General features: G+C 38.3%; 6 protein-coding genes across 9 annotated transcripts; 3 read left to right on the top strand and 3 right to left on the bottom strand.

Annotated features, from left to right (window-relative positions):
• Positions 1 to 11601: 11601 nt before the first annotated feature.
• Positions 11602 to 24784, bottom strand: lix1 (limb and CNS expressed 1). Its single transcript, XM_053610724.1, has 6 exons — positions 22341 to 24784; positions 20100 to 20263; positions 16756 to 16896; positions 15425 to 15520; positions 14721 to 14798; positions 11602 to 12004 (listed from the first exon to the last, which is right to left on the bottom strand). Exons 1-6 carry the CDS (start codon positions 22384 to 22386, stop codon positions 11606 to 11608), a joined length of 924 nt encoding a protein of 307 aa, XP_053466699.1. The 5' UTR covers positions 22387 to 24784; the 3' UTR covers positions 11602 to 11605.
• Positions 24785 to 25992: 1208 nt separating this feature from the next.
• lrrc8ab (leucine rich repeat containing 8 VRAC subunit Ab) lies at positions 25993 to 36212 on the top strand. Its single transcript, XM_053654219.1, has 4 exons — positions 25993 to 26437; positions 27513 to 27817; positions 27925 to 30028; positions 35535 to 36212. The coding sequence occupies exons 3-4, from the start codon at positions 27932 to 27934 to the stop codon at positions 35808 to 35810; spliced, it is 2373 nt and encodes a 790-aa protein (XP_053510194.1). The 5' UTR covers positions 25993 to 26437; positions 27513 to 27817; positions 27925 to 27931; the 3' UTR covers positions 35811 to 36212.
• Positions 36213 to 40651: 4439 nt separating this feature from the next.
• Positions 40652 to 44044, top strand: ppil3 (peptidylprolyl isomerase (cyclophilin)-like 3). Its single transcript, XM_053654225.1, has 6 exons — positions 40652 to 41088; positions 41347 to 41421; positions 42340 to 42433; positions 43338 to 43405; positions 43485 to 43603; positions 43681 to 44044. Exons 1-6 carry the CDS (start codon positions 41086 to 41088, stop codon positions 43805 to 43807), a joined length of 486 nt encoding a protein of 161 aa, XP_053510200.1. The 5' UTR covers positions 40652 to 41085; the 3' UTR covers positions 43808 to 44044.
• Positions 44045 to 44606: 562 nt separating this feature from the next.
• Positions 44607 to 50762, top strand: zgc:101858 (uncharacterized protein LOC449555 homolog). 2 transcript variants are annotated; one of them, XM_053654223.1, is made up of 8 exons: positions 44607 to 44905; positions 45049 to 45219; positions 47714 to 47892; positions 48007 to 48100; positions 48233 to 48302; positions 48402 to 48438; positions 48531 to 48594; positions 50292 to 50762. In XM_053654223.1, the coding sequence occupies exons 1-8, from the start codon at positions 44882 to 44884 to the stop codon at positions 50448 to 50450; spliced, it is 798 nt and encodes a 265-aa protein (XP_053510198.1). In that variant the 5' UTR covers positions 44607 to 44881; the 3' UTR covers positions 50451 to 50762. The 2 variants fall into 2 exon arrangements, with proteins under 2 accessions (XP_053510198.1, XP_053510199.1); XM_053654224.1 differs by having other exon boundaries at positions 45003 to 45219.
• A 430-nt stretch (positions 50763 to 51192) lies between these two features.
• On the bottom strand, positions 51193 to 57263 carry zbtb26 (zinc finger and BTB domain containing 26). 2 transcript variants are annotated; one of them, XM_053654222.1, is made up of 2 exons: positions 55429 to 57263; positions 51193 to 53518 (listed from the first exon to the last, which is right to left on the bottom strand). In XM_053654222.1, the coding sequence occupies exon 2, from the start codon at positions 53501 to 53503 to the stop codon at positions 52274 to 52276; it is 1230 nt and encodes a 409-aa protein (XP_053510197.1). In that variant the 5' UTR covers positions 53504 to 53518; positions 55429 to 57263; the 3' UTR covers positions 51193 to 52273. The 2 variants fall into 2 exon arrangements, with proteins under 2 accessions (XP_053510197.1, XP_053510196.1); XM_053654221.1 differs by having other exon boundaries at positions 55449 to 57262.
• Positions 57264 to 66103: 8840 nt separating this feature from the next.
• krt1-c5 (keratin, type 1, gene c5) lies at positions 66104 to 71020 on the bottom strand. Of its 2 annotated transcripts, none has more exons than XM_053610722.1 (9): positions 70967 to 71020; positions 70270 to 70701; positions 70054 to 70136; positions 69793 to 69949; positions 67954 to 68118; positions 67720 to 67845; positions 67019 to 67236; positions 66897 to 66922; positions 66104 to 66777 (listed from the first exon to the last, which is right to left on the bottom strand). In XM_053610722.1, the coding sequence occupies exons 2-9, from the start codon at positions 70648 to 70650 to the stop codon at positions 66662 to 66664; spliced, it is 1272 nt and encodes a 423-aa protein (XP_053466697.1). In that variant the 5' UTR covers positions 70651 to 70701; positions 70967 to 71020; the 3' UTR covers positions 66104 to 66661. The 2 variants fall into 2 exon arrangements, with proteins under 2 accessions (XP_053466697.1, XP_053466698.1); XM_053610723.1 differs by having other exon boundaries at positions 66104 to 66774.
• Between the last annotated feature and the right edge of the window lie 219 nt (positions 71021 to 71239).

Raw genomic sequence — 71239 nt, 5'->3', positions numbered from 1 at the left:
AAATTATATAGGTTTCGTTATACAGAACATTATTGACTGGATGTCCAGTAAATCTTATTTTATATTTTACATATTTTCCAAAATAAATTTTCATTTGTAGCTAATACACAAAGGATGAAACTACATTAATGTGTGGAACAATAATTGGGCTTGGTTCAGTATCTATATGTAGATGCTGATTGTTAGATGTGATATCCCACTTATCTGTTTGTCCTACATTCCCCACACTTGGAAAAGTAATTTGGTAATGAAATCTCATGCCACTGAAGCATCCTTTCACTTATCACCAGCTTGTGCCCTAACTCTGACAGGAAGAAAAGACAGAGCAGCAACAGATGCAGCTTCCAGAGAAGTAATTCCTCTTTTATCCTTTGGCATTAGTGTCAAGCTCCCACTGAGAATACAGTGATGTCTCATAGTGTGGCTCTGTGGCACAGCAAGGCTGTGTATGACAGACTGAGCTATCAGTCTCAGAGTCCCAATAGACCCAACCAATCAATTGGCTATTTTAGGAAGAGAAGATTTTGACAGCAAACTTGAGCTGGGGTTGAGCACATTGAAGCAAAACTAGCGCAACTGATAGTGTTGTAAGACAGTGTTTACATTACATTTACATTACATTTCCAATGTACTTTCAAGGATTAACAGAAAGATATGTTACACATAATATAAATATAAAAATTATGAATTTTGGACCAAAAATGTTCTCAAAATAAAATGTCCCTTAATAATAGCTTTAAACAGATACTTGCAATCTGAAATTTTAGCTTCAATAAACTAAGCAATACATAGATTTTTTTTTATTTAAAATAAAAGACATTAATTAGTTTAATTCTCTTATGACTGTCTATTTATATCCAAGAAATGAGAAGTAATTATAGACAACTTCATTGGCAGAGGTTGCAATGGAAGCAGTGCCTATCTTAGGAATAGAGCCTTGATGGGATACCAGTCACAGTAAGCCACACTAAGCTATCATTTACATTACATTTACATTTAAGGCATTTGCGATTTACAGAAGTGCCTTGAATTCTCTATCAATAATTACATCCCTAAGAATACCATCAGCCTAAAAAGTCTGTTGGGAGGTAATATAGTAACAAAAACATGCAGACAACACAACTCTTTTTTTTAATGAAAAGTGCTTTAGGAAGAGCTAGTCTTTAAACATAGTTTGAAGACTGTCAGTGAATCAGCTGTTTGGGCAACTAGGGGAAGTTCATTCCACCACCTAGGTACCAGAACAGAGAAGAGTCTTGATGCATGCTTTCCTTGTACCCTGAGCGATGGTGACACCAGTCTAGCGATGCTAGAGGATAGGAGGGAGCATGGTGCAGTGCAGGGTGTCATAAGTGATTTGAGGTAAGTGGGTGCTGGTCCATTTTTGGCCTGTATGGATAGAAATGGACAAATTCTTCTGATGTTGTAAAGGAGAAATCGACATGATCATGTCAGATTAGCAATGTGAGAGGAAAAGGACATTTGATTGCTACCCCAAGGTTGCATCCAGTAATTGAAGGTGGGATCAGAGAGTTGTCCAGGGAGATCACAAGCCCCTGACATGGTGATGAATCACCTGGGATGAACAGCAGTTCAGTTTTGCTGGGATTAATTTCAGCTGATGAGCTGCCATACATGATGAGATGTCTGCCAGACATGCTGAGATCTGACCAGAATCAAGAGGATCTGAGGGAGGGAAGGGGAGGATGAGTTTAGTGTCATCCACATAGCAGTGGTATCAGAACCCATGTGAGGATATGACCTCACCAATAGATCATGTATAAAGGGAGAACAGAAAAGGACCAAGTACTGAGCCTTGTGGGATACCAGTGGAGAGTTTGTGGGGAGCAGATGTGGATCCTCTCCACGCCACCTGGTATGAGCATTCTTCCAGGTAGGAAACAAACCATTGCCATGCTGCACCACAAATTCCAAGACTCCTGAGGGTGGACAAGAGAGGCTTGTACACCTTCATCCACCCTCATGAGTCTCAGAATTTGTGGTGCAGCATGGCAGTGGTTTACTTCCTACCTGAAGCAACAACCTTGTGTGTGGTTGACTGTATCAAACACTGCTGAAAGGTCAAGGAGGATGAGGACTTATGACAGTTTGGCTGATCTAGCAGCATTTAGCTTCTCAGTGACAGCCAAAAGGGCAGTCCCTGTGGAATGTGCTGCTTTGAAGCTGGACTGGTTAGGATCTTGAAGGTTGTTCTGTGTATACAGTGCGTCCAAGGATTTTAAGAAAAGACCTAAGTGATACTGGTCGGTAGTTGCTGATGACAGAGGGATCCAGAATGGGTTTCTTCAGGATGGGAATAACCCTTGCTCTATTGAATGCAGTTGGTACATGACCAAATGATATGGAGTCATTAATGATAGTCGTGATGAAGGAGAGGAGGTCTTGTGAGATGGTTTGGAGCATTGTGGAAGGGATTGGATCCCAATGGGCAGGTGGTAGGATTGCAGGACAAGATGACCTGCAGGATCTCTTCTGTTGCTACATTAGAATAATGTGCCAGTGAAGGAGAAGGGGAATCCTCAGTGGGTAGTGTAGGAGTTGTGGTAGAAGTGATGGTCTGGCAGATTTTTTCAATCTTCCCATCATAAAAGGTGGCAAAGCCTTCAACAGTCAGGAAGGATGGAACAGGAGGAGCCAGCTGGTGGGTTGAGTAGTGAAGAAAAGATCTTTTGGAGCTTGCAATGGTCTTGTGCAGCAGTTTCCAGTTTTTCCTTGTAGAAGACAGCCCTATGTGCCCATCAAAGGTTTGCCTCACACCTCCAGGATTGAGGGTTCGATTCCTGCCTTAACCCTGTGTGTGCGGATTTTGCATTGCTTCGGGGGGTTTCCTCCAGGTACACCAGTTTCTTCCCCAAGTCCAAAGACATGCATTGTAGGCTGATTGGCATGTCCAAAAGTGTCTGTAGTGTATGAATGGGTGTGTGAATGTGTGTGTGTGCCCTGCAATGGATTGGAACCTCATCCACGGTGTCCTCCACCTTGTGCCCCATGCTCCCTGGGATTTAGATTTAGCAATCTAAATTTGTTAGACAACTTACTGGTGCCTGCCTAGGCAATGGAATGTGGGGCAGTGGTAGCACAGTGCTTAAGATATTGAACTATTGATTAGAAGATTGTGAGTTCAAATCCCAGCACTGCCATGCTGCCACTGCTGGGCCCTTGAGCAAGGTGCTTAACCCTCAAATGGTCATTGTCTAAATGAGATTAATGTAAGTCACTCTGGATAAGGATGTCCATTTATAGATAGTGATGTGCACAACTCTTCTCTAAGTTCTCAGAATTAAGACCAAATGATAACAATGAATATTTTTTCTTATGTCAAGTTGCCCTTTGCACATAGGCCACAGTTCAGCAGTTCACCCGACTTACATAAAGATCAATATTATAAAATGGATTATATGCAATATAAAATAGGTGATATGAAATATACAGTGTATTGTCTAATTATTTTCCACAACTAACACCAAACAATTGCTAAAGTTGACTAGCAAGGAAAAGTTATCCCCTTTATAGCAGTGGCAACTCATACACAACCTTTAAATGCTGCAGAATCATAAATTTAATCTATATTTAAGTTCTGTAATAGTTTACAATAAAGAACTGCAAAACATATTTACAGTAAAGTACTGTAATCACTGAGCTGAAGGATAAGAGTCTTCCTCAAGGATCCAACCACAGCAGTTTGGCAGTGCTGGGATTTGAACCCACAATCTCCTGATTGGAAAGTTAAAGTCTTGACAACTAAGCCACCTCAAGTTAGGGCTTTGAGTTACAATCTCAAAGATTGTTGGTTCAAATCCCAGGACCACAAACCTGCAGTGGTTGGGTCGTTCAGTAAAACCTTTAACCTTCAGCTCAGTTGTATCCTGTATGTCTCTGTTTTTCAAAATCATCAGCCAAATGAGCAAGTGTACTGAATTATGTGTTATTTTATACTGTGTAAGATATTGCTATATTTTACTGTAAATATGTTTTACAGTTGTTTACTGTACGATTTTACAGAACATTACTGGCAACTCTGATGACAACAAATTACTGTACAATTTACAGCCATTGGTTTATTTATTTACAGCTCATCAGAGTTATTATACAGTGAGGGAAAAAAGTATTTGATCCCCTGCTGATTTTGTATGTTTACCCACTGACAAAGAAATGATCAGTCTATAACTTTAATGGTAGATTTATTTGAACAGTGAGAGACAGAATAACAACAAAAAAATCCAGAAAAACGCACATCAAAAATGTTATAAATTGATTTGCATTTTAATGAGGGAAATAAGTATTTGACCCCTCTGCAAAACATGACTTAGTACTTGGTTTAAAAACCCTTGTTGGCAATCACAGAGGTCAGACGTTTCTTGTAGTTGGCCACCAGGTTTGCACACATCTCAGGAGGGATTTTGTCCCACTCCTCTTTGCAGATCTTCTCCAAATCATTAAGGTTTCGAGGCTGACGTTTGGCAACTCGAACCTTCAGCTCTCTCCACAGATTTTCTATGGGATTAAGGTCTGGAGACTGCCTAGGTCACTCCAGGACCTTAATGTGCTTCTTCTTGAGCCACTCCTTTGTTGCCTTGGCCATGTGTTTTGGGTCATTGTCATGCTGGAATATCCATCCACGACCCATTTTCAATGCCCTGTCTGAGGGAAGGAGGTTTTCACCCAAGATTTGACGGTACATGGCCCCGTCCATCGTCCCTTTGATGCGGTGAAGTTGTCCTGTCCCCTTAGCAGAAAAAAAACCCCAAAGCATAATGTTTCCACCTCCATGTTTGACGGTGGGGATGGTGTTCCAGGGGTCATAGGCAGCATTCCTCCTCCTCCAAACACGGCGAGTTGAGTTGATGCCAAAGAGCTCCATTTTGGTCTCATCTGACCTCAACGCTTTCACCCAGTTGTCCTCAGAATCATTCAGATGTTCATTGGCAAACTTCAGACGGGCATGTATATGTGTTTTCTTGAGCAGCGGACCTTGCGCGCGCTGCAGGATTTCAGTCCTTCACGGCGTAGTGTGTTACCAATTGTTTTCTTGGTGACTATGGTCCCAGCTGCCTTGAGATCATTGACAAGATCGTCCCGTGTAGTTCTGGGCTGATTCCTCACTGTTCTCATGATCAATGCAACTCCACGAGGTGAGATCTTGCATGGAACCCCAGGCCGAGGGAGATTGACAGTTCTTTTGTGCTTCTTCCATTTGCGAATAATCGCACCAACTGTTGTCCCCTTCTCACCAAGCTGCTTTGCAATGGTCTTGTAGCCCATTCCAGACTTGTGTAGGTCTACAGTCTTGTCCCTGACATCCTTGGAGAGCTCTTTGGTCTTGGCCATGGTGGAGAGTTTGGAATCTGATTGATTGATTGCTTCTGTGGACAGGTGTCTTTTATACAGGTAACAAACTGATATTAGGAGCACTCCCTTTAAGAGTGTGCTCCTAATCTCAGCTCGTTACCTGTATAAAAGACACCTGGGAGCCAGAAATCTTTCTGATTGAGAGGGGGTCAAATACTTTTTTCCCTCATTAAAATGCAAATTAATTTATAAAATTTTTGACATGCGTTTTTCTGGATTTTTTTGTTGTTATTCTGTCTCTCACTGTTCAAATACAACTACCATTAAAATTATAGACTGATCATTTCTTTGTCAGTGGGCAAACGTACAAAATCAGCAGGGGATCAAATACTTTTTTCCCTCACTGTACCTAATGCTCTAAAATGGGAACTACAACAAGCAGTAATGGAGATCTATTGGGGCAGGAAACCCACTGCCACTTACTTGTTCTATGAACATTCTAAGAAAAGGAGGAGCATTTGACAGGACAGTTAATGGGGTTGCGATGCTGGGTTAGTTAAAATACTCAGTGGTTGCCAAGATCTTGTTTTTTAGAATCAAATCTAATAAAAAATAAATCCACAAAAAAAGGTAAGTGCTGTCTAAATTTTCTAAATGCCTACTTTTTTTTGCTAGATTCATGTCTTTTGTGGGATTTTTGAGATTGGGCAGGAAATTTTGCTGAAACCTGAAAACAATGTTTAACGTTATTCTGTGAGTAACTTGTTAGCAATGGGAAGTGCTTCAACAACGGTTGAACAAAGGAACATTTAGAAAGGTATGCTGAAAATGACCTGCTAGACTGTATGATGGCTATATGTTGCAGACTTTCAATGGCCTATCATGGGCCTATTCACTAGATAGTAACCTATAGCTTAAGTCAAGTGTGGTACTCTATAGACTTAATTTTGTTTAAGGCTCTGTCATTATTAATGTTGTCCTGCCACACCAAAATCTATGGTCACAACCTATTGCTGGTTTATAGACCTGGTTACCTGGCTGTGGTGAGTAGGCCTAGCTATTTAGATCTAAGAAGACTAGTAACTGATATTTGAGTGACATTAATATTTTTCATTCATTAATGTTCATGAACTGATTTATCCTGGTAAATCTGGAACCTGGAACACTGGGCACAAGGTGGGAATACACCATGCAGGGTACCATGCACATACACATGCACACCTAGGTGGAATTTAGAGTTACCAAACCACCTACTGACATGTTTTTGGTGGAAAACTGGAGAACCCTGAGGAAAACTGGGGAGAACATGTGAAGATCCACATAGACATTTGTCCAAGTTCAGGATTGAACCTGAAATTATTTAGCAATCATAAACACAATATTTGTTCTTACTTGAAAAGAGACAATGGCCTTCATTTTAAATATCAAACTTAAGCAGCTTTTTTTTTAGTTATATTTTTATATATATTAAATCTTGCATGCTTACACCATTATACCAGACTTCCAAAGTCTTTCACATGAAAGTTTGAACTCTGCTCATCAAACATGCAAATGTCATTGAAGTTGTGCTCAGCAAGATGCAGTCATTTGTAATTACTTACTAAATACTACTCAGACCACTGAACTGAGACCTCTGAACGAATGTTTCTCAGGCCACTGAACTCAGGATGCTGAACTATTTTTTCTCAGGCCACTGAACCCATAGGCATGCAAGCACAAGTTTAATTCACTGGAAACAGAAGAGGAGAGAACACACCATAGCAGGGTGGAAGCTTGCCAATTTATTCCTGCTGAAACACAATGGCCACTGGGAATAGAGCATGGCATTTGTGATAAGCCAAGTGGGAAATCAAGGGAGCTGTTCTGCTAAAAAAAACCTGATTAAAGACCTCATTTGTGCAGTTCACCCTATTATGAAAGCACATCTTTAGCCAAAAATTTTAATTTAATCTCTATCTGTGGTGTTTCTTTGAGGCACTTTTCTTTGCATGGCTGACAGTCAGGAGCAGTAAATAACAGTGTGACTGAGGCTCATGCTGGGTTTCTATTTCAGCGCTGTTCTTCTGTTAGTTATGTGGAATTGATGGCACCATGTCAGTGAAGACGAAGTGTTTATGTTGAGCAAGGCTTCAGCAATAAAGTGGGTGAGGATTCAGAAGCTCAGCTATGCAGAGAGGACAATCTGACAGTTCCATCTGCCTCAGATTTTTCTGAAAAAAAAAAGAACAACCCTCACGCACATTTTTCCACTGCATTGTTTCACTTGTCAGACATCATTTATAAGAAATTGGTCTCTTAGTGTTGTGTCACTCTTCTATCTTCTAGAAATGACTATATATATATATATATATATATATATATATATATAGAGAGAGAGAGAGAGAGAGAGAGAGAGAGAGAGAGAGAGAGAGAGAGAAATAGATATCTATCTATCAAGATGAGCAGTTTAGTTTCAGATAAGGTCTGCCTCATAATACAAAATGAATTACAAAATGAAGTCCACCACATCCAAGGCAGCACATGGGCTAGTCATGCTGTTGGCTTAATCAGAAAACAGTGTGAATAAAAAGAAAGGAGGAGGAGAAGAGAGGAGTGAGATGTTCTTCATGTGTGAGAACGAGTATTCAGAGGTGGGAGAGAGTGTTGGAGGAAGTGTAGCCACATGGCCCTAAATCTGGGCCCAGCATACACCGCCACAAAGATGCCTTGACAGGAGGGCTTATACAAGGTTAACAAGATGCAAAATGCGGTGGACGCTGAGCTCTCTCTCTCTCTTTTAATAGAGCAGATAAAAACACTGCCTTTTTACTCCAAAAAACAACCCAGAATTTGCTGTATCAATTGAGTTATTTTTTTATTTGTTTGTTTGTTTATTTTATTTTTTATTTTTTTTATTAATAACCATTTCATTCTGTTAAGGGTTACAGAGAATCTGGAGTCTATCCCAGGAATATCTATCCAGAATGTCTATCTCTCTGTGGCAGAGGCGGGAATACGACCTGGATGATATCCATCGCATTGGAACATACACACATACATTTGTACCTAGGGGCAATTTCAAGTAGTCAATCCAACTGCCAGCATGTTTTTGAGAGGTGGGAGGAACCCAGAGAAAACCCAGACAGACATGAGAACATGCACAAAACCTCAGCACAGACAGAAGCCTGAGCTCTGGATCAAACTGGTATATATTATACTGGTTATATTATTTCTAATATAGCAAGATCTATATCTTTCTCTGCCAATCACAGCTAAGAGAGCTCAGCATGACAGTTTGAGAGTGATGGCTAATAAAATGGGATTGTGATTAAGAATATAAAGGATGTCCTAGGCTCACTTATTTCCGATGGGAACTACAGTGATTTTATTTGATGACCTTTGCCCTTATCATTCAATCAACCTATGGTGGATACATGGGAAGAATAAAACAGCAGCAAGAAAGTCATGTTATGAAACTAACAAGAGAGATTATTCATATTTGTCAACATGGGTTAGATGCCTACGGGACATAATGTATTTATTATCACTGAGATTTTCTGCTGTACTCCCTAAAATTAAATTTTTCTGCCCATTCATTTAGTATCTGTAATGGAAATATTTCACTCCCATTTCATCAGCTGCTAACTCATTCTGAAATTCGTAATCTCTTCTGCCTCACAATCAGTATTAGAACAGGACTTTGCAATTTACATTTCATTGCCCTGAGCTGAACACCAGAAAGAATGGAATGTCATGCTATTTGATTTCAAATGGGCTTTAACCCAGTAAATTGGAGAAAGCCAGTCACGTCACAAAGTCTGGTCCATCAGGCCTGTGACAAGCATTAGCTGTAGAAAATTACTCTCCCTCCCTGGAGAGGGGAAGACATGTTTCATTGAAAATAGAGCTAAATATGCTATTATCTAGCCATTTTTTCCTGTATATACCTCTATAACTATTCAATTTGTCACAGCATTTCTCAGAGAAAATAACAAAATAAGTACCAATTTGGCACCAACTGGATCTCAACTGGCTGTTTCTGAGGAGCAAATTGACCAAAACTGAAGCCGGCTTGTAGTATAACTTGATTAATTTATGCAAAAACCATGTGTTATGCACAAATGATTCACTGGTAAAGAATACTGAGCCTGTTATAGACCGTGAGTGTTGGAAGTAAACAGATATGAGGGATATTTAACGAGGTGGTAAGCAGATAGAGTGTGGAGGTCCTACCAAGAACTACCAAGTTCTATCAAGAACTAAATGTTTAAAGTTAAAGCAGAAACGAGGTAGAAAAGGGTTAATTAGCATCTTATATAAGAATATCAGTTCCCACCTAGAGCACAGCAGAGGACACATGCCCATCGTGGCTGTAGCTCGTGATTTCTTGCCGTAGGTTCAACAGTCTCCTAGCAACCACTGCAAGAAAAAAAAGTTGAGGAAAAAAAAAAACAAGCTCTCATATGGCCTACTTTTTTTTTTTTGCAATTGCTCAAGGAATGAATGAACTGGAGAATCTTATACTAATGACTTCCTGTGTTTTTTTTTTTCTGAACTATGGCTATTGCACTGCCTAAATGGAAATAATGAGCAAATTATGCATGGATGTAATTTGTATCTAGATAATTAGGAAGAAATAAGTTGGCCTATAGTTGTCTTAAGGTCCAGTGATGAATTTTCACTGTGAATAGTGAACTAAACTGATTTTATATAATGACTATAATGTCTCTTGTCATTCCATCAACCTAGAGTGGATACACAGGAAAAGTGAAACAGCAACAAAACTGTAATGTGTATACAGTAATAATGTGTAATGTGTAATGTGTAATAAGAGAGATTGTTAATATTTGTTGTCATCTACTGTAGCATATTTTTTCATCTGGACCATCAAGAGTTAGATGCCCGAGAGACATAATGTATTTATCAGCACTGAGATTTTACATTGTACTACCTAAAAAAAACAAGATGTCATATGACCATTTTTTTTCTTGTTTTTTTTTTGTTTTTTTTTCCCCAATAGTTAAACTGACATCCTTGAACTGGAGAATCTTATACTAATGACTCCCTGTGGTTATGTTTTGTTTTTTTCTGAACTAGGGCTATTGCACTCAATAAAAAAATAATTAGCATAAATGTGTGGATGTAATTTGTATCTATAATATTAGGAAGAAATGAGTTGGTCTATAATTGTCTTAAAGTCCTGTGATGAAATTTCTGTTTGTAAACGTTGGATTACTATTTAAAAAGAATGTATACACTGAAGATAGTGAAGGTGAATCTATTATGTGTACCCTCCTGCTAAACAACTTTGAATATTTAAGATTGTACTTATGAAATCATTTAGTACCAAAGAAATCTTGTTAATGAAGTACACCAGGTGTCTCGTGTGTTACAGGAAATTAGAAACTGCTAGAAACTAAGCATCCGTGATACTCTACGTGAATAAATCCAATATGCAGACTGGTCAATTATAGGCTAGTTAGCTGTATTTTCTTGTTAGTTAAAATAGGTCAAATATAAATTTTAAATATGTAAATTAGATTGAGGCCTAAATCAGACATAAAACTCTTTTGGCTATAAAATGGTATCTTAAATTTCACTATTAGAAAATGTTCACTATTGAATGTATAATGATTTGTCCCTCTGGGGGAACCCGTAAAAGTTCTATGAAGAACCATAAAAATGACCTATTTAAGTTTACCTATTTAAAAATGGTTCAAGTAGAACCTCTTTAGGAATCTAATAAATCTTAACTATCAAAAGATTTAAGAGTGTTCACAATGACAAAATACATATAAAATACTATTAAAGAGAGGCATTCAGACACAAAACATTCACGGTTTTTTAAAACTGCTTTTCATTCAGTTTATTAGGAAAACGACCTGTACATATCTGGGGAAGAAATATCTTATACCATAGTTGTGGGCAACAGCCATTCACTGGATATGGCGGCACCCTGTGGCCGAAGCAAAAAGTATCAGTGTTTACTTACATTCCCTTCCACATCCCAAGGCAATACAAAATGGTTTTTGCGCAACAAAAACCAAGTTATAAAATTCTCAGTCCAAACAATAAGAGAGCTGGCGCTGCTCTCCAGAAGTTCGAACCCTAAATGTACTACTAACACATTTATTACTAAATAAATCTGATTTACACAGCAGCTCATTTGGCTGTAAACATATTACAGTACACTGAAAAAGAACTCTACAGAGGAGTAGAAAATATACAACATAGAGGCTCTTTTCCTGAATGTGAGTCCTTGCCTTCACCCAAACCCCACCACACACACACACGCACGCAAACACGCCCGAACACTTCAGCCCAGTGACTCTTTGTCACTCCCACTCTGCAGGTAATAAAACTGGCAATGTTCTAATGGATCCACCATGCTACCCTCCAGACAGTGGCCCCCATGCGCAAGATACTCCAATGCAGCTTCTCCTTTCCTCCAGCACTTTTCGTCTTCCTCCCCACAGTAGGCCTGCAGTTCCTCAGTGGAGGCCTGACTGAGCGCCAGGCTGAGGATCTCCTTCTTTTCCTTGTAGAAGCGGAGCTCTCGGCCGGCCTGCCGACCCTGGGCCAACTCCCTAAGGGCCAGCTGCAACTCACGTGAGAGCAGCCCTGGTCTCTTCCTCTCCCTTTGCAGCCAGTCCAGAGCCATGTAACTACGCATACACTCATCCAGCCGTTTCTCAGAGTAGTAGCTGATCACCTCCTGTTCAGCACACACACACACACACACATACACACACACACAGGCTCAGACACAGATCAGAAATCATGTTACCACCTTGAAATGGATTATTTTCCTATAACAGGACATCCTGAATAACTTTATTCCTCTTATGCCACAACAATTTGGTAAAACTAAAAATTTTTTAATTTATCTGAGAACATGTCATACATTTTATCATTTTATAGTTACAGTGGTGTGAAAAAGTATTTGCCTGATTTCTTCTGTTTTTGTGTATATCTCATACTGAATAGTTTTAGATCTTCAAATGAAATACAACATTAAACAAGGCAATCTGAGTAAACACTAGAGTTGGAGTACTCAAATCCAATTATGAACGAACTTTTCACGAACTTGGGTAAATTTGTACTCAAACTTGACACGGACTCAGACATTTTGGACTCTGAATTTTTTCCGGTAGAGAGCAGAATATTTCCCTCAATTATTGCAAGTTGCCCAGGCCCTGAAGCAGCAAAGCATTCCCACACTTCACACTTCCACCACCATGCTTGACCTTAGGTATGATGTTCTTTTTGTGGAATTCTGTGTTTGGTTTACGTCAGATATAACGGGACTCCTGTCTTCCAAACAGTTCCACTTTTGACTCATTAATCCACAGAACATTCTCCCAAAATGTTTGAGGATCATCAAGGTGTGTTTTTTCAAAATTCAGATGAGCCTTAATGTTGTTCTGGGTTAGCAGTGGTTTTCACCTCACCACTCTTCCATGGTTGCCATTTTTGCCCAGTATCTTTCTGATAGTGGAGTCATGAACAGTGAAATTTATTGACGCAAGAGAGGCCTGTAGTTCCTTGGATGCTGTCCTTGGCTCTTTTGTGACTTCCGGGTGAGTAGTTACTGTGCTCTTGGAGGAATTGTGGAAGGTCGGCCACTTCAGGGAAGGTTCACTACTGTGCTGAGTTTTTTTCCATTTGGAGATAATGGCTCTCACTTTGGTTCTTTGGAGTCTCAGAGCCTTTGAAATAGCTTTGTAACCCTTCCCAGACTGAGGTATTTCACCTTCTTCCTCATCATTTCTGGAATTTCTTTCAAGTGTGTAATTGAGCAAGACCTTTCAACCAACTTCATGCTGTTGAAAAAGTGTTTATTTATGTCTATTTAAGTGTTGATTTCATTGAACAGGGTTTGCAGTAATCAGGCCTGGTTATGTCTAGTCTAGCTGCACCCCATTATGAATGCAGTTGCATAGATTTTGGGAATTAGTAACTTTTTTTTACTTCAATAAATAACATTATCAATTAAAAATTGTATTTTGTGTTTACTCAGGTTGCCTTTGTTTTATCTTAGATTTTGTTTTAATTTCTGAAACAATTCAGTATGAGATATATACAAAAACAGAAGGAATACTTTTTCACAACACTGTACATTTAATGTTGTGGAACATCCACAAGGCAAGTTAGTTTCTATTATCCATTGTCACAGGTTTCAGTATTTTCCCTCCTCCCAAAATTCAAGTGATTCAATTAATCATCTAATTTACAGCCTGGTATGAGTTGCAGTTGGTGTGTTAGAGCAGGGAAAACACTAAAATTTACAGGACAGGAAGGACTGCAGGGTTGGGAACATGCGACTTTCATTATAAACAGCTATAAACAGTTGTTTTGTCACTTGAATATAATAAGAAAAAAAATGCTGCTTGTTACTATGAAACTGCAAAATGCAACATCTTTCATCCTGAAGACTTTCCTGTGTCACAAAACTTAAAGTTACAGCTTTACCTCTGACATAAATCTTACATAAATGTCTCCTTATAGAAAAATTCACCATATCAGTGATTATACATTTTTTGTTAAATCAAATATATATATATATATATATATATATATATATATATATATATATATATATATATATATATATATATATATATATTTACATATTTAATTCTTTTATATAAGTTATATATTTTTATATATTTTATTATTTGGCTTAGATTATTATATGGCACGTCCACCATACAAGTTATTACTACAGAAACAATAACGGAACAGAAGAAGTGGCTTAATATAAATATGTGATTTTCCTTGCAGCCAGGATAACACCTTCTGACTAATCAGTTTCAAGAATTTAACAGTGTAGTGGTACTACAATACTAAAAGTGATTTTAACTTTTATTTGTGCTTAAAATGCTTTAAAAGTTGTACTTATCACAGTTTATCTACTGAACATTAAAAAAAATAACCAAATGACATGTAACATTACACAGATCAGGTTCAGATCAGGTAATGATGTTAAATGAAAGTGTTCAAACATTATGTCTGCAAATGAAGCAAAATCTAAACTTCATAATTGATCTACTTTCATGAAGCATGGGAGAAGTGTCTATTTGTGTGTATATTTCCATACATATTGTTTTTTAAATTGTATTTATATATACAATTATTTATACAATTTATACAATTATTTATATATATATATATATATATATATATATATATATATATATATATATATATATATATTGGATATATTGGATATATTAGATATTTTAAAATGCAGTACATTTGAATTGATATAAATTCAGTTGTGGTGATGGTGAGACATATCTTTAACAGAACATCCGGCTTCTACAACCTTTACTACTCTCACCACAATAAAAAAAAAACAAACAAACAAACAAAAAAAAACAAAAAAAAAAAGATCTCCCATTTTCAGAAAGTTGTAGAGTTAGACATACCTGACGACTACATCGCCTCTCCCTAAAAGCCTTCAGTGTCCCATTCCAGTGTAACAGCTGAAACACTGTCATTAATTCCTTAAAAAAGAGAATTTTTTTGTAACTTTTCATTACTATTCACTATTTTCACATCTTGCTCATGACTAGTCATAACACTAATGACTCTAATTCAACACAGATGTGCAAGCTTGGTAACTTGCCTCTAGAGCTTAGCACATTGTAACATCAACATTTAAAGTTACATTGATCTAGCATTGTTTTTTCATAACTAAGACTAATGCGGACACCATAAGTATTTCAAAATACAGTACGTGAGTTATTTTTCAACAAGTTAACTATGCATGCAACATGTCTAGGGTCATGACATGCGTCATTTGGGGTAGGAAATTGAATGTATTTTTTGGATAGAATCCATGCATTGCACTTGAAGTTGAGAAGATTCTGTCCTCCAAACCTCTGATTAGCTTAAGGTAAAAATTTTTAAGAAAGATTTACGCTACTGAGCGGAGGGGCTACTATCGTTGCATATCAGCCTCAGCTTCTCTCGTATTGTAGGTCTAAGTTCATTACAAGCAATTAGAAACATCACAGGCCATCTAACTGCATTAGAATCACTACAAAGTATTATCTCATTTGACTATAGTAAAGATATTTTTTTCAAAATAATATCTTTTTAAGATAATGAGATTTTTTTTTCTTCACACCTGAAATTCCAGCATGGTTTTTCCTGTGTTGGATTTCAGCATGAGATAATAAGCTCCTAAACTGGTGCTCGGGTCTGACACATCCGCCATGTTACCCTGAAAACAGTGAATCACAGTGACTTCTTGGCCAATAATCACTCATCCTGAAGGAGACACAAATGCAGTGGGAGGGCTGGATCCCGCTACTTGTCTTTTGCTTTGTCATCAAAGCAAGTTGTAATCGTTGCTGGGGAATAAAAGGCTCAGACAGAACATGAGAAATGGCAGGAGAGTGAGGAGGGAACACACACACACACACACACACACACACACACACGCACACGCATGCACACAGATTGTAAAGCTTGGCAAGTTTTGGGGGAAGCTAGGAAGTCCATTGGGAGTGTAAGGGACAGAACTTTTTGTGTTGGATTTTTGTAGGTTTTGGAATCAATCGGATTCCTCCTTGCTAATTTGGACTATGTAAACACCCTCCTTAAGCATAGACAGTGTGTGAATGCTCATTCAATGTGGTGATTGAGTATACGTCTTCTTCAAGAAGTGTATAGGCCCTACAAACTCAATTCTATGGCAATGCCACTATCTCAATCTGTATCTGTTTAGTGCTCCAAATATTTCTGTATTTGTATCCAGATTTAAAACCAAAGATGGTGTGGTCTAAACCAGAAGTGTTTTTGGAATTAAAAATGCATCCTGAAACACTGGAAAACACTGGAAAAACTCAGCAGTAGAAATGCCAGCACTGTCAGCATGCTGTTTGAATTCTGGCTGTGACATTTCCTCAACCTCTCATAACTGGTCTTAACTAGAGATATAAGCAGGACTGTGCAAAATTAATACATTTCTTTGTAATTTTCTAACAAATTTAGCTAGGTCTATTTTCCAAAATATAAACCAACTTGTAGACTAATCTAAACCAACTAAACCCTGATAAGGCAGCTGCTAAGGGGGAAACTTGTAAATGCATACTGCACTGACTCATGTTCATGTTAATGAATGTGATTTTTGTTCCCTAAGCTTCATATCTGCTTGATTGCCTGCATGAAATTTGATTGCTGCATGATTTTTTTTTTTTTTTTTTGCTGTGTTCCCACCACAGGAGCCTTCAAAAAAAAAAAAAAAAAAAAAAAGATAACAAAAAAAATTGGGTGCCTCCTACAGTGTATCTCTATTTGTATCTGTTTAGGACACATTAATTGTTCAATTCAAATAATATATTCTTTTTTTTTGGTTACATAAATAAAAATCTATTTTATTTTCCATTAAATAACTAAAATATCCTTTACATAATTAAAACCATGCAGTGGACATAAAGAGTTGGGTTTTCTTACGCTGGTGGTGGCGACAGCCTCCTCTATGCTGCGGGCGATGAATTCTGGAGTGATACGACGACAGGGCAAATCATTGAATGTTGAGTTCATCAGAGCAATACGAGCTGCATCACGCCTGGCTTCTGCCTTTGTGTAGCAATACTAATAAGAACAGATGTACAGGAAAGAGGGAGTGAAATATTCAAATTGAAATCATCACATTTTGAAATACAATCATAGATAGATAGATAGATCACTTTATTCACCCCAGAGGGAAATTCACCTATTACAGCAGCACAGATGCCATATTTTATATATATATATATATATATATATATATATATATATATATATATATATATATATATATATATATATGATAGATAGATATACTTACACCAATCATCCAGTTCAAACGTTTACACCCCCCTGGCTCTTAATGTATCATGTTGCCTTTTTTAAAAACCAGTGAATGTTTACACCTTTTGTAATAGTTGTGTATGAATCCCTCAACTGTCATCAGTGTGAAAAGATGGATCTCAAAATTATATAACCACCATTGGAAAGGGGTCAAATATGCAGAAGATGCTGGAAAAGCAAAGAATGTGCAGGACCTGTAGGATTTTTCTGAAGAACAGTGGACAGTTTAACTGCTCAGGACAAACAAGGGACTCATGAACAACTATCACAAAACATAAAAACAGTCACTGATCATCCAGGTAACAACACAGTATTAAGAATCAATCATATGTAAACTTTTGAACTGGTTCATTTGTGTAAATTAATTTAGTATTGTGTTTTGTGGACTATATGTAAATATTTGTTATGTGAAATAGCTTATTCTGGGCAGGACTAAATAAAAAAACCAAAATGCAATTTTAACGATCCCTCTTTTTTAAAAAATGATTCATATTTAGCAGATTCTGGTGGGTGTAAATATTGTCGATAAAAGCAGCAGACTTGAGTGGAATTAATTAATGCAAATTATATAAAAAATTCATAATTAGAATACTGGTCTCCATCATATAAGGTTTTCCTAAGCTGATTTCATTTCCTAATGCCCATTTTATTTTAAGAAGCTTGTCTCAAGCATAGGAACATACCCACAATCATAGAAATGTGAATTGGTTTGGAATTCTGGAGTGATCAGAGTGAGTTTGGAGGTAGCCTGAGCTGAGATCACTCACTAGCAATCCCAAAAACACAATCTGTGAGCCACACCATCCCTATTCATAATGATGAATGAAGACTATGTACAAAGAGACAGAAAAAATGAGACAACCAACTCATGTGAAAGGAGTAAGCATGAGGAATTATCAAGGCTAGCTATAGTATGATTTCTTTGATCTGAAGGGAAAGGCTAAAGAAAGCCTCTCCATGGCGTTAGTCTGTTGCGTTCCGGACGTGAAACGAGGCCATTGAAAGGAAACGCTCGCAGGGCAGGCGGTGTGGAAGCCTCCGTTGCCCACAGGCTGATCAAAGGAGCCGAAAGCTATTCAAACAGGCAGCTCAGCACATTGGCTTTAACTCCCTGGTGTTTCTCAGTTCCTCTAAAGGGCAGCAGCTGGCCCTCAGTGTTCCTCAAATAGCAGAAGTCTCAAGCTGGAGCTATGGTTACTGAACATCATGGCAAGGGTTTCTGGATTAGCTGACAGCACTCGACTATGCAATCTGTGTCACACTTCAGACTAAGTGATTGTTCTCAAAGACTTAAAGTGTTTACCATGACATTTAAATGTTCATTTTTTATATACCTATGTTCCTAGTGATGAATGTACAAAAAATCCAATAATCCTCTTTTTTATTCAGGTAATCCTAGGGCTGGGTGATAAAACGGTATCGGTTTTTATCGACGGTACAACTTTATTGGTAACGATAGACAAAAAAAATGTTTAGTATAACGCTCGATAAAATGTAAACAGACATGAAGTTTGGTTGCATGAACAACCCTCAAGCGTGCACCATCCCTGGATCATAAACAGCCTATCATATGCCTTGATAAAGGAGTGTGCTACGAGTGACCAGCAAACAGCCAATAACAAGGTGCGTATCTGTGGTGTTCGGTTGCGCCATCACCACGTGACATCAGAACACATGTTCAGAACCTGCCGAGGAGATTGTGGGAAAAGGACGTGTCGGCTCACCAGTGTGGCAGTTTTTTGTTTGTTTTTTTTGGATTCTTTTCATCTGACAAACATCATAACACCGTTGTGTATAAGCTTTGCCAAAAAAAAAAAAACACGTCCTGGCCAAGTACAGAGAAACAAGCTGCGAGAGACTTGTAGTGCGCATGCGCAGTGCTCCGCACATGTACAGTACGTGTGACTCTGAACAGCAGGCAAGAAAGAAAAGTGACATTTTGCTGCTTTTTGTGTTTTCTGTTTAAAATGTCAGCTCTGTGGAGGACAGTGAGTGTCCTCAGAGCAGGAGCTTGACTCGTCAGACACAGACCTCAGCGCGGTGTTATCCAGAAGTAAGTGTTAAAGAGGAAGTTTTATATGAGGCTAGGCTAATTATGCTAACAGGTTTAGCACAAACCAGAGCACCAGAGCACCATGTTCATCTCCCTTAAAGTTTGCCTTGATTGTTCTACGTTTACACTTTTACACTGCACACATTTTGTAACATTTGATTTATTAAATTCAAGAGTTTCTTTAACACTTATTTATTTAATCTTCATGTAAAATGAAGACTGACTGTTAAAGCTAAATTTTTGTTGTTTGTCTTAATAAAGTGGGTAAATTAAAAATACTGTGGTTAAATTCAAACCCTTACTTTCTACTGTCTTTGTTTAAAAAAAGATTAAAATTTATCAATAATTACTGATACAGAACGACATGAAACGTTACATTTTTTTTTAGCTGTACCGCCCAGCCCTTGGTAATCCTAATCCATAGCTACACTAAAAATAAAATTAATGAATTCTAAAATGCAAAAAATGTAACGTTACCCAACATTATGTGAAAAGAAAGAAAGAAAGAAAAAAGGATAAATAAACCAAAAGCATTAGGGTGTTTTTTCTAGGTTCTGTTCCCTCAAGCATTCCTCTTCAGCTGAAAGAAATCGTTTTGCGTAGTGGGTTGAAGTAATTGGGCTAATAAGAACCACCTGTTAAGCTTAGTTTTCACACAAGACTCTCTTTTCCTGGGCTGGAGGAATAGTGTTGATGGGACTGATTGAACAGAGCTGCAGGACCACACTGAGACATGCCCTTTGCACCGTTACCACCTGTCAAGGCCAAAATTGTTGCCAAATGGTCAACCGGAGGTTAATTTCCCACAAATATTCTGCACACTGATAGTGAAATAGATCATCTGCCCTGGCAGTCTTCCTGCACATTATGTGGTCAAATTCAATTCACTTACCTTGTAGTTGCCAAAGCAGCTCCCTCCTGGTAAGGTGACATAGCAGATAAATGGAGGCCCTGGTGAGGGAATACATTCATAAACGACTAGGTTCTCTGTCTCAATTGTGCCACTGTTCACCTGTTTTTGCTTCCAGAACTGGTGCAGCATTCCAACAGCGTTCACTGCAAACACATAGGCAAACAAGACAAACGAGTTTTTAATCATTATTTGTCTTTGATTAGATTTTGACATATTGGTTCTTAGTGAGAAGTTATTGAGAGACATGCTTAGCCATGAAAACTGAATCGTCCAAGACTGCAAGTAGTTCCCCATCTTCTAAAATTATTCATTTACTTTGTATTCCTGCAGCAGACTCTCTGAGGTGCATGTCAAACACTGATAAGAGGTGTGTAAGTTTAATTGCTTATAATGACATGCTTATAAAATTATCAGTGCCAGAAATGAGTATATATCTACAGCCAAGTATTCATACCCGGGTGTTTATTGAACTTGTGCTGCTTGCCAAAGAATTCACCGTGTACTGTAATAACAGAGCTATTCATCAACCGGCATAAAGTAAAAAAATGTGGAGAGTTTTATGCTGGTCTAGGACCAGATATTCTTTCCTAAATCCTCATTTTTAATATCATGAGACATAGAACAAATAGATCTTATATCAGTGTGATGGGCCAGGTTCTGTCAACACTGGGCCAAGCAACGAAAATGGCCCTTATTGTGAAATTTACAGGGTTAGGTCCAGTTTAGTGTTTTGTACTAAAGCCAGCTTTACTGCTGAAATGTCATCAGGGAAGAAACTTGAGCATGTGCTAAAGGAATTCTCAAGTTTTGCTGTGTGCTCTCTCACACGTTCTGTCTTCATTGCGTGAGTTGTTTGCACAAATCCCTCAAAAGGTTCTGCATGTCTTGTAATACATTACTGTCACCATATTCAATATACACCTTGTATATCATAGATATTCAGCACAGCTGTGGAGTAGAAGTACCCTAGGATAAATATTATTTTCCAACATTTTTCCCAGTGTGTTTTTACCTTTTTTTATCATGTGGTTTCAGACCTCTGGTAAATCTCCCACACTTGAAGTGTGCCACAGAGAGCTGATGTCATGCCTCAAACAGAAAAGATTTATCTCCAGCTTAGGCCTGTCACTTATCTCAACTGCAATGTAAGACTTGTCCAACATCAACACAAGGGAACACTTATTTATCAAATTAAGCAGGTGTTCTGGCTCTGAATGTGTGGTATAGACCAATGTCGAAAGCTGGAGTGATAGCAATATCTGTGTGATGGCTTCAATGTGTTTCATAACCCCAAGTAACGGTTTGAGCAGTGTACTTTAATCAAATCCATCCCATGTAGAGAGTCAGCAAAAATATTATGACGAAAACCCCCAACACACTGGGTACTGTTTTAAGGGGAGCATATTTGTAAGAACAGAGAGTTGTTTTATAATGGAGCCCTGTCTACTTTTTTGTTTATGTGAATAAAACTAGCCACAGAGACCGCCGCCGATATTTTTGAAATGCTATATTCATGGCAGGAAGTGAATACTACATGCTGTTGAAAAATCAATATATTTTATCAGACTTATAAAACTCACACAAACACACATCTATTTGAACCAAATAATTATTTTCATAGTTGTTAACTGGTGACTAACTGGTCTGGTAATTCATTCATTTATTCCATTCTTTATATATATATATATATATATATATATATAATGTATACTGTATATGTTGTTTATACTGTATATGCCAGTCGCGATTTCTGATGTTTGTGTGATTATGCTGCAAATCCATTTTCTAACTAACTAACTAACTAACTAACTAACTAACTAAGTAACTAACTAACTAACAAATACAATTGACGGAATTATCCGGGTCTATTTCATTCTCAGTCTTTTTAAATCCCACTTTCTATAATACACTTTTTTTAAGAGCTTAATTAGCATGTGAGAAAACTTGAGTTGCTTGTACTAAAGTTTAAGCTCAATTCAATTTTATTTCCACATTTGTTTATATTTAACCTTTCCTTTATTAATGTGATAAATTCAATTAGTTTGAAAAGTTTTAACAGTTTAATTTAATAGTAGTGTGGAAAACCTAATCATTTAATTCATATTAGTAATGCGAAGTTCAATCAGATAATTATTCATCTTTGAGGCAGGTGGCATTATAAAACTCAACACTCTTATTAAGTGGTACAGATGCAGCTCTGGATTAACAAATTATACTCACAGTCTTTAAAGGCTCTGTCATCATCTGAGTCTTGTGTGGAAGTCATCTCGCATGTCCCAAAGGCACTGTTGCTATGCCTGTGAGCCTTCTCATATGTTCTGGGGTGAGGAACAGCAGTTCTTTACAAACCCTATGTCTGATTTGGAAAGTATGAGGGGAACCCTTCTCCTCTTCTCTCCTGCAGACTCGAGTGCAGTGTGTGGAGCCCTGTTAAGCTCGCACTACGGCTCCCTTTCTGTGGCTGGCCCACCTTTGTCAAAAGCTGAACTAATTAGCTGTGAGGCTGGCCATCAGATTTCAACCCCCTTCTCTAGACACATACACACATGCGCTCACACACACGCTCACACACACACACAGCCTGGTGAACGCATCCACTGAGCTGAGTTGGGTAAGCCCCAACAAAGGAATGTGACCCCCTTCTCTGTTCATTCATGCTATGTCTTAAGCTTTCAACATGCCCATGCATCATCTAACTCAAAAGGCAAATGATTAAAGTACATTGAGCAACTATTTGTTTTTCATACGCCATCGAAGGGATGTTATCAGGAGTATTATAGATTGTGTAAGAAAAAAGGTGCTGTAAGGAAAAAGAAAAATATTTCACAAGTGCAAACTTCACCCTACTTACAAAAGTGTAACGTAACACTTATATTTAAAAAAAAAAAAACTTTTCTAAAATGACTTGTATTAAAAAACAAACATTCTATTGGACTTAAAATTCATAGAGTATGTGTTCATAAGATTGTGAAAGCAGCATCACATTATTAGTGCACTCTGTCCTCAGTTAATCCCAGTATACAATTTTCTTCTGAAACTAAAGCAGTGGTGCAGCTCAGACCATGGTGTAGGCCAGACTGTACAAAATGCATTTCAAATGAATTTACTCTGCCTGAATGGTTATTGTTCAGTGAACAGGCCTCAGCAGCCAAAAGCATGCTTGTGAATAGAGCCCTCGATATGAAGAATTTTCTTGCACAGGCCTCCACACTAAGCATTTTAAGCTCTATTCAGTATAGACCATTAACCAAAGTGCATTTAAAAAAAAAAAAAACATCTAATGCTCCTTTCTAAACTTCCCTGAGTCTTCCCTCCTTGGTTTCTTGGGAATTGGGAGTCCATTCAGGGCAAAGACCTATTGTGAGCCTGCCTTGGGAAAGGGGAGAGGTGTTTAGCATAAATGACAATCACTTTTTGGGGTGGATTGGTGCAAATAATACTGCCTATTGAATGAACAGTGAAGGATGACAAGGAAACAAACACACCACATGGTTCTATGATTAATTTTAATTTAGAACTACATTAGAAATACAAATACATTCTCACTTATGGGGAAACTTTACATTTTCTGTTAATCTGGAACCCCACTGAAAAAGAAATAGAATGCAACCTCTTTTTGTGCTGATTCCTGCCAGAAAATAAGTTACTGTTTGTACTAGATTGGTTCTGAGATATTATAATGAATATTATTCAATGTTAGTCAATGATGAGAGTGACATCACAGGGCATTACATCCTACTCAGCTCAAAACCAGAACAAATTATAACCCAGTTATGATCATTTATTTGACCTGTACAAAAATAATTTATGTCTGTTATGTGGTACATATTTCACAATATTGTGAAATATTGACACTTAATATTTCTATTACGTCAATCGGACACTATTAACACAGTCAATATTGATACTATTAAGTCACTCGTCTTAATAGTGTTTAACTGATTTGCAACTGGTTTCAACTGACTTACGCTGATATGTGATCCTATAAAAATTCTAAAAAAAAAAAACCCCAAACAAACAAAAAAACAGCATAAACAAATGGGAGTTTTTAAAAAGATTCCTGTTCCCAACAATCAGCATGAAACTATCCGTGCGTGCATGTATGAGCACACCTCTGTGTCCATCATATGAATCGTGAACTATCTTTACTGTAGTCATGGTAAACGTCTGCACAAGAAATAACACTGTCTGGACAGGAAATATAGAGACACATTGTCTTTGGCTATTGATTTATAGGTTCCCACACTTAGACCTTATAATTACGAGGTATTGTTCTTAGTGGTCTTCGCACCCAGGGCAAAGTTGAAAAATAAATATTGTATACAGCGTGTAAGCCATCATTTGTATCATTGTATTAGGCAGTGTTTAAACGATGGTGTCAGGGCAGATCCTGGCCAAGCGGAGTAAGGGGTTATGTTAACATAACCTTCAGGCTTCCTGCATGAAGTGGCCCTTGTTTAAGCCTCCTGCTGTGAGAAATGTAATCAGTTAAGCATGGGAGTCTGCCTGAATCTGGCACTTCCTCCTGATAGAGATGCTGGCAAAGGCTACTTCATTTTGTTTCTCCAAGCGTGCTTCAGGTTTAGAATTGGATGGATATAGTAGATCTTAGAGCAGAAGGAAAAAACAAAAGGAAGCCTTTCATACACAGTACTGAAACATTTCAGATTTTCTCATTTTTACCTGCCAAGCAAATAAATGTATCGTGTAAAGAACTATACAATGTTTACAATTAACAACCCAAACTTATGGGTTGACAAAGCACAGAGATTTTGTGGTAATGTGTTTTGGAATCCTATTACCATTGCATGACATATACTGGCATATATGCATTGTCCTGAAGATCTTTGAGATGTAAAAGTTTGCAAATAAGTGAGGCATGCTTGGCTATTTGACATCTTTTATGAAAATCAGCAAGAATTTAATATAGAGTATGAAACTGTGAAACACATACAAGTGTTATTTTGACCATAAATATATGGAGATGTTGTGTAGTAATATTTTATTTATTTAATTAATTAATAATGTTTCTGAATGTAAATGAAGTTTCATGGTTACACAACTGCACTATTTGACCATGTAATATTAGCAGATTTATAGAAGAGATTTATTTATAATCACACTATACGGTGTCACCCAGATGAAGATGGACTCCCTTTTGACTCTGGCTCCCTTTTGAGTCTCAAGGTTTCTTCCTCATATTGTTTCAGGGAGTTTTGCCACCGTCACCTCTGGCTTGCTCATTATGGATAAAGGCATACATTTATATTCTGAATTTATATATTTATCTAAAGCTGCTTTGGGACAATGTCCATTGTTGAAAGCGTTATACAAATAAAACTGAATTGAAGTAACTTTTCTGCAAAACACTCATTTTTTAAAATGACTGACCTCCCACAAAATAATATATACATGCAAAACATCTTTCTATTCTTAGGGTTATGTATATGGAATTTGTGTATGAGGTTCTCATTAGGGTTGTAATTCAGAGTTAGAGATGATCAAGGTAAAACACGAATTTTGTGTTGTGTAACTAATTCTGTGTTGATTTGGATGTATGTTTGAGGTATTAAATTTTGAAGGATCCATTGATAACTAAGTCTGTACTTCTTCCAAGAAGCAACCAGGTTTTTGGCTATCCAGAGATATCCAGATAATTAACAAAATTAATGATGCCATTAATCTTCACAAAAGCCTGTGGACCACTAGGTGCGAAACAGTCCCAAAATGATGCATCACCATATTTAACAGTAGATATCGGGGTTTTTTACTTGCTTTGAACCAGAGAAGCATAAAGTGTCTACTGAAAAAGAAAGAATGAATAAATAAAGAAATAATCAAAAATAAATCAATTTCATTTATATTGCTGTAAGGGGGTCAATAGGGTGGGCCTGAGATGTTATTTTATTTTTTAAAAGTAAACCTAACTAAAAAATGATCTAAAATACACCTGTATAACAGTACACTGGTATACTCCATCTCTTTAGATCATTTTAAATCAGTTTCAGTTTTATTTGCTGCTCTTTTCTGTGTTACGAGTGTGGTGTGCGTATTGTTATTTCTCTCTCTGGTCACACGGTGGCGGTAGCGATTTATTATAGTTATAAGCGCATTCCGCACACACGAGTTTGCACACACTACTGCTCCCTCGCGTCCTGGGGGTGAAACGACACTGAGAAGAAAGAAGAGCGGCTCTTTCCAGTTTATTCCCGTCTCCAGCGGTGCCTTTTTTTTAAAGGGATAAATAACCTGACGGGAAAAAAATCTCTTTGATGATCAAATTTGACCAAATATGATAATCAAAAATACAAATCCCGGTAAGTCCTTGTCACTACTATGAACTGCTATTGTCAGGTTTTCTTCAGCATGTTTAGATGTATTTGATGTTGAAGAACAACGTGACAATAATAATAACAGTAATAATAACAGCTTGCCGGAGTGAAGGTGCTAGCAGGCTAACCGAGCATGGCTCTGTCCCAAACCGCACACTAACCTATTAACACCAAGTCAACTAGTACTGTAGTGTTTTTATCATCCTAGCACGGTATTAATGTAGGAAACACCATTTGTGTTCAAATAACTGTCCCGAACCGGTTCCTCAGTCCTTAACATTGACTTGATTCATTAATAGATTAAACTCGCGTTTAATGATAATTCTTTATAAAGTGGTTTATTTAAGCTGAACATGGATATTAAAGGGCCGGGTTGGTACTTGTTGACTTGCGGTTTACTGAAATAGCATCATGTGGCTACATGTTGCTAAATCATCTAGTCTCAGTGACCTGGCCAGTAGTGATGATGCTAGCTGTGTGAATCTTTTTTTATTTTATTTTATTATTATTATTATTATTTAAAAAAAAAAAAGTATTTAAGAGTTTTTGTAAATATAAGGTTTATTTTTTACTTTTCAACAGGGCTGAAGAACAGGTTTATTTGGTTACATTCAGTATAAAAGGCCAAGTTTAAAGAAAGGCTTTTCCACAAATTGCCCACATTTCTTCAAACATTGCCCACATTTCTTCAAACATTGCCCACATTACATACAAATAATATAGCAAACAAACAAAAAAGTGTCAGTTGTATCTATCTATGTGTGTGTGTGTGTGTGTGTATGTATATATATATATATATATATATATATATATATATATATATATATATATATATATATATATATGTGTATGTATATATATATATATATATATATGTACTGTGCAAAAGTTTTAGGCACCCTATTTGTTTTTGTACAAACTTTGTTATAGATCTATAAATATAATTTACACTGTTTTTGTTTGTTTGCTATATTCTTTATAATGTGTAAATTAATAGTCAGCTTTCAGTAAAATGAGCTGTGCTGGGGGTGTTGACGTTGGTGTGCCATTATCTTGACAGGAAATCTGTGCTTCATCCTGACACGCCGGCCTGTGATGAGTGCAGATTCCTGACTGACCATGTGCGCTGTTAGGTAACATAACGGCGCACAGAGGAGCCACTGCTGAGCCTCTGCCCCTCCCAAAGACAAACAGGATCTGAACTTTGGGGTCATGGACTCCCTTTCCATAGCGAGAAGAGACAATTCTTGAGTGTTATTAGCGGAAGCGGTTAATAATAGCTGACAAGAAAGCCAAATTGTTCTCTTGGTGGAGCCTTGTTCTTACATATGAAGCCAGAACAGAGAGGCACCGCATCATCCTCTGGTAAAACTGCTTTATTTTTTATTCAAATCATATCACAAGATGCAGAAGAAAAAAATGTTGAGGTCCTGCTGTTATTTATTTATTTATTTATTTATTAATTATTTCAGATCAACAATGATTCCCATCACCGAGTTGCGGTACTTTGTGGATACTCAGCCTGCGTACCGCATTTTGAAGCCATGGTGGGATGTATTCACAGACTATCTGTCTGTCGTGATGCTGATGATCGCAGTGTTTGGAGGAACCTTGCAAGTCACCCAGGACAAGATGATCTGCCTGCCTTGCAAATGGGTAGTAAACGAAACCTGTCGAAAGTATTTTGAGGCTGCTTTTGAACCACAGGGAATCCGATACGACCTTGACAGACACCAGTACAACTACGTCGATGCTGTGTGCTATGAAAACAAGCTTCACTGGTTTGCTAAGTATTTTCCATATTTGGTGCTGCTGCACACACTGATCTTCCTGGCTTGCAGCAACTTTTGGTTCAAGTTCCCTTGGACTAGTTCCAAACTGGAACATTTTGTCTCCATTCTTTTGAAGTGTTTTGATTCTCCATGGACCACACGAGCATTGTCTGAGACAGTGGTTGAGGAAAGTGATCCTAAAGCTCTAGGGAAAATGAACGGCTCAATTGACAAAAAGGCATCATGTGTGAGTGAAGATGTGGAGGCCAGTGTTTCCATGCTGTCCACCACCAAGTTTCGATTTGACCAGGGGATTGTCGACCACTCTGAAAACGGCGTCCTGGACAAAAAAGAGGGTGAACAGGCAAAGGCATTATTTGAAAAGGTTAAGAAATTTAGGCTTCATGTTGAGGAAGGAGACATCGTCTACAGGCTTTACATCCGACAAACAATTATCAAAGTTGTTAAATTCATCCTTATCATCTGTTACACTGGTTACTACGTCCACAATATTCAATTCAGTGTTGATTGTAGTGTAGACATTGAAAATCTTACTGGTTATCAGATGTTTAATTGCGCCCATCCACTTGCCACACTTTTCAAAATCCTGGCATGCTTCTACATAAGCCTTGTTGTTGTGTATGGGATGATCTGCATGTACACACTCAGCTGGATGCTCCGGCGTTCCCTCAAGAAATACTCCTTTGAGTCTATCAGAGAAGAGAGCAGCTACAGTGACATTCCAGATGTGAAGAATGACTTTGCCTTCATGTTACACATGATTGACCAGTATGATCCCCTCTACTCAAAGCGCTTTGCTGTCTTCCTCTCAGAAGTCAGCGAAAACAAACTTCGCCAGCTTAACCTCAACAACGAGTGGACACTGGACAAGCTTCGACAAAGAATCACGAAGAACTCTCAAGAGAAGTTAGAGCTGCATCTGTTTATGCTTAGTGGAATTCCGGATACAGTCTTCGACTTGCTGGAGCTGGAGGTTCTTAAGTTGGAGCTTATCCCTGATATCACCATCCCACCTATTATCGCCCAGCTCATAAACCTGAGCGAGATGTGGTTGTATCACACTCCGGCTAAAATAGAAGCACCAGCACTTGCGTTTTTGAGAGAAAATCTGAAATCCTTGCACATAAAGTTCACTGACATCAAGGAAATACCTCTTTGGATCTACAGTTTGAAGAACCTGACCGAGCTGCAGCTTACAGGGAATCTCAGTGCTGAGAACAATCGCTACATTGTGATTGATGGACTGCGAGAACTAAAAGGCCTCAAGGTTCTTAGACTGAAGAGCAACCTGACTAAACTGCCACAGGTCGTCACTGACGTTGGAATGCACCTGCAAAAGCTCTCCATCAACAACGAGGGCACCAAACTGATGGTTCTTAATAGCCTGAAGAAGATGGTGAATCTGACGGAGCTGGAGCTCATTCGCTGCGACTTGGAGCGCATCCCCCATTCCATCTTCAGCCTCCACAACCTGCAGGAAATCGATCTGAAGGACAACAACCTGAAGACCATCGAGGAAATCATCAGCTTTCAGCATCTTTATCGACTCGTGTGCCTGAAACTGTGGTACAACAAGATCGCCTACATCCCTATCCAGATAGGCACTTTGACCAACCTTGAGCGTCTCTACCTGAACCGGAACAAGATTGAGAAAATCCCAAGTCAGCTGTTTTTCTGTCGCAAGCTGAGGTATCTTGATTTAAGTTACAACAATCTATCGAACATCCCAGCTGACATCGGAAGTCTTCAAAATCTGCAGTATTTTGCTGTAACTGCCAACAGGGTGAGTCAGAATACTTCTGTGCTGTTTTAGCTAAACATTTTAGATTAAATATACCTTTTGAATCTGAGAGTTTTAAGCACTACTATAGATTCATCTTACTCTTACTGGTAATGCATTACCAGTTTGAATAAATGAATTATTCTGCATGAGAAAAGAATGGAAATGAAACTGTTTGACATGGTGTTAATATGGCAGTAGGTCAAGTCAGATATTTATCAAATATTGAATATTTAAGGGTATTTACATCCAAATTGAGTGAATGGTGTAGGATTTGCAGGACTTTATCTATTGGTGTATATAAAGTCCTGCAAATATGTAAATGCGTATATGTATATGTTCTGCCTTTACTGCAGCTTCAGTTCCTGCTTGTTCTTGGGGTGTTTTGCCTTCAGTTTTGCTTTCAGCAAGTTAAATGCATGCTCAATTGACTTGGCCATTGCAGACCATTCCAGTTCTTTGCCTTACAAGAAGTCTTGGGTTGCTTTTGAAGTATGCTTCTGGTCATTGTCCATCTGCACTGTGCAGCACCGTCTAATGAGTTCTGAAGCATTTGGCTGAATCTAAGCAGATAATGTAGTCTTTTACACTTCAGAATTCATCCTGCAGCTTTTGTCAGCTGTCATATCATCAATAAATACAAGGGAACCAGTTACATCAGCAGCCATACATTCCCATGCCATGAGATGAGGTGGTACGCTTCTGTTCATGACCAGTTCCTTCTTTTCTCCATACTTTTCTCTTTCTATCATCCTGGTACAAGTTGATCTATAGCTCATCTGTCTATGGAATGTTGTTCCAGAACTATACAGGCTTTTTTTTTTTCTTTATTGTTTTTATTTATTATATATAAATGTTTATTTAAAAAAAAACAACAAAAAAAAAAACTCTAATCTGGTCTTCTTGGTTTACAGATGGTTTACATCTTGTGGAAAACCACCTGTATTTACTCTGATGAAGTTCTATCTTGAGTGTTGACATTGACACAGATACATCTTACATCTCCTAGAGGGTGTCCTTGATCTGGCCAACTGTTGTGAAGAGGTTTTTCTTCACCAGGGAAAGAATTCTTCTGTCATTCACCACATGGTTTTCCATGCTCTTTTGGGTCTTCTGGTGTTCCTGAGCTCACCAGTGCATCGTTCTTTTTCAGAATGTACTAAGTAGTTGATTTGGCCACACCTAATATTTTTACTCCCTCTCTGATGGATGTGTTTTGAATTTCCAGCCTAATGATTGCTTGCGTCACTGGAAGTGGCAGCTGTTTGGACTTCATATTGAGAGTTAACAGCAACAGATTCCAAAAGCAAAATCCACTCTAGACCTTTCATCTTCTTGTAAGTGAAATAATGAGGAAATAACACACACCTGGCCATGGAACAGCTGAGCAGCCAGCTCACAATTTACTTTTGGTCCATTTAAAAGGGAGGTCTACTTATAAAAACTGCTATAATACATACAGAGTTCATCCGATTTGGATGTAAATACCCTCAAGTTAAATACGGAAGGTCTTTGATTATTTAATTTCAACCCCAGTATTCTGTGGGGTTGAAATTAAATAATATTCTGTGGGGTTGCATTTCTCTTTGGGGCTCTCCAATAAAATAAATATTTAATTAATATTTTTTTAAATTATTATATTTTTACAGTGATGCCTTTTCACTTCTGTGGAGTTGTACCTAGATAGTCTCTTTCTTTCTTTTTTTTTTTTTTTTAATAATTTTGTATTTATTTGTAGTTGGTTGTACAGCACAATGGTCAACTAGTGTTGTTTTTATTTGTGATTCTTTCTGCTTCGTTATTAAAAGACAATCATCTCGGAAAACAGCATAATGGATAAAAATAGTAATTGTAAAATTGTAAAGATTAGCAGAGATTTGTTTATTTGTTTTGAATGACCGTTTTGACTGTCCTGGTCTAGAATACAGTAATGTTAAAAAATAAGTAAACCCCATGGGAATTGTTGGCTTTTTTTTTATTTATTTATTTATTTTTTTTTTTAACATATTTGGACAAGCAAAGATTTGATCCTCTTTGTAACAGTGCCTATTAATGAAGTTGATATAGTGGGGGGAAATAAGTATTGAATGCGTCAACATTTTTTTTTCAGGGAAATATATTTCCAGTGATATTTCACCAACCATCAGTATTAACTCAAGAAGTCCACACGTATAAAGAAATCCAAACATTAAAGTCCATATATAAAGTTATGTGTAATAAAGTGGAATGACACAGGAAAAAAGTATTGAACACACTAACTGAAATTTATTTAATACTTAGTGGAGAAGCCTTGGGCACACGGTGACTTAGTGGTTAGCACGTTCGCCTCACACGTCGGGGGTTCGATTCCCACCGTGGCCCTGTGTGTGCGGAGTTTGCATGTTCTCCCCGTGCTACGGGGGTTTCCTCCGGGTACACCGGTCTCCTCCTCAGTCCAAAGACATGCATGGTAGGCTGATTGGCATGTCCAAAGTGTCCATAGTGTATGAATGGGTGTGTGAGTGTGCCCTGTGATGGATTGGCACCCTGTCCAGGGTGTACCCCGCCTTGTGCCCGATGCTCCCTGGGATAGGCTCCAGGTTTCCCCGTGACCCTGAAGGAAGGATAAGCGGTATAGGAGATGGATGGATGGATGGATGGAGAAGCCTTTGTTTGTAATGACAGCCTAAAGGTAAATTGAATTGATAAGAAATTATATTTTCTTTAAATCTTGTTCAGTTGGATTTTTTTTTCTCTGAAACCAATTGAGAGTTTCCTTTGCTGTACGCTTTGGGTCGTTGTCCTGCTGGAAGGTCCACCCATGTCTCATCTTCATCATCCAGATGGATGGCAGCAGATTCTTCTCAAGAATCTCCCGGTATAGGGGTCCATTCATCGTTCCTTCAATTATATGAAGTCTGCCAGTACCATGTGATGAAAAACAGCCCCACACCATGATGCTTCCAGCTCCACACTTCACTGTTGGTGTAGTGTTTTTAGGGTGATGTGCAGTGCCATTTCTTCTCCAAACATGGTGTGTAGTATGACAGCCAAAAAGTTCAATTTTGCTCTCGTCTGACCAGACTACACTCTCCCAGTATTTCATAGGCTTGTCCAAATGAGTTGTAGCAAACTTTAAACGAGCTTCGACATGCCTTTTCTTTAGTAATGGAGTCTTGTGGGGTGAGCGTGAGCAGTGGAGTGCATTGCCTATTGTTTTCTCTGTGACGATGTTACCTGCTGCCTCCAAGTGTTTCTGGAGCCCTTTCCGAGTGGTCCTTGGCTCTTGGGCTACTCTTCTGACTATTCTTCTGACTCCCTGGTCAGAAATCTTGCGAGGAGCTCCTGTGCGTGGCTGGTTGATGACGGAGTGATGTTGCTTCCACTTGCAGATAATGGCCCCAGTGGTGCTCACTGGAGGATTCAGAAGTTTTGAAATACGTCTGTATCCGATTCCATCAATATGTTTTGCAACAATGAGGTTGCAAAGGTCTTGGGAGAGCTCTTTGCTTTTATTCAATTAATTTAAATTCAATTTTATTTGTATAGCGCTTTTTACAACGGTTATTCTCAAAGCATCATGAGATGTTTCTTGTGTGACACCTTGGTAACAAAAAGCCTTTTTATAGACCATCAATTTAATAACCCAGCTGATATTAATTTGCACAGATAAGGGGGTATAATTACTTCCTTGACTTACCTTGCCTTGGAGAACTTTTTGTTGGCGTGTAACTTTTGTCCCGTGTCATTCCACTTTATTACACATAACTTTATTTATGGACTTTAATGTTGTGAATTCTTTATTTTTCTGGATTTCTTGAGTTAATACAGATGTCTGGTGAAAATTTCATGTGAATAGCCCATTGAAAATATATTTCCTGAAAGAAATGTTGATGCTGAATACTTATTTTCCCCACTGTATACCTGAACAAAACCACGAGGAAAATTTTCATTTTCAATTTCGTTTTCGATAGCATTTTCAATCAATAGACGTGATATTCTTCTGTGGAAAAATTAAGTACACCCATTGCCTCAGAAGCTAGTATTGCCCCCTTTAGCAGAAATAACTTCTTGTAGGCGGTTTGCATTATTGCCCACCAGGCTTGCTGGAATTTTTTAACACTGTTCCATGCAATATTCTTTCAGTTGCAAGATGTTGGAGGTTTTCTTGCATGTACTGCCCGTTTCAAATCCCCCCACAACATTTCAATGGGATTCAGATCCGGGCTTTGACCAGGCCATTCCATAACTCTCCATTTCTTCTTTCTGAGTCATTCCTTGGTGGATTTGCTAGTGTGCGTAAGATCATTATCCTGTTGAAATGTCCACTTTCGGTTCAACTTTCGGATAGATTGCCTCACATTATCTTCAAGCGCTCTTTGATATGATGCAGAATTCATAGTTGAATCAATGAATGCAAGCTGTCCAGTCCCTGAGGCAATGAAGCAACCCCAAACCATAACATTTCCACCACCGTGCATCACAGTTGGTATGAGGTGCTGCTTCTGAAAAGATGTCTTTGGTCCGCACCAAACTTGTCTGCTGTTACCGTGGCCAGACAACTCTATCTTTGTTTCTTCTGTCCAGAGAACATTATACCAAAAGGCCTGGTCATTGCCTATATGCTCATTGGCAAACTGTAGTCTTGCAAAGGCTTTGTAAAGGCTCTCCCATGCAGGTCAATTTTTTCAATCTCTTTCTGATTGTAGAAGCATGAACTTTGACAGTTGCAAGACTTACTAGCAGATCCATTGATTCAATTTTGGGGTTCTTGGAGACTTCTTTTTGCGTAAGACGGTCTGATCTTAGGCTGAATTTGATGAGACGGCCATTTATTTATTTATTTTTTTAAATCTGTGCCACTAGTAAATAATTTTCCTTACAGTGGAATAATGTATTTCAAATAACTTGGAGATCTTTTTAAATCCCTTGCAGGAGTCTTAGACCTCCAATCTGAAGGCCTTACCGAACTCTTTAGATCTTTGCATGATACCACACACCTCAATAGCAAAGGGAACACCAGACACTAGATATGAGGGGTATAAATAAGACAGGTTCCACCTGCACTCCCTAAGCAGGTTCTAATCACTGGCATCCAATCTTCAACACCTGATTCTAATTTTATGGGTTTGAAGGTGTAATAAATGTAGGGGTGTACTTACATTTTCCATGTGACTGATCTGTTGTCATTTAAATTGTGACAGTTACTACAAAATGTCAGTTTTATGTGTCATTTGATAGTGTATAATCTTTATTAATAGGCATTGATTGAAAGAGCATCAAGTGTTTGCTTGTCCAAATATGTAAAAAATAAAAAAATAGACCTATATATATATATATATATATATATATATATATATATATAAATATATATATAAATATATATATATATATATATAAATGAATTGATCCGCATTCTCCACCGTTATTACACTGAAGTTTGTAATTTATTCCCTGTGTTATTCTGTACTTGTATTCTATATGTATTACTCTATTAATTCATGTCCTCTCCATGTTGTTTTCCACGCAGATTGAGAAGCTTCCTCCTGAGCTGTTCCAGTGTAAGAAGCTGCGCACACTGAACCTGGGGAATAACTACCTACAGTCTTTGCCATCTCGTTTTGGTGAGCTGGTCAACCTGACGCAGCTGGAGCTCAGAGGGAACGGGCTTGAGTGTCTGCCTGTGGAGCTGGGAGAGTGTAAACTGCTGAAGCGCAGCTGCCTGATTGTCGAGGAGGCTATTTTCAATACCCTTCCCACTGAGGTCAAAGAGCAGCTCTGGAGGGCAGAAAAAGAGGCAGCGTGAGAGCAGTACACGTATGAAACACACAGCTGTATTTGAATCCAGAGCTGTATGGAGAAAAAGAGCACATAGCGTCATAGAGCAGGGTTTCACCATTCAGGACAAGATCTAAAGCAACCGTTCTTAATAACCAGTGGTGGAAAGAGTACAAAACACACTGACTTCAGTAAAAGTACTGGCACTCTAGTAATAAGTCACTTGAGTAAAAGTAGTCATCAAGAAAGTTGCTCAAAAATGTTTTCTTTTCTATTATGTTAACTAACCAAGTGAACGATGCTGAAGTGAACACACTTCGTTTATTAATAGTGTGTAAAGAAAGGTAATGTTAGCAGCTAAATGCTGAGCTGGCTAGGTTCATTACCTGGCTAGTTAATGTTAAAGATACCCCTTACAAACTTTCCTGAGTGTTACCTATAGGCAGGGGATTCAAACTCAAATTCTGCCTGGACCACATCAGCATTGTGTGAGTCCTTGAAGGGCCATAATGTAAGGCTATAAATTATTTTTAACTTATTATTAATTCCATCAACTACCCCTATTAACCAAGACATGGAAATGATATAACATTAACAAAGATATTTAATAATAATTTAATAATAACTCACACTGCCTTATCTCTGCTAAGAACATGTCCTTAGTCTACCATCTCTCTTGTCTTTGTGCTACATTAACTTTTTTTTCCCCTCAGTATACCTGTATGTCTCTACACTGCTTGATACTTTTCAGGATTAGGAGTCACATATTTATTTTTTTACACCTGGATCTGACTTTATCAAATTTCAGCAGATTTTAACCAGAGTTTCAGCGCTGTGACAAGTGAACCCATGCACACCGTACAGTGTAGCATGCCGAATATGGGCGGATTCTGGTGTAAATTCTAGGTATAGTGGAAATATGAATTAGTAGAGTACTACAGGCTGTTTTAGTATTATTTTTTGCAAGGTCACCCGATCAGAATGAAACGAGACAGCCTGCTGTGTTCGGCTCATGGGCTTTGAGTTTGCCAAGGGCTATAACATATAGCAGCACTTAGATATATTTAACAACAGGCAATCACTGCCAAACACTGAAATGACATCTTGGGATTTCATATTGTAAAACATCTGGCTAGCTAGTCTACAGTAGCTCACTCGGCTAGGAAATGGCTTATCTGTGCATATTTCCGGTGTTTGGGTGTTGAGCTGTGAATGCCGATATCTCCACAGGTTTTGGCTAATCATTTACAGATCATAATCGGACTGTTTCCTCAGAAGCGTTTAACACTGAAGATAACTGATAAATTGGGGCAGGGATGCTCATCTGCTTCCACTGTCCCTACTGTTCCAGACATTCCTGCTGCTGACTAAAGCACTTGTCACCTGAAGTGTAGACATTTTGGCAGAATACTGCTTTATTTTGATTTAGTCTCAAAATTTAATTATATAAAATTTGCACCTACTGTCATTCCATTGACTTGCAGTCTTCTGGAGTTAAATTCATTATTATTATTTTATTTTAACTGAAAATAACGCAGCAAAGTTTAATATTTTAATAATATTTAGAAAAAAAAATTATAATCAAAATGAGTACTGTTACAGTGAACCATGTACTCGAGTACTGTAATTATGTACATGTAGTTTCCACCCCTGGTTAAATAGTATGAAGAAAATAATATGTTGCATTAAGCAGACTGGAGTGAATTAAAGCTGGAAGCACTGAAAGCACCGAGCTGTCTGTGCTTTTGGGGGTCTGGATTCAGAATTAATAGAGCCAGGTAAAAAAAATAAAGAAAGAAAGAAAAGTCCAGCTCATCTTTATTCTCCATCGTGGTGATATACCATTTAAAATGAGAGCATATATCTACACTTTTGGTAAATTAACGTGTCATGAGCACTTTATGGTCTTGATTGTGAAGATTGATCACAGTTTATTACCTTTACAGGACTGCTTAGAAATGTAAATCGGAAGTCTAAAATTACATACTGGGACTTATTTACGACTTACAAACATATGATAAACTTTGCTAATAGGAACTATTATCCATTCATTATGTCTAAATGCATGCAAGAACTAAGTGTTTGTGGATACATGATGTGTGTGTGTGTGTGTGTGTGTGTGTGTGTGTGTGTGTGTGTACACTTAATATAACCTGACTATCAAAGCACTGTAACTGGTTATAAAGCCATTTTTAACAGCTACGTTATAAATGTCGGACATTCTGTTATGTGGAAGGGGTTTGTACCACAGGGTTAAACGTATTTATTCAGTGCACTTAATTATCGTTTCTGCAGTGAAACCTTAATTCATTGAAAAGCAGCAGTCGAGCCACCAGTTCATACACTGTTCATATTTGTGATGTAAAATGTGCCACTTTGTTCTACAGTGTGTGTGTGTGTGTGTGAGTGTGTGTTTTTATCTCTCTGCAATTGTATGCAAGACTCGGGTCAGTATTCCGTGTACTGTAAGTGTTATCGGAGCGTTTGCATGTTTACAGCACTCGATTTAACAATGCAAATAAGACAAACAAGCTGAAACTCATATTTATGAGTGTTCATGTACACACATCTTTCTACCGTATATTACATGTGGGAGAATGATTTCTCATAGAAGAAAATGTAGGGTTTTTTTGTTACGTTTTGTTTTTCAGTGTCAAAATGATGCTTTCACCTGTGCATTATTGTACAATGTTGAAGGGCAATTTGTCAACCAGAGGCTCTGTTCCTCGGTGTTCATGTTTAGTGTTTCACATTTAGCGTTGCACTTAACATCAGTGTAATTCACAACGTATAATTTCGTTTCTGAATGACGGAAAATGCACTGCTGATGAGACAATCAGAAACATTTCGTGAAGTGCCATGCGCTCCGCTGGCTTTGTTCATTTTTATTTGAACTCGTTCTAGCCCACTTTAATAGAACGAATGCTGTAGATTATGTAGCACTGACTTTTCGTGTAGCAAGTTAAGCTGTTTCTTTCATACCTTTTTCCAGAATTTTTTTTCAGTCGTGTTTTATGTTACCTCAGTGTTGAATTTGTGTTAGTACAATACAGTTTCCTACAGGTTTCCCAGAGTTTTACAGTTTAAAAGTATTACTCCGGTAAATTCCACTCAGCTTCATACTGACTGGTTCATGAATCTGTCCCCCCCCCCCCCCCCAAGTGATTAAGTAAAGGATATTCATGCAATGCCATTTCTAATACAGAATATTTGACTACTTATTCCCTTTTTTTTCATGTACAATGTTTTCTTTTTAATGGATTATCATGTAACTATACCGCCACCTATAATCTTCTTTCTCTGGTGATGTTAATGGTTATAGTGAAGTGCATAAAGGCGTACAGACCGCTGGCTCCAGAATGATCTTAATCAAGTCCACCAAACTCTTTCTATATGATTTTATAGTTTTAGACATTTAATAGTTTAGGTGAATAATCTGTAGCTACACAGACTGCTCTTGGCGTTTGAATGTGTGTAATTCTACACGTCCGGTTTTATTGCGGTGTAGTAAATTTCTCTAGCTGACTAAAAGCAATATGATTGCTTGTACATTGTTCTTTAACTCTGGGTAGTTTTTGTTCTTCCATTTTGACCCAAGTCCTTGTTGGTTGGCACAAATATGAAAACATGCTTGATTTGCCTAAACAGCACCAACTAGTGTTGTAACAATATTAGATATCATGTTCATGTACATTTTATTGATCTGGCATCAGTGTGTGGATCTTTACATCCTAAACTGTTTAATTACTGATTTACTTGTCATGATGTGGTAAATTTCTCATTCGCACAGATTGAAATTTAATAAACTCAAATGTAATGAATTTCATTGTTTCATATCATTGTCCTTTTTGTAACTTATTAACGATTAACTGTTACTGATACCAAGTGTATAAATGCAACTGTATTGTCAGTTTGTACAGGATTGCGAGGAGTTTTTTTGTGATTGCTGCCACCAAAAATGCTTGATATTGTGCTGCATTTTTTTTTCAAACTTAAAATGTTTTGGTTATTTTTGCAGAAAACTTCTTGAATTGATGAAATTGCAGTTGCACGAAATTGTTTTGCATGATCTTTCAGTGTTTTTTTATTTATTTATTTATTTTGGTAAATGAGACCTTTTAGTTGTACTCATGTTTGACGCACATGAATCGAAGAGGGCTTTGGCTGAATGCACGTTGTGATGATGTCACATAACTCATCTTGGCCCAAATCTGTGGTAATTTTGAAAAATTGCAAGCTCCTGTGCATATTGCATGATTTTGCAATATTTTCACTGATCGCAAAATTTTGGAGGGACTGAAGTGTCATGTCATACTGGATGGGGCCAGTAGACCACTGCAAGTGATCCAGAATGCAGCTGAACACCTCATGTTCACCTCATCCCACATCATTCAGTCCTACACTGACTTCCTGGAGTTGCCTGCATCAGATTTTAAATACTGATGCTTTCATACTCAACCAAAAATAGACCCCTAATAGCCTGAAGGCACTTATCAAACCATCATGATCCCTCTAACAATGAAACCTCATGAAACCTTTAACCTGGCTTGACCTCAGCAATCATCCCTCAAGGTATGAGGAAGTCATACATCAAGACTCTTCTCTATCTTGGCCTCCAGGAGGTGGAATGAACCCCTCCATGGGAGTCTTCAAAGACTGAGAATCCATCTTTTCATCAAACACTTAAAAAAGCGCTTTATAAGTTCCATTTACAATGACCATTTTACTATAATGCATTGTAGACTGCCATTTCCAAATGGTCTGTAGTGTGAATGTGTGTGCGACTGTGCCCTGTGATTAGTTCCCATCTTTTGCCCCAAATTCCCTGGGATAGGCTCCGGTCTCCCCCACGAGCCAGTGTAGAATAAGTGGTATGGAAAATTGATGGATGGATTTGTGTTTTTTTTCTTGCAATGCTAACTCCTTTCTAGCAAAGTTTTCAGTTTCATAGTGTTCTTAGACCCTGACCTATTATTACTAGCATGAGGATGGAAACTACAAAGCACTTCTCTGAGTCGCTCTGGATAAGGGAGTCTGTTAAATGCTGTAAATAATGAGACAATAGTGAAGTAAAAAAGAAAGAACGAGACTGCCATTGTCTCTGCTGTGTACTTATTTCCACTTTATTCACAGTATGTGTTTATCACATGCGCTACCACTAGGTGGCAGCAAGCCGTCGCGGTCACGGAACAGAAGAGGAACTATAATTTAGTATTCATTTTCTTCCGGAATGTTTTTAATGAGGCACCAACACCGCCACATTCAACCAAGTGGAGTGAAAATTCAACTCAAGTCGGTTTACAATGGTAATGTCGGTTTTGAGTATTGTGTCTTTTATTATCCAGTATAATCTTATTAAACAGCAGATAACATTCGTGTTATATTTATAGTTTAATCACAGGCCGGTTAGCCGAGAGTTTCTTTATTTACATTGCTGTAGCGTTACTGTGTGTTACAGTATCTGTTAGTTTACTGACAGCCTACTTCACTATACTTTTATATTCAGTATGAAAGTAAGTACCTAACGTTAACTAAATACTGATACTCCATTTTCCCCCCCCCAGTCTGTCACTTTGCATACAGACCTCGGGGATATCAAAATCGAGCTGTTCTGTGAGCGGACTCCAAAAAGCTGTGAGGTGGGACACAGTAATGTCACATACTGTTCATGGCAGGTTTACTCATATCCATAAAGGTGCAATCGTCGAACTGTTTTATTCTTTTCTAGGTTATGTGTACAAGTAGATATGTAGAACATGATTAAAAGAAGAAGAAGAAAAAAGAATTAAGCCATGGCCCTAACAAAAGTGTGAAAAAAGAAAATCAGATTGGAAAATCTCCGGAATACTTGTTTGTGTTTGGATGGGCTTCCTATCAATCAATTTATAGACACTCGTGTACTGTGACAGTACCTACTGCAGTCGATTTAGTACCTGCTCCTCAGCCATTGATGCACTAAACACTGATCAGTATATGTGTGTTATATAAATACAATCTGGCATTGTCATGTGACCTATGATGTCATAATAACTGCATAAAAACGTAACTGTTTTTTGTTGTTTAAACTTTCAAGTAGTTAACAGTTTACTTGGGTGTTAAGTACAGTTTAACCAGAAAGAACATTGTTTAATATCTATAGCTTTTAAACTTAAAAAGAGCTGACATGCTGCTCTCCATCATTTTTTACACTGACAGTTCTTCTGTGCCAGTCCCGTTGCTTTATGGGATAGTGCAATGTCCACAGTGGCCATTGTTTCCATACTGCAGAATCTCAGCAGAAGCAGTAGGTCATCTGGGTATTTATCGCCTACTGTTTTATGAGTGCTGAGAACTCGGACATACTACTCCTTTGGCGTACTGCTTTTCGGCCACTTTATAGTAGGGTAGTGGGGATATTTAGATGCAACTTCAATGTCATAGTTAATGTAGATCCTGGGGGTGGGGGGTGTTAAAAGACTAATCTTATGTAATGCACCTCTAACTGTGTACTTAACTGTTTACTCATATCCCCAACTGTACTGTGTAAAAGTCAATACACTGAATTGATCATTTTACAGAATTTTCTAGCCTTGTGTGCCAGCGGTTTCTACAACGGGTGTATCTTTCATCGAAACATAAAAGGGTTTATGGTCCAGACAGGAGACCCCACAGGTAAATATCGTATAATTGTAAAATTCCTGATTTTAATGGAAAAGTCCACCCTGAAAAAACGTTAAATATATTTATATTGAAATATTTTTTATGTGCTTAGTGATAATGGTGTTAATTGGTTGGCTGATGCTGTATTTTCATTATTCCTGTAAGAAGTTAAAGGTTGTGTGCCACACTGATGTCCTATTGCTAATGCAGTTACAATGGGGTTTAATAGGAGAAACAAAATAATCAATCTCAAACATAAGGGGTACCAGTCAGATTTCGCTGTTAGCTGCCAAAACAAAAGAGCAATAACTTCTTTTCTCTCACACCTATTCTCAACAAGTTTCAATGTAATATTCATTTGAAATCGAATGTAAAAGCAACGGAGACAGGAAACGCTGGACTCAGTTATACAACGTAGTTGTGCTGAGTTATAGCAAAGACTCGGCTGGGCTGGTTAAAGATCTGTGAGATGGCTTTAGAGTTGGTGGTGATATTAGCATGAAAGTTGAAGCTTTGGAAGCTGAACGGTTTGAGCAGCATGTACAGATGAGGGATATGAGAGCGATGGGCAGACTAAAGGACTAATGCTGTAGTTAGGTAGAGGTGAATTCCAGCCTTCACCACTATCAGTGTACAGGTGAAATGCATTGTGGATAATTTAGGAAAGAAAGCAAAAAATAACTGAATCATAAAATAAAGCTTCTGCACCATTGAAGATCACATTCAACTTTATTATAAATATTTTCATTCAGGGTGAAAATTGTTTAAGTTTAAAATAAAATTCTGACTGTGTTCTCAGATTGGTTGCTTTTTATTATTATTATTTTACACCTTACTGAGTTCATATTCCTGATATTGTGTATACCTGCCTAACTAATTCTTACATGCCCTTGTTTTTCTCTCCATCGTAATGCAGGTACAGGAAAAGGAGGAGCAAGTATTTGGGGAAGAAAATTTGAAGATGAATTTAACGAACATTTAAAAGTATGTTGACAAACCAAAAAAATTGCCTCTGTCTAAAGAAGACATTTGTTTAAAGTGCCTTGTTTTTGTTTTTGAGCAGCACAATGTCAGGGGGGTGGTGGCGATGGCAAATAATGGACCCAATACCAACGCGTCACAGTTCTATTTCACCTACGCCAAACAGCCTCACCTGGACATGAAATACACAGTGTTTGGAAAGTATGTCATTGTCCATTTGTTAAATCCAGTACATCATAGAGTACAGATCACTAATTAACATTGTTTTGCTTCCTTAGAATAATAGATGGTTTGGAAACTCTGGATGAGTTGGAGAAACTCCCCGTTCATGAAAAGACATTTCGGCCTTTGAATGAAGTCCACATTAAGGATGTGACTATTCACGCAAACCCATTTGCTGGTTAACATTCGGTGGATTGTGATGGTCCATAAGGACAGTCCTTTAATAATGATGGGGTTTATGTTTGTACAGAACACTTTGGAACTTTTTCCAAAGTTGTGTATTTTTTATGTGTATTTTCCCCTTCTGTTTATGTTCTTTGTTTGCAAACAGGATTTGTAACCATGTATCACTTTTTTTTAAACATAATTAAAATAATAATATTTTAAAAAATAAAATAAAAAGTACAGAGATTGCCTAGAGTTTTGTGAAGCGGGCTCTGGTTGAATGTGTGTTGTGTTGTGATGTGATGTGACATGACTTGTCTTGGCCCAGATCTGCAGAACATCTGTGGTGATTTTGAAGAAATTACAAGCTTCTCAGAATATTGATTGATTGGTGCTTGATTTTGTGTCAATTTCTGAGATTGAATCCTGGAGGGACTGAACAAATCAGCAAATTCACCTATAACCTATGTTACATTACCTCCATGCCTTTTTTCACTCGTACGTAATGACACACACTTGCTGGTAGGATCATCCCCTGGTATGAGGTGTAGTATTGTGTCTTTACTGTTCCCAAAACACATGTATTCAAGGTTATTTAACATATTTCAGATATTAATCACTGTCTCAGCTGCCCAATGTCAACATAACCAGCGGACAGCTCAGCCATTGCTAAATAGCAAACAAAACACAATGGATAACATCCTACATAAAATAATTATTTAGATAAGAAGCACGTTTTTGTCTTGGAGTTTCTTTGCTAAGTTTTTAAATTAGCATGACTTTTAACTCATTTCGTTGAAGACAACAGATTTGGGGACTTTTATTTTGGGCATTGCCTAGGCCACTTCGACCCGGAACACATACAATGTGGAACTTGTTTTTAATTTTGTTTCAGTGGATATTTGTATACATGTTTGTATATGGGCGAAATTGTAATAGTTTGCATTTTAATGTAATATTTTGTGCATTTTTTTTTTTTTTTGGCTGGTCTATTTCGGTGTTTTTGTGTATGACCACGCCCACTCTATACGTTGCGTTCCTGAGTGAAAGGTGTTTGTGCGCGTGAGAAGCTCGTGAACTTGACCATCAGCGATGGCGACGCCGGGAGCGATTCATGTAAGTTTATTTTCTTTACAGTCCTTCACGTGCACGGTTTTATTACAGTTAGATTCAGTTCAGATGCATGACTTCTACATGTGACCTCCGGTACCAGTGCTGCTGAGTGTAAAGTGCCCGGTGATGGTGGTGTACTTGCTCAGGTTTGCTCGCTGGAGGATAAAGTGGCGTTAATCACTGGAGCGAGTTCAGGTATCGGAGCTGGAACTGCTCTACTCTTCGCCAGACTCGGAGCTCAACTCGCTCTTAATGGCCGTGACATGGACAAGCTCAGCAAAGTCGCCAAAGAGTGTGAAGAGTGCGGGGGCAAAAAGGTAAAAAACATTATTCAGTCGCCATGAAATCTATACTTATAGAAACACTACACTGCTATCATCATCATCATCACCACAATATGGCTTCCCCTGCTGAAAAATCCAGCTTCCAGAACACACCAGGCTGGTTGAACTGGTAGACCGTCTCTGCCAGCTACTATTTATTTCCTAGCTCCTTTTTTCACTTCTCTGATTTTAGAATAGCCTATAGTGTTCATTCATTCCTTCATCTTCAGTAACTGTTTTATCCTGGTCCGGGTGGTAGAACGTGGATCTGGAGTCTATCCCAGGTAAGTACATATACTCACTGAGCACTTTATTAGCTGGAATATACTATATACTTAGAGCCCCACCTTGCTCTCAAAACAGCCTCGATTCTTCGTTCCACAAGATGTTGGAAACGTTCCTTTGAGATTCTGCTTCATGTTGATATGATTGTATCATGCAATTCCTGCAGATTTTTCAGCTGCACATTCATGCTGCGAGTCTCTCGTTCGACCACATGCCGAAGGTGTTCTAGTGGATTCAGATCTGGTGACTGGGAAGGCCACTGAAGAACACTGAACTCATTGTCATGAGATGACTTTTGCTTTGTGACATGGTGCATGATCATGCTGGAAGTAGCTTGGGTATTAGGGACGCATGTTGTGGCCACAAAGGGATGCACATGGTTAGCAGCAATACTCGTATATGTTGTGGCATTCAAAGCTATTATTTATTGGTTCAAAGGTGAACCTAGATTATGTGGTGGCCGCAGGAGAAAATAAATATATGGGGCCCTTCTGACAGATTTATGTTATGTCTTCATGTTACCCAGAGATATTGTTGTGAAGCTTTACTTCCATGGAGGAATCACAGTAGACATGTCACCAGTTTTGGTGAGCCTGTGCACCCTGCAGCCTCAGCTTTCTGTTCTTGGCTGATGGAAGTAAAACCTGAAGTGGTCTTCGGCTGTTGTAGCCCATCTACCTCAAGGATTGTGTGTTGTGTTGTGCATTCTGAGATGCTTTTCTGCTCACCACAATAGTACAGAGTAGTTACCTGAGTTGCTGTAGCCTTTCTGTCAGCCTATTCTCCGTGGACCTCTCTCATTAACAAGGTGTTTCCAGCTGTGGAACTGACGCTCACTGGTTGTTTTTTCTTTATTGCACCATTCTGAGTAAATTCTAGAGTTGTGCGTGAAAATCCCAGGAGATCAGCAGTTACAGATCACAAATCACATTTGTGATCACATTTTTTTCCCCATTCTGATGGTTGATGTGAACATGCAGACACGTATCTGCATGATTTTATTCATTGCACTGCTGCCACACGATTGGCTGAGTTAGGTCATTGCATGAATGTGTAGGTGTACAGGTGTTCCTAATTAAGTGCTTTGTGAGTGTAGCTAGTACACATCACATGTGTGTAACTTAAACTTCCAGCACCCCCAATGTAAAACACCTTCCTACGTCCCTGTGCCTGGGAACACCGGGTGTGAACACCTGGATGAGACAGCAAGCTGGATTTTTACTGCAGCGCTGAGAAGCTGTCCTAATTTCGATGTAGTGAAAAAACAGTGTGTCCAAAACTGCATTCTGCTCCCTATTCCCTACAAAATGTCCTATGGGTGCCGAGCATCCCCTGTGCTACATCATTTGGACATTGCTGTATTGCAGATATTACTTACAAAATGTCAACACGGAAACAGTGCACTTGTATACTATAGTATATAATATGCTGTAGTACAATAATATTAGCGTCGTTAATAGAGTCACAATTTCAACGTATCAATAAACATTGCGGCAAATAAAATCCTGGGTAGAGCTTGACTTTCCACTTGTCCTCGCACATCACCTTGGCTATCACCGGAACGGGACCACCAAGAGAGAAACTCAGACAAGACCAATTTTAACTGCTGGGCCATTTTGTCAATGGGAAGAGGGCGACTTATCAGTTGGATTGCAATCAGTAATAGTATACCTACCAAGTGCATCTAATATTGTATGTTCGCCAGATGAAATGACCAGTAATGCTGGTGGAAGGTAGCTGTATGTAATAAATTGGCAGCTCATTTTATTTTGGGGTCTGAGTGTCATGACAACGTGACTGCTATTTTAAGTCTATGAACAGAAAGTATGAAATTCAATTCAGTTTTATTTGTATAGCACTTTTAACATTGGACATTGTCCCAAAGCAGCTTTACATAAATATATAAATTCAGAATAGAATTTTTTTAATTTATGAAATTGTCCCTAATGAGCAAGCCAGAGACAACGGTGGTGAGGAAAAACTCCCAGAGAAAGTAGAAATGAAAGTAGAGTGATTTTTTTTTTCAGGAGTAAGCTGAGAATAAATTCTCCCAAGTTTATGTGATTCTAAGTAGCTGGTTATTTGAAGATCTTTGCTGGTTAATCTTGGGGGGCGGGCAAGTATGGTGAAACAAATGTAATGAGTAAAAACTCATCCATTAAGTATATAATATGCAGGCTATGTTTGTGTGGTATTCTGTCAGCCACTCTTGGTGCCAGGAGACTTGACTGACGAGGACACCGTGAAGAAAACCGTTGAAGAGACCGTTGCTCATTTTGGGCGCCTGGACATTCTCGTTAACAGTGCAGGAATCCTCGCTATGGGCACTATAGAGACCACCGACTTGGCACAATATGATAAAGTGATGAATGTTAACGTCAGGTAAGAGTTTTAGTTTAGGTTTCATTCTGCTGCCTTTGACATTGACGTTTGGCTAAGAATTTTGAGGAAACTTTTGTCTTGCCTGAAACCTTTTAAAGCCTTTGTGTGTTTCAGATCAGTTTATTACCTTACACACTTGTGTGTGCCGCACTTGATTCAAACCAAGGGCTCTATTGTAAACGTGTCCAGTGTAAATGGCCAACGATCAGTGAGTTTGTGTTTTCCTGCAGAAATTGAATGGTCTTTTATTGAATTGTAAATGTGTTGCAATGGATGTTTTGGTTTCTATAATTTCTTCCATAGTTAGAAATTTTACACAGTGATTCGTATCATCCTGCAGTTTCCTGGAGTGCTTGCATACTGCATGTCCAAGTCTGCTATTGACCAGTTTACACGCTGTGTCGCTCTTGGTAAACAAATCTTTTCTATTCATCCTGCTAGAATGTATCTGAAGTGTTAAGATTATGACATAGCACGTGTAATTGTGATGTGTTCAAATTATATTTCAGAGCTGGCACCAAAGCAAGTACGAGTCAACTCTGTTGGGTAAGTTCATTTATCCTGTTACTTGAGTTGTAGTGAGGCTACATGACTGTTATCTTGTTCACTGTTGTAATGCTGATATTTTTCTTTTACAGGCCCGGTGTGATAATAACAGAGGTCCACAAGCGTGCAGGTCTAGATGAAGAACAGTATAAACAGGTAAGGCCTGATGTGGATCATTACAGTGTCTCGTCATAATATTTTACCTTTCTATATCTTATTTAACATTTGAGACCTGGTGACCCTGATAATTACATTGCTGTGAAAAAGTAACTGATTTGTTCTGGTTTTTGTGTATATATCTCGTTCTAAATTGTTTCAGAAATTAAAACTAAATCTAAGATAAAACAACCTGAGTGAACACAAAATACAGTTTTTTTAAATGATAGTTAGTCATTGAAGTAAAAAAGTTATACAATACCAACTGGGCCTGTGTGAAAATATTTGCCCCCGTAGTTACTAATTCCCCAAATCTATGAAACTGCATTCATAATGGGGTTCAGCTGGACTAGACTCAACCAGGCCTGATTACTGCAAACCATGTTCAATCAAATCAACACTTAAATAGAACTTCTTCAACAGCATGAAGTTGGTTAAAAGGTCTTGGTCCAGTAACACAGTATGCCAAAATTGAAAAAAATTCCAGAAATGATTAAGAAGCTATTGCAAAGGCTCCAAGACTCCAAAGAATCACAGTGAAAGCCATTATCTCCAAATGGGAAAAACTCAGCACAGTAGTGAACCTTTCCAGAAGTGGCCGGCTTTCCAAATTTCCTCCAAGAGCACAGCAACGACTCATCCAGCAAGTCACAAAAGAGCCAAAGACAACATCAAAGGACCTACAGGCCTCGCTTGCATCAATAAAGGTCACTGTTCATAACTCCACTATCAGAAAGACACTGTGCAAAAATGGCATCCATGGAAGAGTGGTGAAGTGAAAACCACTGCTAACCCAGAAGAACATTAAGGCTCGTCTTAATTTTGCCAAAACACACCTTGATGATCCTCAAACCTTTTGAGAAAGTGGATTGACAAATCAAAAGTGGAACTGTTTGGAAGACAGCTGTCCTGTTATATTTGGCATAAACTAAACACAGAATTCCAAAAAACTAAAAAAAAAATACCTGTGATCAAGCATGGTGGTGGAAGTGTGATGGTGTGGGGATGCATTGCTGTTTCAGAGCCTGGGCAACTTGCAGTAATTGAGGAAAACATGAATTCTGCTCTCTACCAGAAAATCCTAAAGGAGAATGTCTGTCTTCAGTCCATAAATTGAAACTTAAATGCAACTGGATTATGTAGCAAGACAATGATCCAAAGCATAGGATCATTAGAGTAAGCTCACCTCTGAATGACTCAAAAAAGCAGAATGAAAGTTTTGGAGTGGCCTAGTCAAAGTCCTGACTTGAACCAATTGAGATGCTGTGGCAGGAGCTTAAATGGGCAGGTCATGCTTGAAAAATGTCCAATGTGGCTGAACTAAAGCAGTTCTGCAAAGAAGACTGGGCCAAAATTCCACCACAGTGCTGTGAAGGACTGATCTCCAGTTATCGAAAGTGTTTGGTTGCAGTTATTGGTGGCACAGCCAGATTTTAAGTTTAAGGAGGCAATTAGTTTTTCACATGGTTTATAGGTATTGGATAACTTTTTTTTTTGGTGGGGGGGCTTCAGTAAAAAAAAATAAAATAAATGAATAAAGTGTATAGTGTGTTTACTCAGATTGCCTTTGTATTTCATTTGAAGATCTAAAACTATTTAGTATGAGCTGTACACAAAAACAGTAGAAATCAAATACTTTTTCACAGCGCTGTAACTATTATTGTATGTGTGTTGTCCTTCCCTTCCTTTTGCTGTAGTTTCTTGAGAAGTGTAAAGTCACGCATGCCCTTGGCCGACCCGGTGAGGTGGGGGAAGTGGCTCAGGCGATTGCCTTCCTGGCCTCAGATGCTGCTACCTTTATTACAGGTGTGACTCTCCCGGTAGACGGAGGCCGTCATGCCATGTGTCCACGATAGTCACATCGCTCCAAAAAATCAGATTTTTAATTTAAAAAAATAATTTCTTGTAGTAAAGAGTCTTGGGTAAATCATTCATAAATTTTTGACTCTTCTTGTTTTTCTCTGTTCTCCCATACACAAATGAATTAGACTGTATTTCATTATGATTAGGTGATAAAGGATACACTTTTCCTGTAGGTCTGCAAAGGACAGCATCTTTCACAATTCTAAAATCACTTCTTTCAAATAATCAAAATTAAAGTGAATAAACTGATTTATAATTGACACTTTATTTAATGAATCACAAGTTTGCCAGTAACCTCACAGGTAGAATTAGAAAAATCATTCTATTTCAGTATGAATTTACACTGTTGGAAAAGACAGTTGAGGAAATAACACAAATCATGACTGAGGTTTCATGCGGATTTTGCAGAGGTCCCACTAAAAACACTTTAAGGATAGCTGGTATCTATCCAGGGCAGAATAGCTGATGCTTTTAATTAAAGTGACTAACAGCTGAGAAAGTATACAACTAAGCAGTTGAGGGTTAAGGGCCCAACTTAGTGTAACCATGACAAGCCAACCATTCATTTAAAATGATTAAAAACAGCAGCTGTTGAATACAGTACAATGACCAACTACATAACCATACAAGTAATGGAGTTCATATTAGGGCTGGACGATATGACCTAAAATCAAAATCTCGATTAATTGATCCTTTTATCTCGATTACTATTAATGAACGATTATTTGGGGGGGGGGGGGGGGGCTGGGTTGCCCTCATAGTTTACTGACAAGGTTTGTACTGTGAATATGCTCAACTATTAAAGTTGGGATATTTTTTTCTAATGAAAGCGTGCATTTCTTATCTTTTTGACTTCAAAATAATTGAAGGAAACAAATTATTCAGCTACTATTCTATACTATTAAACTATGTAAACTATGTAAACTATGGTCCTACTTGAGCAGAGATCAGATGTGGCTGCAAACTGCAGACTTCAGTGCAGCAGCTACCTTTTTATGACGTTTTGTACATGTTGGCCAGTGCAGTTTGGGGAAAAATATAGTTGCAATGGCATAGTCTATGTTCTGTCGAGAGTTTTAACGAGGTATTTAAACCCACTGCGCTCCACTGTAGCTATGGGAGCCATATCTTTCACGATGCAGTAACAAATGGCATCAGTTATTTCTTTCCATCTTCTTGAATCTTTTTCATATTGTGTAGCAGTTTTTAAATGCTTGTGTTATCGACACATGCTTTGTGGAGGCACTTGTTGCTGAGTGCTTGTCAGTCTCTCTTTTTTTTGAGCCATGCACTGTTCATATTCGGTAATGTGATTGTGCTGCAAGTGTTGAAACAGATTGGCGGTATTATCACCAATAAACCGTATTACCAGAACGGTTTTTTGCAATGTTTACATTTGACATCATTTTGTTTGGTGTCTCTTTTACTGAAGCAAAAATGCGTCCAAACAGACACAGCGTTTTTCTTTGATACAAGCTGCTCCTGTTGCTCAGTTGACTCTGTGTTTGAGTCCACCTCCGAGTTGCTTCCATGCCACTGACTGGATGGTGCGTAGTCACGTGACTACATATGCGGTGGTATGTTCTTAAGGAGAAAGTAGTAACAGGATTTTAAAAATGAAATAATCACCAAGGGGAAATTACGTCGGTTAGAGGTTCTGAATTTCGGTTTCGATTAATCGTCCAGCCCTAGTTCATATGATGGGTACATATTTAACAATTTGTGTGCATAAAAGGCCATATATACAGGATGATTTTCAGTTTTATAAACCATAAAGGACTTTACACAAGTTTTTAGTAGCCATAGTACTGTAGATTTAAAACCCTTCAAGCATACTACCTTCATTGGCATTGTCAAAACTGTTCTTGCCATGGATCTGCTTCAAATGTTTGCGCAGGACAGGTTTGTGAGCGAACACCATTTCACAGTAGTTGCAGCGGTGCGGTTTGTCGCCGCTGTGCAGGTTCAAGTGGTCAAGCAGTGAGCACTTTTGCGTGAATGTCTTGCCACAAATTTTGCACTGGAATGGCTTGATTCCGGCATGGACGCGCATGTGCCGGTGCAGGTTCCCTTTCTGGGTAAATGTCTTGCCACAGAGGAGGCACATAAACAGCTTGTGCATCTTCAGGTGGTTGGCATAGTTCTCTAACTGGCGGAAGACGCGGGCGCATTTTGGGCACTGGTGGTACCATTGCATGCCTTTGTCAGTATTCCGAGAACAGCTCCACACATTCTCCTTCCCCAAGCCGCTGGGTCCAGGAGAGGAGAGCGCATAGTCGAGAATGGCATTAGGGGCCATCTCAGCAGGCCGCGTCTCTACGGTCGAGTTAATGAGCGAGTGCTGGGGCTCTGGGGAGCACAGTGCAGGGGACCGAGCAGGACCACTCTGTAAATTTTGAGACATCTGCATTCGATCGTCCACTGATTCCACTTTAATGATATTGATGGGGCTCTCCTCTCCTTGGCATTTCCTCTGAAACACAGGAGGCGATCTTGGTTCAATGATTACATCGTCGTCATTGTCGTCTTCGATCACATTGTCCACCTCTTCTTCTTCATCATCATCATCATCATCATCATCAAACACTGTTTGAATATGTGGTGGCTCTTGCTGCTGCGTGTTAATGTTAGAAGGCTGATGGGAATCCTCAATTTTCTGAGGCTTAATAAACTTATTCAGGGCCTTTGTGCATTGCTCCACAATGTGGCCCATCTGTAAAAAACTGGCTACGGTCAGATAGTGGACCAGTTCCAGCTCCGGGAACTCAAGAGTCCCTGTATAGCAAGAGAGAAGTAGTCTGCGTCCAACTTCTGCATCCTGCAGTGTCGATATCTCAACTTCGTGCGAGTCCTGAAGGAAAAATTGGTCTCTGAGGAAAGGAGAGCCAGCAGCAAACACAACTTTGTGACCAGGAATCTCGATGTCATTGATGTGCACAATGACATCGCAGAAACGTCTGTCTTTTCGAAGCACGTCCATCTTCTGGAGCATGGAGTCACCAAATGTGGCGAAACTGAATTGCAAAATAACACCATCCTGTGCCATGGCTGCTGGCGCTACCTAAAATACAGCATGTCTGTTAGCAAGATGATCAGTTTATTTACAATTAAGTTATTTGGTAAAGGACTCTATTGTATTTCTCCTCTAACATAAGCTACACAAGCATTACTACTTGTTTGAGGAAATGAAATAATCCAACCAAATTAACACAGGTTATCCAGAGTGACTGCTCAATGTTAAACTTCCCGGCTGAAAAAAACAATAGAAACCATCACACTTTCCACTACAACTACCATTACAAACCATCAGCTAACCATTAAAACCATTAACATTATTGGTCATTAATGGTATCTAGACTGGCAACAACTAATCGATAATAATCGATTATGAAAATCAGTCAACGAATAGAAAGTATGCCAAGGAGGGTGGTCAGTGGTGTAATTGCAGGGGGTCTGTAGGAAACTTTTTAAAATGTTTAAATAATATTCTATATATTTTTGTTAAATGTATCAAAATATATTCAAATGAGATGTTTTGAAATTCGTGTGCATTCACAAATATGTTAGCTGAGCTGACGATCGTTCACTGATGGATTTACTTTAAATTTATTTACAAATGAAAGGACAATTTGCAAAAACCTATGAGTGGTAGACAAGTTCAAGTATCGCATTGATGGATTAAATAAACAAAAGAGAATTCAGAGAGTCAAATTAAATATCACACCAACAATAAAATGTAATTGAACCTGGTATTTGTACCAATGGTATTTGAACCAATCCCTGGGGAATGACAGGTTCTACCAATCAACCAGGGATCGCTAGGACTGTAGAATTCAGTGCTTTTTATAGATGCAAAAAAAGCATGGAGTTAAACTACAGAACTAAATTAATAATATATATTCTGGTGTGTGTGTGTCTGTTTCTTTGGTTCTTTTCAGTCTTATATAATTGGACAAACAGTTGTGTAAAGTTTTAGTCTTAAGTTTATATTTGTAACGCTCAGTTTGTGGATTTTATTTAAAATATATGAAAAAATGGTACTGAAAGTTTGCCCCCATCTGATTAATCGATTAAATAATAATAAATTAATAACAGACAACTAATTGATTATTAAAATAATCGTTAGTTGCAGCTCTAATGGTATCCACTAGACATAACATGCAACCTATATACTGTAAGGCAACAAGTCAACAGTAGAAACCCACAGGGACCACTACAGAGTCCATTAATACCAATACAACTCCCATTAAAACTATTTCCCCCATCACTAATTTCACATAAAACATAAATATAACTACTGTCTCATTTTTAAGTTACTGTCTGCTCCAAAATACTTAATTTGACAGAAAATTAGTTATGACTATGACTACATGCTATATACGATTTATTTCAGACTTCTCTGCCTATTACAAGTGTTTGTAGGAAGAATTATGCGAAAGGGCAAAACCGTCCATTTAGTTATGCCATGTATAAACTTTTAAAAGAGAAAAGATCAGTGTTACAATCTGTGTTAAGGTAATTCTGGTGAGGCAGTTTTTACAATACATGGCGTTCACATCACATTTCCACTGTTTCTTAACAACTAGACTGATAAACAGCAGATATTAAAAAAACAAATACGAGTCAGTTATATCCTGAAACATTGCAGATGATAAGAAACCCAGCGACAATAGCAGCCTGATGTATACAGGTGTTTACGTCTATATATCACTGATGTATTACTGGAGCGGACCACAGCACTTTATCAGCTACAAAACATGAAAACAAACCCGCAATTCTGTAGCTACATTAGCTAAATGTTAGCCAGTTAGCTAGCTTGGTGGCTGTCTTTTTTCACAATTATCTCGCCTGAACAGATAAATACATCCCGGAAGTGCACAGCTAAGCTGCAATACAAGGCTGAAATCAGCTACAAAGACACAATGATATGAGGAGACACACCATCTGAGAAATAAAGGAAAGCGAGCTAACCGTTATGGGCGGATTAATACCTGAGACAACAGCTATGTCCAAAACCGCATACTAACATACTAAAGAGTGCGGTTGAAGCAACACGCCACCTATGGGTCGCGTACTATTTTGAGATACTATTTAGTATCGTAGTACGCAGTTCAGGAAGTACCCAATGGCGCAGTCATGTGATGAAGGAAGTGGGTGGGGCTAGGAGGCGGAAGTGTTTCGTTTTTTCAGTCTTATTTATTTTAAGGTGTAAAAAAAATCTTTAACTCACTTCTACTCTTAAAAAATATAATAATACTATTATATTAAACTAATGTAATAAAATATTATAATGCTATTAAATAAAAAGATTAATGTTACATTTGTCTATCATATTGTTTACTGTTATTCAGTTGACACATATTTTGCACAAGGGGGCAGTATAAGATAATTCAATAATTTGAGCCGGGTGGTGTCACTTGCCACAGGCTACAGACAACTATAAAAATTAATAAATTACTGTTGCCATTACAAATTCCTTTTACTTTACATGAATAGGGCGATTTAAGTAAGAATTCATGCATTTCACAGTTATTTATAATTATACAGTTATTTAATTACAACAGTTATTCATCTTCAGCAAGTGTCAGGAACCTATCCTGGGTATACACTGGATGAGTCACCATTTAATTGCAGGAAACCATGCACAGACATTTACACCTGTGGGCAATTTAAAGTCATCAATCCATCATGATTTGGGGAGGAAACCAGATAACCCAGAGGAAATCCACATGGACACTGCAAAAACATGCACAGAAACAGAACAGACTCCGGTAACCCAAGCTCAGGCTCAAACCAGAGACCTTGGAGCTGTGATGTTTCACCACCATGCCACACCATTAGAGCAATTAATTTCTAGCAAATTCAAGCATGATTGAAGGGCAAATTTATGTTTATACACAAAAACTTTCGCAAAAATTGTGTAAGCATTTAGCATTGATGTCATTAATGTTTTTTACGAGGAGAGAATAGGTGAATGACAGTTGGTCTGTTTCTTAATAGTGGGCTACCATTAATGGTATTTTAAAATAACCAGCACATCCTGCTTGATTCATACATTTAACTGCAGGTGATATGGGGTGCAATGTGTGATTTTGCAACCTCTACTGTTGTGTCACCATCATTTGAGCTTGCACTGTGTGATAATTACAATTAGCCAATTAAATGGTAAGGTTTTAAAATCTAAAGATTTAGAATAAATAAATTGATAGGGTATATATTTTATTCTAAAGATACTGTGGCGTCAGTGATGAAAAGGATTGAACAAGGTGGCTCGTAAAAACAATACAGCTGGTCTTTTATAGGCAAACTTACAGTGCAAACACAGCCTTGGTGAATAGCCACAAAACCAGGTCAGTGAAGAATGGTTAGCACAAACAAATATAAACACCACAACCTGTAAACAAATATCTTCATTAAAAAATATATGCTAATATAAACAAAATCTTTAAATGTCATATTAATGAGGCAGCCATGGGACATTAGTGTTTGTTTGTTTTTTGTTTTGTTTTTTTAACTACGATGCAGCTACACTACAATACAAACATCACCCAACATGTGTCATTTCTTCATGCCATCTTTGACAAATTTCAAGTTAAAACTTGTGACATTTAGGTGAACAGATGGAAGATTTACCTACCAGAAAGCACTTTTTTATAGGCATTCTGCATGCTGACATTTCACAAATTAAATATTTTATTTGTCTTGTCCCAATATATGTAACTGTTTATTGCATGGTTTGGGGTAAAACCAAAATAGCTAGTTTTTATGGTTGACTTCTCCCATTTTCTATTTCTTTTAAAATGTTCTTTCTTTTCAGAAGAGTTTGGAGTTTGTGTCATCATATTTTTCTTAAAAGTCATTGGAATATACATTTTAAAAATGCACAAAATTAAACACTGGGCTAACTTCAGTGCTGAACTCTGGCCAACATTCATGTTTGCTCACATGAAAAGCTTTGAAATTGCAATGACTTGAAACAGGTTTTAATCTAACAAACACTGAGACTATTCAAAAACACCACACACTCTAATGTAAACCTATTCCTCTGAGATTAATCCTTCCGCTTTTCTTTCTTGTTTCCATGTTAAAGCACAAAGTACAAAATCCCATAATTACACTGATATGAAAATTTGCATGAGTGTTTCAGCTCTAATTTATCTCTTAAAAACTAAGAACAGAGAAGCTGCAGGCAAAACACAGCTCTGGTTCAGTAATGTGCCCACAGAGTGTGGAAATGACAGCATCCAAAAAGATGAGTTTACTCAGGGGAAGTACATATTTATACTCTCATTCTAAATATATAACAAAGTAAAACAGCAAAATATTTAAAGGGGAGCTTTGAGTTTTTAGAGCTAAAATCGTAAGCCAAAGATGCTCACTACTGTATGAGTTTATAAAATCAATTAAACTCACCAGAAGGCAAAACTGATGCCATATTCCTGCACAGTATGTGATACTTTATATGGACTGGAGTAAAGGTGGCTCAGCGTATGACATTTGCAACACATACTTTACTCTGGGGTGCACGGTGGCTTAAAGGTTAGCAGGGGCGTTAGCCAGACTGTTAATCATTCGGGGCTGAGCCCAGATTCTTCTCCATGCATTTTTTTCCAGCTCAGCTACTAGCCTAAGTTTTGTTTTATGGAACCTGATGTAACTTAGCTGTCAATGCTTGACTGTCTGATTGGTCTCACCTCCGTTCACTGAGGATATAAAATTACAACACTGCCGTCTTCTTACTATGTCTTGTTACATAGTGACAAACCGCTCTATGTGGCGAATTATTCGGGGCTAAAGAAAAATCTTCGGGGCTACAGCAGCCAATGCCCAGGCCAGGTTACGCCCCTGATGGTTAGCACTGTTGCCTGGGGTTGGGGGTTCGAATCCCGCCTTCACCTTTGTGTGCGGAGTTTGCATGTTCTCCTGTGCTTCGTGGGTGTCCTCCAGGTACTCTAGTTTCCTCCCCCATCCCAAAGACATGTCTTGTAGGCTGACTGGTGTTTCAATTTGTCCGTAGTGTGTGAGTGTTTGTACGATTGTGCAATGGGTTCGCACCCCATCCAGGGTGTTCCCCGCCTTGTGTCCCGAGTCCCCTGGGATAGACAGCAGGGGGACGTATTACAGAAACATTCTATCCTAAGTTTTAACTTAAGATCTGATAAGTTAAATTAGGATTTTTCACAAATTCGTATTACAGAAACAAATCTTAACTTGATTTAGGTTTCTTATCTTATCTTACAAAATCTTATCTTATGTCTGGTTAAGAAATAGCAGTTCTCTCCAGGTTCAGACATCTTGGCACCAACCTTACACTACAGTACCAAGATAAAAGTCTTGTGCGGATTTTGACTGGATTACAATAGCATGTACTGCAATAGCAATGTGTAGCAATGTGTAGCAATATCACCACAATAGGCATTTCATATCATGTGATCCCATAGGGCGAACATTTGAACACACTAGTCCATTCTTGATACTGTTCTGTCGATATTTCACGTTGAAGGATGTGGTTTCAGATGCAACACTGAGTTGCAACCCATGCATGCAGTCTGTTAAACCTCACTGAATCTCTGATATTTAAAAAAAAAAAAAAAAAAAACAAAGCCTAAAAATGTGTCTTCTCTCTATGGAGTCCTCTATAAGTAAGATATGTCAGGCCCATAAGTATTTGGATAGTGGCACAATTTTAATAATTTTGCTCCTGTACATCACCACAATGGATTTGAAATGAAGCAATCAAGATGTGATTGAAGTGTAGACTTTTAGCTTTAATTCAGGACAAAAATTAATTAAATTAACAAAAATATTGCATTAAACATTTAGGAATTACAACCATTTTGATTCCTGCCTCTGTCCTGTGTGTATGGAGCTTACATGTTCTACACATCTGGGTACTCCGGTTTCCACCCCCAGTCCAAAGACATGCACTGTAGGTTGACTGGAATCTCTAAATTGTCTGTAGTGTGTGAGTGTGTGTGTAATTGTGCACTGCGATGGGTTGGCACACTTTCCAGGCTGTCCCCAGCCTCATGTCCCAAGTCCCCTGGGATTGGCTCCAGACTCCCTGTGACCCTGTATAGGATAAGCGGTACAGAAAATGGACGGATGGCTGGATGGCCTTTACTAGTTTTACCTCCTAGCACTGCCAAATCTGTTACAGTGCCCTCCATTAATATTGGCACCTTTGGTAAATATGAGCAAAGAAAGCTGTGAAAAATTGTCTTTATTGTTTAACCTTTTGATCTTTTGTTTAAAAAAAAAGTACTCTGCTCTCATGGATATCAAACAATTGCAAACACAACACAGGCTTATAAAAATAATACCTTTGTTGAATGTATGTGTGCCACAATTATTGGCACCCTTTTAGTCAATATTTTGTATTACCTCCCTTTGCCAAGATAACAGCTCTAAGTCTTCTTCTATAATGCCTGATGAGGTTGGAGAATACATGGCAAGGGATCTGAGACCAATCCTCCATACAGAATCTCTCCAGATCCTTCACATTTTGAGGTCCACGCTGGTGGACTCTTCTCTTCAATTCACCCTACAAGATTTCTATGCATTTCAAGTCAGGAGACTGGGATGGATATGGCAGGACCTTGATGGTCAGTAAACCATTTTTGTGTTGATTTTGATGTATTGGATCACTGTCCTGCTGGAAGATCCAATCACGGCCCATTTTAAGCTTTCTGGCAGAGGCAGTCAGGTTTTCATTTAATATCTGTTGATATTTGATCGAGTCCATGATGCCATGTATCCTAACAAAATGTCCAGGTCCTCTGGCAGAAAAACACCCCCAAAACATTAAAGAGCCTCCACCATATTTAACTGTGGGCATGAGGTACTTTTCCATATGGCTACCGATCTATGTGCCAAATCCACCTCTGGTGTTTATCAACAAAAAGCTCTATTTTGGTTTCATCTGACCATAGAACCCGATCCCATTTGAAGGTCCAGTAGTGTCTGGCAAACTGAAGACACTCAAATTTGTTTTTGGATGAGAGTAGAGGCTTTTTTTAACCCCTCCAATTAACTTGTGGTGATGTAGGTGACTTCGGATTGTCGTTTTGGAGACTTTTTGACCCCAAGATGCAACTAACTTCTGCAATTCTCCAGCTGTGATAGTCTGAGATTTTTTGGCCACTCGAACCATCCTCTTCACAGTGCATTGAGACGATATAGACACACGTCCTGATGGTGGAAATGGGCATTTTCAATGCGTGTGCTATTTTCTTATAGACACTTCCCATTTTGTGAAGCTCAACAATCTTTTGCCGCACATCACAGCTATATTCCTTGGTCTTACCCATTGTTATAAATGACTAAGGGAGTTTGGCCTATGTGTTACCTCATATTTATACCCCTGTGAAATAGGAAGACATGGTTGAACAATTTCCTTTTGCTAGTCACCCAGGTGTACTAAAAAAATGTAAATATGAATGGGAATATACTTCAAATATATTTTTCTCATATGAATTTATAGGGGTGCACATATAATACATAATTACATAATTGTGGCACACATATATTTAACACCTTTTTTTTTTTTTTTTTTTTTTTTTTTAAATATAAACCTGTGTCCATGAGAGCAGAGTATTTTTGTTAATTTTTTTTGACAAGTTAAACAATAAAGAAAGTTTTTCACAGCCGTATTTGCTCATATTTACCAAGGGTGCCAATATTAGTGGAGGGCACTGTAGGTGCTTAGGTATTTGACAATAATTTCTGTCATTATTAAAGTTCATATTAATATAGAAACTGAATGCAGGTATCATGCTTGGTACTGATTTACAGTATATCATAATTGTTATAGCTAAATTGGAAAAATAACAAACATGTATAAATCATAAATCATGTATACAGTCCTCCCTCATACTTTCAACCCTGTAACAGTTTTAATGAAAATAATCTAAAACACATTCACTAAAACATATTCACTCTATTTTTAACATCACACCAGTTTAAAGCTGTAGTACGGAGCTTTTTTTGGTTAAAAATGAACAAAAATCTATTATTGAGCAAGTACATAAAAATCAGTGTTCAAAACAGTCTCCTTACCTTACCCCAATTCACAACGGTAAACTTATAATAATGATTTATAATTTGAACTGTCGGTCGGATTTCGCCATTCATCATTCGTGACGTTATGTGTCTTTGTGTGGTTACGTTACGTCCATAAACAAAAAGAAGAAGCACCGGTTTCTATATTGCATGTGTGGGGGCTGAGGATGGTGGAGTGTTTGTAGCTTGCTTTTACAGCAGTTGCTTATGTGGCAGCAGATTCTTCTCAAGAATCTCCTGGTAAAGGGCCCCATTCATTGTTCCTTCAATTATATAAAGTCTGCCAGTACCATGTGATGAAAAACAGCCCCACACCATGATCTTCCCCCTCCAAACTTCACTGTTGGTATAGTGTTTTAAGGGTGATGTGCAGTGCCATTTCTTCTCCAAACATGGTGTGTAGTATGACAGCCAAAAAGTTCAATTTTGCTCTCGTCTGACCAGACTACACTCTCCCAGTATTTCATAGGCTTGTCCAAATGAGTTGTAGAAAGTGCATTGTACAGAGTAATGAGGTATATATGTCCGGTGACCATCAGGTGACTATACAGATGGCATCATGTAGTAATTAGTCAGTAGTGTGCAAAGAGGCAAGGTTGAGAATGAGGTGTAAGGGAAAGTACCATGGTAATGCAAATGACAAGAGACAAATAGTATTTAAGAGTGCAAACAGCATTAATATTGTACAGTACAGGGTTTTATTGTTTTGTTTTTGTTTTTAACATGGGTCAGAGTGGGGGTGTACAGTTCAGTGTCTGAGTTCAGGATGAGGTCATAATGGTCGTGTAAACTTCAGTGCCTGAGTTCAGAAGGCTGACAGCTGATGGGAAGAAACTGTTATTGAGTCTGCAAGTGTGACAGCGAAGGCTCATGTAGCATTTCCCAGATGGAGTAAAGATTAGAGGAGTAAACAGACCATAGTTGGAGTGAGAGGTATCCTTGATCTTAGACAGTGCGGGATGTTGCCTCACCACGCTGCCAGGTGCTGAGCCTTTTCCCTGTAGGCCGTCTCATCGTCACCACTGATCAGGCATACCACCGTGGTGTCATCTACAAACTTGATTCTGTAAACTGCCATGTACAAGTATGCAGTCGTGGGTGAAGAGGCAGTAGAGGTTTGGGCTCAACACACAGCCCTGTGGTACGCCAGTGTTCAGGATGTGGGTGGAGGAGCTGTGATTGTCAAGACTAACACACTGTGGTCTGTTAGTAAGGAAGTCCAAGGTCCAATTGCAGAAAGAAGTGCTGATGTCAAGATAGGATGACAGTATTGAAGACAGAACTGAAATCAATGAATAGCATCCTGATATAGGTGTTGCTATTGTCCAGGTGAGTCAGGGCGCAGTGGAAAGCTGAGGTGACGGCATCCTCAGTTGACCTGTAGGCAAACTGATATGGGTCTAGTGTTGGAGGCAGGCATGTTTTCAGGTGAAAGAGAACCAGCCTCTCTTGAGTTGTCTTCTAATTGGATATTTTATTACTCTTACTCAAATAATTATTAACATTATTACTTTGACTGTTACTTAAGTAATTAATTTTATAAGTAGTTTTACTTGTACTTGAGTAAACTTTTTGGCAACTCTACGGACCTTTGATGTGGTGAAACACAGTATTCCACAGCAAAATTTAGTTCACTCTCAAGTTCAGACCCAGGCAAAAAAAAAAAAGCCTACATTATTCATAAAGTATTATTCTTTTATTTGTGTTTATTTGTTTAATTTTATTTATTATTCTTCTGTTCATATCGAACAGAGTAACAAGTGAAGCTGGAAGATTCATCAATTGATCAATAATTAACTTAGTAATTTAATAACTTAATAAATAGACTGATATCACTTTAGTCATTATACTGTGGGATTGATTACAGCAGAGGTGGGACATTCCACCACTGGAAAACCATTTAGGCATCAATGGTCTTCAAAAATGGGCTTGTCACTTCAGAGTTTTCTATTATGTGACCAAAGAAAGGAGACATTAAACCTTTATTTTGACAAACTGGATTTTCCCAGCTCAAACAGCAAAGGTACTTTATTTGTGCAGTGTTTAATATGTTGTGTGCTCTACTTGGTACTACCCTCTTACCAGTATTAAGAGAATTCAGTGAATTTCATTTAAAATCTAGTTTAAATTAAATTGAGAGAGAAAAAGACCCATTTACACACACACACACACACACACACACACACACACACACACACCCATATATATATATATATATATATGGGGTGAGCATGAGCATTGGTGTGCATTGCATAATTTTGACTGATGGTAGGTATAATTACTTTCTAACTTCTTACGGATTTCAGCTGGTTCCTCGCATTACCGAACTGCTTTTTCTTAGCGTGTTCATTACTTTTTTCCACATAACTTTATTTATGGACTTTAATGTTTTAATTCTTTATATTGCAGATTTATTGAGTTAATACTGTTCACTGGTGAGTTGAGGATTAAGGACGTTGCTCAAGAGACCAACAGTAGCAGCTTGGCAGTGTTGGGATTTGAACTCACGACTTTCCGATTAGAAGTCTAGCGTCTAAACCACTGAGGCACCACTTCCATCAAATTACATATATTCATTAATGTTTAACAGTAATGGAGGAACGCCACGGAATGTAACGAAGTAAAAGTACATTTCTGTGATTAAAAATGAACATGAGTAAGAGTATAAGTAAATTATAAGTAATTTTTTTTTTCAAAAAGTTGCTCAAGTAAATGTAACGAAGTACATGTAGCACGTTACTACCCACCTCTGCACCACATGTAACACTATGAAAATCTAACGTAACATCCAGTGCAGCTAACCATGAACATTTCTCCATCAGTTTCCTTTAGACTGAGATTGACGGACAGAAATTTCTTCAGGGCACTGAGTGCATTCATCATGTTCATCATTACGAACCCGGCTGTGACACTTATATAACTCAGCTGTGGCAACAGATATGTGTTATTTCAGCAACTGAATTTAATTGTCATCTTAAAATATGAGGCTCTCTCAGAAGCAGGCTGTTGATTCCTTCTAATTAAGTTACCTCCCTTTTTCTGTTTTGACATCTTCACTCAAAACTATTCATTCTTATTCAAGTGTATGCAATGCATAAACTGATGCAACAATGTTTGTGAACAATGTTTCTAGTTGAAGACCGTAAAAAGACCAGGTGATTTTTTTTTTCCTAGTCTTCAACTGTCCAGTTTGGGTGAGCCTGTTCTCATGATAGCCTTGGAGTCCTGTTCTTGGTTTATGGGAGTGGAACCTGATGTGGTCTCCTGCTGTTGTAGCCCATCCACCTCAAGGTTTGATGTTTTGTGCATGCTGAGATGCTTTTTTGATCAACATGTTTGTAAAGAGTGATTATTTGAGTTAACTATAGACTTTCTGGCTGCTCGAACCAATCTGGCCATTTTCCTCTCTTATCAACAAGTCATTTTCACCCACAGATCTGTCACTCACTCAGTGTTTTTTGTTTTTCACACAATTTTTGGCAAACTCTATAGGCTGTTGTGTGTGAAAATCTCACGAGATCAGCAGTTTGTGAAATTCTCAAACCAGCCTGTCACATGATTGGCTGATTGGATAACTGCATAAATGTGCAGCTGTAGAGGTGGTCTGAATAAAGTGGTTGGTGAGTATATACTTCTTAGTGTTATTTATATTTTTGGGTCTTTATCTATTTTATGATGAATAGGTGAATATCTCATCATATAATCATATTTTGCCAAAGTTCTATGCACTATGTATGTAGAGAATTCTAAATCCCTGACAAACCACTGTATCTCAGCATAAAATAGTTTGCAAAGATAATACACAAGCTAAATATATTTTTTTCTATATATTGTAACACTTATTGGAGCATTTATATGTTGATACACTGTGCTAAAGTTTTTGTTTTATTTTTTAAAGAGAGAGGGAGAGAGAAAGAAACTACCCTTTCTGGCTGTGAGCACCTGTGTAGCGCTGTGTATCACCGCTGTGTGATGCATGATCTTAATCATAATAATACAGTCACCCAGAAACACATAGGAATGTTCATGGCATTAACATCTTTGTCTTATTTTACTTCCTCTTCAGGGCGGGCTGGGAATAAGAATCAGAGCTGGTAGTAGAAGTCTAAATCAGACAAAAATACTATTGTATAGTAAGGTAAAAAGCTTTTGCAGTACAACTTTGGCACTAAGAGGGTAGGGAGAGTATTTTACACACAAACCATTACAAAGAAATGACATTTGAAACCACTCTATTTTTGTTGTGAGGCTGGTTCCTCCCCTGAGGTACCATAGAGCTACTGTGGTTTGTTATCTCTTTTTAATGGACTTCTGTTGTTTCTGACCGGACTGGTTTCTGTTCCTGTTTTTCAATCTAACACGTCACAGTAGTGCAATTTAAAACCACATGGCACAGATCACCTAATTGTTTTATCCTGAAAACGTAATCCTATGCTTTTCTGATACTGTATGTTTGCTTGACTATATTTTGGAGTGAAAAACAAACAAACAAACATATATATATATATTACAGTACACTACATTATAGTACACTATACCGCAAAAAGCATGTGAACACCTGTCACCCATATGTGCTTGTTGAACATCTCATTCCAAAATTGGCCTCTCCTTTGCTGCTATAACAGCATCCACTCTTCTGGTAAGGCTTAGATTTTGCAATGTTGCTTGGGGATTTGTGCCCAATCAGCCATAAGAGCATTAATGTGGTCAAGTAAATGGGTGTGTAAATCATAACTGATACTTTTAATACATCTTTTGCCATGGGTTATATGTTTACAGAAAAGACAAAATAAATAAATAAATAAATAAATAATCACTTTGTAAGAAAGTTCATATTTAAATAGACATTAGACACACCACAACAATTCCACATATAGTTTGTTTATTTATTTATTTATTTGCTATTTAGATATCAGCCTGGACCACAGTTAACTACAGTGTCTCCAATATCCACTGTCATACTTCATACTTCAATCCAATCCAATACCAATCCAATCATCTTCATAAACATTGGCTAGGAGAGACTAATATGCCAAGTATTTTGATTTTTCAATACAGTATTTATTTCCATTCAGATGTGTTTGGGGAAAGCCTCACTATCACAGTGGAGCAGTAAAGATGGTGAATGCTGCAGAAGCAGGATTCACTTGTTGCGCTCCTCGAACTGCTCAACCTCGCTTGATTCTTCCACCACTTTACCATTCACCATAGTCTGGGTGACTACCTTTACAATCTTGCGTGTCTTTACCTCAGGTTCTTCTTCAAAAGAACAGAAAATGTGTTGTTATTTATGTAGTCCGGAATAAGAGCATGAATAAAGCTAACTTGATTTAAATTCTTTGCAGTGTTCTAAGAAATACCAATGCTGGATGACTTACTTTTAGGTGTTGGAGTCTCTTTAACCCTAAAATACACATACACACAAAAACAAATGTGATTCCTGACATAACATCCATTTGTCCTCAGATTAATCCATTCATTTCTGTTTTTCTGTACTTACACATCCTCTCCCTCCAGCAGTCTCCTGTAGGTGGTGATCTCCAGCTCCAAGTTCTGCTTGACCCGCAGTAGCTGTTCGTAGTCGGTTTTGATGCGCTGCATGTCCAGGCGTAGTTGTGAGAGTTCCTCCTCTAGTTGCGTCAGTGTTCCTTGCATGTGCTCCATCTCAAGGGTGTATTTATGACTTGTCTCTCCAAGGTTCCCCTCCAGAACACTAACCTGGAAAGGACCGTAAGATATGACACATTTAAATGGTAGTGTGATACTAAATGAATATGATGATGAGAGTTAAATCAAAGCTTAAGCTACTTTCATAAAATGAAGTTGCCTTGTACCTTTAACTACAGGAAATGGACAAAAATACAGTAACAAACATGACCAATCCCTCAGTCTTTTCTATCAGACAAGCTGTCAGTACCTGTGGCATCTCATTCTTTGTTTAGTAATACATCATGCAGGGGTAAACACAGTTAAATACAGTCTGTGTACATATCAAGGCAAACAGCAGATGCAGTAGTCGCTAACTTCCTGAGTAGCTAAATAAAGTGTTTACATGGTCTTGACATATTGTGTGATAACTCTGGGGAAAAAAAAGACCTCAAATAACAGTTGGATATTTTGTGAGTCAAACCCAGAGCTGCAACATTTTTTGGACCCAGCTTTGTGCATCACCAGTTCTCTTTCTAAAATAAAGCTAATTACCTGTTTGTGCAGGCTGTCCAGCTCCACCTCAAGCCCCTGCAGGAAGCGGCGTCTCTCATTGAGCTCATTCTGAGCACCTCGTAGAGCTTCATTACTCTCCTTCACCTCCGACTGCAACGTCTCCAGCTGAAACACAAACAAAACTGTGATCATTCAACACAAAAGGGGGAGAGGTTTATGTCTGTAACCTTTAGGTTTAGCTGACCAAAATAATGTTTAATCATTCCTACTAACCTTTTTTAGGCACCACATTTCAGCATCCTCCTTGTTTTTGCGTGCAATACCCTCATACTGGCACCTCAGTTCAGCCATGACAGTTCCTAAGTGTGGCCCTGGTGCTGCGTCCACCTCTACATTCACCTGCTCGTTGGCCAAACGGGCCTTCAGTGTGCTCATGTCCTACAAAAAGTGCAGGAAGTCAAGAGGATATTTAGTACTTTTACAGTGGTGTACATTACTAGTCAACATCAATTTTATTATCACTCTATTCATATACACCATCCATCCATTTCACGGGGGGAGCCTGGAGCCTATCCCAGGGAACTCAGGGCACAAGGCGGGGGAAACCCTGGGTGTGCCAACCCATCGCACAGTCACACACACACACACACACACACACACACGCACTCACACACCCATTCACAGACTAAGGACAATTTGGAAATGCCAGTCAACCTTCAATGCATGTTTTTGGACTGGGGAAGGAAACCGGAGTACCTGGAGGAAACGTCCGAAGCACAGGGAGAACATGCAAACCATGTGCATAGGGCGGATTCGGGAGTCGAACCCACATGAGGCAAATGTGCTATCCACTAAGCCACTGTCCTCTCCTCATGTACATCAATACAGTGAAATAAGATTATGTGCTTCTATGACCAAGGTGCAAAATACAAGACAAAACAGGGACTGTACACAGGCAAATGGTACAACAATATCAGACAAGATCAATGTGCAAAACTAAAGATTAGGAACAATAATACTCAGTCAATATTATATGAACTATAGTGTTTTTTTACTTCTAGGACCTGCAACACACATACCTGCAAGCTACTTACTACTTAACATCTTTGAGAATGTAAACTGAGAAAAGGTAGATAATGTAGATAGATAGATAAGCTATAACACAACTCTTGGATATATTTTCATAAAAGCTTAGGGATTTCAGTTTGTTTCTGAGACAAAGGTAAATCGTGAAGTCAATGTCCATGTACTGTATACATTTATTTCTGTATCAAAATGTCTTCTTAATCAGTTGCTTTTACTCAGTTGTTTCCCCAGACAAACAGTTTTCGAGTAGAACTTTTACTTAGAATCAACCTGTTTGGAAACTTTAATAAAAGCTTTGTAAGAACCGTTCCCTAATGAAGTTGGTTGGGAAAATGCCAAGATTGTGTAAAACTTCATCAGGAATACTGGTTAAGAATGTAAAATATTGAATAGTTTTGATTGGTTTAATGTTTTCCTTGATAACTCTATAATTCCATAATGTAATAGCAAACATCCTGGTGTGCTATAGAGAGTTATGCAGATAAGATAAATAGACTAAAAATTAACTAATTCATTTTAGTCAGTTTTAGAAAAAAAAAATACAATACACATCAAATAATGATATAAAATAAAAGTAAATATGTGTTGTGTAGAATGCTGCCATTTGATATTACATGTTTGTAATCAGGATGAAGTGTACAGTTGGGAGGGCACCACACCTACCTGTCTAAACAAACACACCCTTTAGGTCCAGAGTTTCATCTCACTGTGAATGTGTGTGTATGTGTGTGTAGGTGGGTGTGTATTTGTCACTCTAGCAGCAATGATTACATTGGGTGTTCCCATTTACAATAGACATCAATAGCTCTGGTGCTGTCACATGCACAGGCATTAAACAAACCACTCACAATGGTTTAACACTAACCATTCTAGGAATTAATACAAAAATAAACAATCCATTTGTGTTTATTTTACACTGCAGGCATGTAAACGTTGTGGACTTTTTATGACTACTGCACATTTTCATTTTCTAATATTACTGTAAGCATCCATTCCATCCAATCATTTAATAATATGAAAAATTACCTCTTCATGATTCTTCTTCAGGAAATATAGCTCCTCTTTTAGACTCTCCAGGTCTCCTTGGAGGGTTGTGATGATCTGGCCATGCTCTTGTTTCGCCCGGCGCAAAGCAACACAGTCCCTCTCTACTGACTGACACAGAGCAGCCTCTGACTCCCATCTAGGTGAATTGAAATACAGAAGTACACATATTGCACACATGCACACAAACATAAATTATGGACTTTTCCTAAGTGTCTCCATTCTCATGTATGCAGCACTCACTTAATCCGGAAGTCATCTGCAGCCAGCTTGGCGTTGTCAATTTCCAGCATAATGCAAGCATTCGCCAGTGTCTTTTTCCTTACCTAAACAGCAAAGAAGCAAAGTTTGTGCATACTGATGCACAATCATAATCTAAACACTAATAAATCTCCACCAGGACTGTGTGTATTTTAAAAGAAACACCATGAATTTGAGTAAAAGAAAACCTGGCCGAACCTCCTGCCCAATAGCATGAGCCTGAGCCATCATGCCTTCTATGTCATGACCTTTAGGCATCCTCTCCAGCATGAGCTGCTTGATCTTCAACTCCAGATCAGCATTGGACTTCTCCAGTGACCGCACCTTACTGAGATAGCTGGCCAGTCGATCATTGAGACCCTTCATTGTCTCTTTCTCACTGGTCCCATTCAGAGAGAGGTTGCTCAGGTTGTTGAGCCCATTGCCCACAGACATGGAACGATAGAGTGAGCGTGTGCTTGTTGAAGAGAGCACAGGGGCTTTAGAATGGCCCCGAATGCCTCCGTCTCGCAAAGAAGAGCTTGAGAAAGAAGGCTGGCGGGCTGCAGAGTATGTATGCACTGAGATGCTGGAGGTCATGATGGCAGTGATGGACAGAAGAGGATGACTGTATCACAGTATGTCAGGTAACTGGAAAAAAGTGAATATGGCACAGTAATGAGCTACAAACATGACACATATTTAACCTATATTGCAATAGAAATCCTTAAAATACACCATGTAAGTTACTCCATAGCTTACATGCTGCACCCGTTATTAGTGTAGCCTTCATAAAAATAAAACCTTTTGCATATACATAAACATTAACATAAATGAACTATACATTGCAAGTATATAACTACAAGAGAGGGTTCAAAGGGGGAAATAGAAAAATTGAACGAGATATTGTACTTACACAGAAGCTTTCCTAATAGTGGACACAATTCGTGTTTGATTCAGACCCACTTGGATCAGGCGTCATTTATATGACTCTAGTTGCTCAGGTGAGGCAGGACATTTGTCTTAGAGCTCTTCGTGGATTCTGATTGGTTAGAACGCTCTGTGCCTAGCCAATCAGGTTAGTCCACAGCTTGCATGCTAGGTGCAGTTTTTGGAAAAAGCCTAAATGCAGTTACTGGAACACTAGAGCAAACTCCAAAACATCTCATTATTTATAGAAAACAATTGC

The sequence above is a fragment of the Ictalurus furcatus genome, chromosome 22, assembly GCF_023375685.1.
Source record: "Ictalurus furcatus strain D&B chromosome 22, Billie_1.0, whole genome shotgun sequence".
Lineage (NCBI taxonomy): Eukaryota > Metazoa > Chordata > Actinopteri > Siluriformes > Ictaluridae > Ictalurus > Ictalurus furcatus.
The sequence above is the reverse complement of the archived record's forward strand: the minus strand, read 5'-3'. Positions and strand labels throughout refer to the sequence as shown.

Bases quoted from the DNA above. Each gene is read 5' to 3' on its own strand.
- krt1-c5 (XM_053610722.1), bottom strand. From the start codon at position 70,650: ATGACCTCCAGCATCTCAGTGCATACATACTCTGCAGCCCGCCAGCCT. The intron at 69,950-70,053 runs GTGAGTGCTGCA...CAATTCACCTAG, and splicing joins GCAGATGACTTCCGGATTAA to ATGGGAGTCAGAGGCTGCTC. The intron at 66,923-67,018 runs GTAAGTACAGAA...TGTGTATTTTAG, and splicing joins CTGCTGGAGGGAGAGGATGT to GGTTAAAGAGACTCCAACAC.
- ppil3 (XM_053654225.1), top strand. The intron at 42,434-43,337 runs GTAAATATCGTA...ATCGTAATGCAG, and splicing joins CCAGACAGGAGACCCCACAG to GTACAGGAAAAGGAGGAGCA. The intron at 43,604-43,680 runs GTATGTCATTGT...TTGCTTCCTTAG, and splicing joins AAATACACAGTGTTTGGAAA to AATAATAGATGGTTTGGAAA.
- lix1 (XM_053610724.1), bottom strand. From the start codon at position 22,386: ATGACTTCCACACAAGACTCAGATGATGACAGAGCCTTTAAAGACT. The intron at 15,521-16,755 runs GTAAGAAAACCC...CACTGTTTTCAG, and splicing joins AGGCTGTCGCCACCACCAGC to GGTAACATGGCGGATGTGTC. The intron at 14,799-15,424 runs GTGTGAAGAAAA...CTCTTTTTTAAG, and splicing joins AAACCATGCTGGAATTTCAG to GAATTAATGACAGTGTTTCA.
- zgc:101858 (XM_053654223.1), top strand. From the start codon at position 44,882: ATGGCGACGCCGGGAGCGATTCAT. The intron at 44,906-45,048 runs GTAAGTTTATTT...GTACTTGCTCAG, and splicing joins CGACGCCGGGAGCGATTCAT to GTTTGCTCGCTGGAGGATAA. The intron at 48,101-48,232 runs GTGAGTTTGTGT...ATCATCCTGCAG, and splicing joins GTGTAAATGGCCAACGATCA to TTTCCTGGAGTGCTTGCATA.
- lrrc8ab (XM_053654219.1), top strand. From the start codon at position 27,932: ATGATTCCCATCACCGAGTTGCGGTACTTTGTGGATACTCAGCCTGCG. The intron at 30,029-35,534 runs GTGAGTCAGAAT...TTTTCCACGCAG, and splicing joins TTGCTGTAACTGCCAACAGG to ATTGAGAAGCTTCCTCCTGA.
- zbtb26 (XM_053654222.1), bottom strand. From the start codon at position 53,503: ATGGCACAGGATGGTGTTATTTTGCAATTCAGTTTCGCCACATTTGGT.